The sequence below is a fragment of the Mesoplodon mirus genome, assembly GCF_964341445.2.
Source record: "Mesoplodon mirus genome assembly, chromosome: 4".
NCBI lineage: Eukaryota > Metazoa > Chordata > Mammalia > Artiodactyla > Ziphiidae > Mesoplodon > Mesoplodon mirus.
The window spans coordinates 60161238-60232752 of NC_138979.1; the positions used below are offsets into that span (position 1 = coordinate 60161238).

A 71515-nucleotide genomic window follows, 5' to 3' on the forward strand; every position below is an offset into this window, starting at 1 on the left:
GCTTATGACACGGCTGGAGGGGCGGGGTTGGGGAGGGCTGGGCTTCTGCTCTGAGGGGCTGTGCAGGTCTTGCGTATCAAAGAGGTGGAGACACCCCTGTCCCTACAGGGTCCGCAGTCTCCCTGGGGAGACCAGAACGTGTGCTGGAAAGGGGGTGGAGGATGGTTGTATGTACGGGTGCAGAAAGTGCCTGTATGCATCTAGCTGTGAGCCAGGAGGAGAAAGACTAGGGAGAAGGAGAGAAAGAAATGGAGGGGGAGGGGAGGAGGGGGAGAAGATAGCAGAGGGGAGGGAGAAGGGGGAGGGGAGGAAGAAGGGGGAGGGGAGGAAGAGGAGGCACAAAGTGCAGGCAGCATGAGCCAGAGGCGTCTCCTGCCTTTATTCTCCAGCTTTCCCTGTGGCTGGACACAGGGTCAGGAATATTCCCCCAGGCCAGGGCTCACAGGGGCAGCAGTGCTTGGAGGGGCCCAGCAGGTGTGTAAGAGCCAGGTGGCCAGTTGGAGAAAAACCTGGCTCACTAGAGAGGCTTCTCCAAAGGTCTGGGCCTCCACACAGCTCTGGCTCGTCACTGCCACATGGAACAAGAGCTCTGTGTGGCCAGATTTCCCAATTTTCCAATCCAGAAGCTGGATTTCTGTAAACATTTCCAATTTTTAAAGCCAAATGATGTGTATCCCTGGGCCAGATTCAGCCTGGTCAGTCTCTGACCTGGTCCGTTTGCTCAGAAAAGAGCATGGCCTTTGGGGTCAGATGCAGTGAGGGTGCACCTCATCTGTGGATTTCTGCCTGGGGGGTCCAGGACAAGTGATTTAATCTCTGAGCTTGTTTTCTCATCTTCAAGACTGGGTAACATGGCTGTCTTTTAGGGTGGTGGTGGGATTAAAGGTAGCACTTGCCAGAATCTTCCTACAGGGAACTAGCACATAGTAAGTGATCAATGATTATCAGGCCCTTTCATCTGCAGCCTGCTCTCCCCAGGCCAGATTTCTTAGAAACGCCCCCTTTGACATCTTTCCTCTTAGAAACCATCTCCCTGGGTTTAGGATGAAGACATGGACAGTCTGTTACTTTGGCTCTGGGACTGACTGGACTGTAGTTTACTGGCCTGACGTGGGAGGACGTGACTTTCTTCCCCAAAGGGGAGGGCAGAAAGTATTAGACCTGTGCATGCAAGTATCCCACCTCTCCACTCTGTCCAAAACTGAAGCTCAGAGGAAGGGAAGGGCTTGCCAAGGCCAACTAGCAAGTTAGTGGCAGAGCTAAGGTTAGAACTGCAGTTTCATGGCTCCATACCCCTTCTCTCAGCTGTGGATGGTTCTCTAGATGAGGAAGTTTAGGGAAGGTCCGGTTTCTCTCCCAGAGGGGGCTGTCAGGCAGCATCTTGGTGAGCTTGAGGCTGGGAAGCAAAGCCCTTTGGATGTGGATTTGGGAGACTCTCATGCAAGCCGGAGCTAAGCAGGAGAGCCTATGAGGAGAGTCTGGCCTAAGCCATGGCTGGCCTCTGCACTCCCAGCCTTGCCTGTTCCCATCCTGACATTTCGCATCATCACCCTCCCCAGGCACATTCTTTCCCTCCAGCTGCTCAGCTGGCGTGCACACTAGTTCAGAGCGAGGACCCTGCCTTAATTAACCAGCTCAGTACTTCCTGGGACAAACCAAGCGCCTGAGACCTACCTAGTGGGTGTGCTTTGAAAGCTGGCTGAATGGAATCAAGTTGGAGGAAGAGGAAGTGACTTCCTGTCTACCAAACTAGCTAAAACAATTTTAAAACAATACCACCGAATGCTGGCAAGATAGCAGTGAGGCTGGTATACTCAACCACGGTGGGTATCATTACAATTTCATATTTTTAGGAAGCAATTGCACAATATATACTTTACAGACACTTAATGCCTTTTGACCTAGTAATTCTACTTCTGGGAATATGCAAATGACGTCTGTTTCCTTTCTTCTCCTTGGTTCTACCTATTTGAAGAACCTTTTCCTTTTTCCTCCCTTCTCGAATAAGAGACTTCTTGAAACACTTCTGCTGTTCTTGTCCAAGCTTCTTTTAAAGGAACATTCACTCCTGAGCGCATTAACGTTGGAAACACATGGCTGCAGCCCTGGCTGTCCTGGAAGCCACGCAGGGCCAGCAGGGCTGGTTTTTCCCTTTTGTTCCCGGGCCGCCCCTGAACTCATAGAGAAGTCAGCCATGTTTGCCTGTGTGGCCCCCCTGCCACCCCTTCTCTGCCCTCTCTCCCTTCTGCCTTCTGACATCTGGTCCCTCTCCCAGCAGATGGGAGCCTTGAAGGTCTCAGCTGAGGGGGGCCCCCCCGAGGTGTTCGCTCCTTAAGGAACTGGTCTCCGGGGATGGCTCTCTGGGATGGAGAGGGGAAGGCATGCCGTGTAAGTATCAGGGACCATGCAGGAGGCAGGCGTAACCAGAAGGACAAGAAGTAAATTTACAAACAGTTCCAAAAGGAGCCCAGAACAAAGTCGGCCCTGAAACAGACGAGCCCAGCCAGATAAGAACCCAGTGTGAGATTCACAGAGTAGTTCAAAAGATTTCTGTCCAGTATCCTGTTGTCACCTCAGACTCTCATGTGGAACCCAAAACAGCTTCTGACCAGATTTGTGTCTTGCAAACAAACAAACAAACACGTTCCTTAGACCCAAAGGAGTGCTTCTGTGGGGCCGGATTTTACAGTGAGGCAGTCTGGGGATTCTCCGGTTCCACGAAAGCATCAGCCTTCTTTCTCCACACAGACACTGCTCAGATGCATTTACATACGTGGCTATTGATCTCATTCTCTTTCTTACTTTTCATAAAATGCTGTTTCTTTTTCTGTGTACATCTAGTGTTTGCTTCCAATTGCTACAGAGTCTTCTAAAATATGCACCTACCACATTCTCCTTTTCTCATGTGAGGGATGTTAAGGTCACCTACACATCCCGTACCACAGCCATCACTGTGATGGACGTCCTTGGACATGTACCTTTGTGAATCCCTTGTTCAGCTACCAAGGAGATCCAGAATCTCCGTCCTCCCCTGAGAAATTTACCCATCTGCATGTAGGTGTTGGAGAGAGCCTCAGAGATGGTTACCTCCTACTAGTGCATTTTCCAGATGAGAATTCTGAGGGTCTGAGAGGGGAAGTGACTTGCCTCTAGTTATCCACCAAATTGAAAGTAGAACCAGAGCTATTGATACAATCTTGGTGTACCTGCTCCTCCTTCCAAATTTGGAAAATTATAGAGGTGGCAGCCAGGTGAAGGGGGAGTAAAGGCGGGGATGCACGGATTCCAGGGCCAGGCGGGAGCTCAGCTGGATGGCAGGAGGGGGCACAGATGAAGGTCATTTTCCATCCAGGTTCCTCTCTCTTATTAAGGAAATGGGAATCTGGCAGATGTTGCTTGTTCATTGAAGGCAAGGAAGTGTGTGCGTGTGTGTGTGTGTGTGTGTGCGTGTGTGTGTGTCCTCTGTATTTCTTCTTTTTTTTTTTTTTGTGGTACGCGGTCCTCTCACTGTTGTGGCCTCTCCTGTTGCGGAGCACAGGCTCTGGATGCGCAGGCTCAGCGGCCATGGCTCACGGGCCCAGCCGCTCCGCGGCATGTGGGATCCTCCCGGACCGGGGCACGAACCCACGTACCCTGCATCGGCAGGTGGACTCTCAACCACTGCGCCACCAGGGAAGCCCTGTATTTCTTCTTGAAAAGACAATGATGTTGCCTCTACAGAGAAGAGCAAAAAGCGTGGAGCAGGGCAGCAGGAAGACAGCGAGGAACAGCCAAGTAAAGCCAGCGGTCCTCTGAGCAGCGAACGTGGTTTCCGATCCATGTGCTGCAACCTGATCTTGAAGCCAGAATTGATTGGGTGTGAGTGACAACTCAGAAGGGTCTCTCCTAGACACTTGTTATGTCACCAGGAGATCTGTAGTAAAAATAACCACACAAACCATAGAGGACTCTGGACTTGTCCAAGGGCCTTCTTATCTCTTATCACTTGATTTCAGGCTAGGGTGTAATCTTACACACTTAAAAAAAATTGTAAAGAGATTATGTGCTTATAGTTCAAAACCTGAAAAACAGACAGGAACAATGATAAAAATAAAAATCCATAATCCTTAAAGTATTTGTTTTGCACTAAATATTAGAATATTTGAATCCTACTATACATACAAATGTATTTTTTCACCAAATACTTTATTGTCACATTTCCTCTTTACGATTTTTGTGGCTTTCCTTTTTATGTTTCGCTCTTTAATCCTCTGTAAGTGAAGATCTGAATTCATTTAATTTTCTAAGTAGTTAACCAATTGCCCCAGCACCAGTGAGTAATTTTTCCTTTCCCTGCTGATATGAATTATCACTGGATCATCTACTGACTTCATGTACCTAGCACATTTATATCCTAAGGTCTGCTTTTCAGGATATTTATTTTTTCTTCCTCTGGCCTATCTAGTGCTATTCTTAGGTGATGACAATATTGTTTTATAATATTTATAAATTTGTATTACATTGCAATTTTTGTAGGGAAAGTCTCCCTTCATTATACCTAACTCCCAAAATCTTTTTGACTAGCCTTGCCTTTTCATTTTCCTAGATGAAACTGAAAATAATTTAGAAATTTAGATAACTTGATCAAGGCATCGATTCCATAGTTTTTTTGTATTTTTTTTAAATTTATTTAATTAATTTATTTATGGCTGTGTTGGGTCTTTGTTTCTGTGCGAGGGCTTTCTCTAGTTGTGGCAAGCGGGGGCCACTCTTCATTGCGGTGCGCGGGCCTCTCACTATTTTGGCCCCTCTTGTTGCGGAGCACAGGCTCCAGATGCGCAGGCTCAGTAATTGTGGCTCACGGGCCCAGTTGCTCCGCGGCATGTGGGATCTTCCCAGACCAGGGCTCGAACCCGTGTCTCCTGCATTGGCAGGCAGATTCTCAACGACTGCGCCACCAGGGAAGCCCCGATTCCATAGTTTTTTAAAAATTGCATTAAACAGATATCAATTTGGGGAAATGAACATCATTATAGAAGTCATCTTCTTTTTTTTTATATTTTATTTTTGGCTGCGTTGGGTCTTCATTGCTGCGCGTGGGCTTTCTCTAGTTGCAGCAAGCGGGGGCTACCCTTCGTTGCGGCGTGCAGGATTCTTATTGCAGTGGCTTCTCTTGTTGTGGAGCACGGGCTCTAGGCACACGGGCTACAGTAGTTGTGGTGCGTGCGCTCAGTAGCTATGGCTCGCAGGCTCTAGAGCGCAGGCTTACTTGTGGAGCACGGGTTTAGTTGCTCCGCAGCATGTGGGATCTTTCCGGATCAGGGCTCAAACCCGTGGCCCCTGCATTGGCAGGCGGATTCTTAACCACTGCACCACCAGGGAAGTCCTATAGTAGTTGTCTTCTACACTGGGAATATGCTGTATCTCTCATTTAGTCAAATTTTTATATCTCTGAAATGTTTTCTCTAGTTCTTCATGTTGTCATGCACATTTATGGTTAAGGTAATTCACATTTATGATATTTTTGGCTATTGTGAATGAGATCTTGTTTTCCAAGTGTAATAGTCTTGCTAGTTCTTGTTGGTACATATAAAAACTGATTTAAAAATATACATTTATCTTGCATTAGTTATTTGAGTATTACTGGTTCTAACAGATTTTTAGTTTTTTTTTTTAGAAGTTTTTTAGGTAGGCAATTACACCATTTAATAATTGCATCTCCTTCCTTCCAGTAGCTACACCTCATATCTTTTCCTGACTTACTGTATCTGCGAAAGCTCACAGACAGTGGTAAACAATGGAAGTGTTTCAGGAATCATTGCCTTTTTCCTAATTTTGATGGAATACTTTTAGTTTTTCACACAGTTATCATGTTGGCTGTTTGATTTGAGAAAGCTTTAAAAAAATCAAGGTAGGAAAATGTCTTATTTCTAGTTTACTTAAAATTTATTTTTAAATGAGATCTTTATGTGGCATTTTATTGTCCCCTTTCTATTTCTTTTAAAATAATCCTGTGGCTATATGCAATGGAATATTACTCAGCCATAGAAAGAAACGAAATTGAGTTATTTGTAGTGAGGTGGATGGACCTAGAGACTGTCATACAGAGTGAAGTAAGTCAGAAAGAGAAAAACAAATACCGTATGCTAACACATATATATGGAATCTAAGAAAAAAAAAGGTTCTGAAGAACCTAGGGGCGGGACAGGTATAAAAACACAGACGTAGAGAATGGACTTGAGGACACAGGGAGGGGGAAGGGTAAGCTGGGACGAAGTGAGAGAGTGGCATGGACATATATACACTACCAAACGTAAAATAGATAGCTAGTGGGAAGCAGCTGCATAGCACAGGGAGATCAGCTCGGTGCTTTGTGACCACCTAGAGGGGTGGGATAGGGAGGGTGGGAGGGAGATGCAAGAGGGAGGGGATACGGGGATATATGTATACATATAGCTGATTCACTTTGTGATACAGCAGAAACTAACACAACATTGTAAAGCAATTATACTCCAACAAAGATGTTTAAATAAATAAAAATAAAATATTAAAGAGCTAGAAAAAAATAATCCTGTGGCTTTTCTCCTTTAACCTATTGATACAATGTCTTATATTAACAGATTTCCTAATATTGAATCATATTCACGTTCCTAGAATAAAAATTACTTCCTCATGGCCCATTAATATTTTCATTCAAAGCTGGTTTTGGTTTGCTAATATTTTATTTAGGATTTTTGTGTCAATATAACAGGTTGTTAAGAGGGCAATATCTGCAGTGAGGCTGACTGTATGTCCTTGGGCAATTTCCTTCCTTCTCTGATCCTTTGCAAAAATGGGAGAGTGCTGGCATCCAGCTCAGCTCACAGGCTTGTAAGGATTAAGTGAGAACAATGTATGTGAATTTCTTCCACATTTATCTCATCTAAACCTAACAGCCCTCTAAGTTAGGCATTATTGGCTTCATTTAACAGAATAGGAGACTGAGGCTCAGAAAGGTTAGGTAACTTGCTCAAAGCCACATACAGCTGTGGCCCTGTCTCTTGGTAACTGAGACGCATTTGCAGTTCCTCCAAGTGGCCAGCAGTTTGACATCTGCCTGCCTTATATATGCAACTCCCCTTGTTCTGAAGAACCTTCTTTTCTTTATCTGGAAAACTACATATTCTTCAAAACCCAGGTCAAGTACCTCCTCCTCTGTGAGGCCTTATGGTACTTCCTCCTTTAAGTTACCATGGCATCTAATACTCATATTATTGTATTCTCATTCCATTTTGCAGTGGCATCATTTCCCCCATCCCGAGTCCCAGTGCCCAACACATGCTGCCTCCCAGTAAGGGTTCACCCCAGTCTGTTGGTGGACCCCAAGTAAGAAGCAGTGTGCCCCAGCAGAAAGGACCATGCTTTGGAGATGGACTGGAGCCTAAATCTTAACTCCACCAATACTGGCAACTTGTCTTTCTTCCCTGAGCCTCGCCTTCCTCTTCTGTAAATAGGAATAACATCCCCACGCTCACAAGGCTGTTGGGAAAATTACATGAGAGTAAAGCCCTTAGCCTAGGGCTCAACACATAGTAAGTGCTCAATAAACACTCCTTCCCCTACCACTCTCTTCTGACACCCCCTTCCCTGTGCATGGACAGGACAGTGGGGATTTCTCATACCTGTTTCTCCCCACTAGCACCTAGCACTAGCCAGACAAGCCTGAGTCTTCCCACAACCCTGTAAGAGAGGCAGGGATTTGTGTGTACCCATTTTACAGATGCAGAACCAAGGCCATGGGGAAGAAATGACCTGCCCGAGATCTGAGAGCTCAGAAGCCACAGAACTAGCCCCAGAACTCAAATTCCTTGACCTGATTTCAATTTTATGACGTTGTTTCTCTGGCCTCACAGCAGATACACTGCCAGAACGGCATTCCTCAACTTGCACCCTCTGGAAACATATCGATACGGAGAATTTGAAAGAAAGTTTTGAGGTTAAAAAAGAATGGGCCGAATAAACTCTTCCATCACTTGGTGTTTAATTATGTTACCCTTACATAGCAGGGGGGTTCTTGTGTCAGCCAGCCCTGGCACTGAACCCCAGCTCTGCCACTAGCTGGGGGATGAATATACACTCATAAGTGACAGAGTTGGGAGTTTTCCAGACTTAGCAATGTAATCAGCAAGAACAAGAACAGCCACGGTGGCTCCAACAGTGGTACTGGTCTAAGAGCTTAGTGAGAAGCACTTTTACTCTCATTTTACAGGTGACGAGACCGAGGCACGAAGACGACTGGTAAACTGCCCAGATTTACAGCTGTGGCAAACGCAGGCTGCCCGGCTGCAGAAGCTGCTTTGATTTTTTTGAGGGACAGACTAGAGTTCCGAGGAAGGATCAAACCCTCGCTGGACGAATAGGGCCCCCTCCTTAGTCCATAGTTATCACCAGACCCTTCGGAGGTACAAGAATCAAAGAGCAGTGTGGCCTCATGGAGCCAGCAGCCTGGAGGCTCTGTCCCCAGGGGTGGCCTGAAAACAACAGGCTCTGGCCTGCAGGCCTGGGTTTTGATCCCAGGTCTTGGACTGGCTCTGAGGCCTGGATATTTCACTCTCAGGCCTCAGTCTCTCTATCAATGAAATGGGGATGATCAGAAAGGTGCTGGAGCTAGGCTGGGCCTCCCTCTCTCATTGAGGCCCTACAGCCCATCATGACCCCGGTCTTGGCAATTTTGCTTTAGGAGGTGATCTCCTCTCCTCGCACCCCTTCCTTTTCAAGCCCTCCAGCACCGCTTTGCTCTTGCAATCTTCCCAGTGCTCCTTCCTCCTCTGTCTGATCTCTGGGCTGCTCGCCTCCTCTCCCAGGGCCTCCTCCGCCGCCAGTGCCATTCCAGGCCCAGGAAGTCAGCAACCCCACCCCATCCTGGCCCTGACACCATGTGAGTGCTCGTGTGCACATGCGTGCGCCATCTTGGCTCCCCCAGAAGGAGAGCCAAGGGCTCTAGTGGAAGTACTTCATTTGGGCTGTGTCCCAGAGAACACCAGCGGGAGTGGAGAAGTCAGACTTGGAGGGAAGGCGCCCCACACAGGCAGGGGCTGTTACTGCAGTGACCGCCGTGACCGCTGTGGGATGGAGTGTGAAACCCCATCTCAGCCACACCATCTGAGGGGCCACGGAGCTGGGGATACTGCACCAACTCCTGTCAACCGTTGGGTGACAGCTGCTCCCCTGGGACACTAATTCCTGGCACTCCCAGTCTTTTCGTGCCTGGGCAGGGCAGGATTCAGTGGCTGTAGAAAGCCCATCTTCAGAGGGATGCTGATGGTGGTGGATGGAAGCCGGCAGGGCTGGGTGCTGGCAGGGCTGGGTGCTGACAGCACCCGCTGCATCAGAGGGTCTCCCACTTGAGGGAGCATTAGCATCCCCTGGAGGGCTTGATAAAACCCAGATTCCTGGCCCACCCCAGAGTTTCTCCTTCAGGAGGCCTGGGGTGAGGCTTGAAAACGTGCATTTCTAACACGTTCCCAAGCGCATGCACACGCAACTCTACCAAATAAAGTCCAAATGCGTCTGCCTAGTGTTCAAGGCACTCTGTCACCTCCCCAGATACACTTACAATGTTATCTCCCAAGGACCCCCTACAAGTATCGATGGTGTTTTGTACTGTCTCTGCAAACTGCTCTATTATTTCTAGCCTCTATACCTTTGCTTACCCTGTTCTCTGCTGGGATATCCTTTGTCTGCCATTTCTGCCTGTTGGGATTATACTCATCCTTTAATTTCAATGCCTTCCCTCTTCTCTTTAGCCTTCTCCATCGTCCCAGCTGCCCCCCACCCTTCTCTCATAACCCCTTATCTACACCTCTCTAATTGCATTTATGACTGTCTACCTTGTATCCCAAGGAACTAAGACCTTATTTTATCTTCTTAATAACAACCTGCCACCCACTTTGTCAACAAAGGTCTCTTTTGATTTTCAAAACCACTAGGAGATAGGAAAGTGGAGGGGTATTATTAGCTCTGTTTAGAAAATGAGGTTCAGAGAGGCCAAGTAACCAGCCCGAGGCCAGTGGGGCTCGATTTCAGGTCTTCTAGGTGGAAAGTCTGCAGTCTGCTCTCCCTGCTGTCTCCTCCCTCCTCTTGAGGACAGGCATGGGGAGTTATCTTCAGCCAGTATTTGTTGGATGAGTGGATGGGATGGGTTGGAATGGACTGAATCCTCCGTGAGTTGCTCCTAGAGCAGGCTCTTGTAGAAAAGATTGGCCCCTGGCTGACAAAATACCATAAGTCCTTGGTGTCAGAGAACAATCATCGCTTTTCCCCTTTAGAAACCAGAAATCACCAAGAATCTAAACTCCTCTTTGGGCCTGGACCACCCTTACCCAGGCTGTGCTTGATGTTGGACCAACATCTCCAATTCTGACACCAATTCTGATGTGTGCGTTTTTCCCCTACAATAAGCAATTCTGATACCAGCTGGGTGCCGTACAAGTCAACTCAATTTTGACCCTATCTGCCTGGAGTTAGGGTCAGATCCTACAGGTTAAGTTCTCAGTCCTACAAAACTGCCCCCCTCCCCAAGTTCAGATACCAGTCACAAGTGCAGGTTGTCAGCTGGACTCCTGACCAGTTGGCTATAAATCAGAGGTTTCTGTAACTCCCTCACTGGGTTCAATTAATTGCTAGAGCGGCTCACAGAATTCAGAGAAATACTTTACTTACTAGACTACTGGTTTATAATAAAAGGGTAGAACTCAGAAACAGCCAGGTGGAAGCAAATATACAGGGCAAGGTATGGGGAAAGGACATGGAGCTCTCCCCAAATCTCCACGTGTTCACCAACCTAGAAGCTCTCGTTTCACCCTCCTGTTGGGTTTTTATGGAGGCTTCATTACCTAGGCATGTTTGATGAAAATATTGACCACTTGTGATTGATTGAATCTCCAGCCCCTCTCCCCTCCCCAGAGGTCTGGGGGTAGGACCCAAAGTTCCAACCCTCTAATCTTTGTTTTCCCTGGCAACCAGTCCCCAGACTGAGCTTACCTAGGTCCAAAAAAGGTCACCTCATTAACATAACAAAAGACACCTTGATCACACAACGTTTGGGAAATTCCAAGGATTTTGGAAGCTGTGAGCCCGGAACCATGGACTAAGACCAAATATACATTTTTCTTATAAACTATCATATTGTAAAGGTGCAACGTGGGTTGTTTAGTCATCTTCACCTTGTTATGCACCAACCAAAATACAGATCATCCAAGATCACCAGGACAGGGGAAGAGAGAGATGGAGAAAGGATGTTTATTCTTCACTTGACCTGGAAGCCACAGTTCATGGGCCCCACTCTTTCACAGGGGAGGCTGGTACACGAGCATAAAGATCATCAGTGAGCATTTAACTACCCCTACCAAAGGTACTGACCTACATGTGCCAGGGGAGACCAAAACCATTTGGAGAAAATACCTCTCCTCTCAAAAGGTCAACACACCCAGGCAAGGCCAGATCTGCAGTGGGGTTTGACTAAGAAAGGGGCCATTCCAGGGCGGTGTTGGAGGGGGTGTTTCTGAGGGAACCCTTCCTGAGAAGCCTGTGGCCACAGCTGGTAGCCCGGGCAGTGGAGAGCCCTCTGCAGAGGTAGCAAATCAGCGGCGGGCAGGTGATGGGGAGGAGTGGAGAAAGAAGGAGAGCTTCCTTGGAGACTTGGCCTAACTAGGCCACTTCAAACCCCATAGGCCTGTCACAGTGGGATGGGCAGGGGGTGGGTGGTGCTGGAAGGCAGGCCCCGCCCCCGCCCCAAGCTCTGCAGGAGGACTCTGGGCTCTGTGGTATCTCAAGGGCTGGGCCTGGGAGGCAGAAACTGACGGGCCTGTTAGATGCATTACAGGCCCAGTGCGGGAAGTTGTTTTGATTAAATTTGGGAGCATAATTGCAGGGTTTGTGCTGTGGTCTCATTATGGCTTTTTTAATCTTGTTAACCTCTCCTCCCCATCTCCCAGCACCCCCCTCCACCTCCTTCCACAATCGTAGGCTGTGGCCTTAGAACAATACCAGGAATATTTTCCATCTCTTGGTCATGGCTTTCTCCTACTCCCCCCGAATGGGATCTCAGAGGGAGGACGGAGTGGGGAAGGAAGGGAAGCCCGGGATGGGGGATGTTGTGTGTGGCTGAGGCGCCTGCAGTGCCTCTCAGTTCAGTTCCCACACGTGCAGCATGGTATTGGGTTCTCTGAGGGACACAAAGGGCACTCACTCAGGCCTGATTTTCGCTCTCAGGAGCCCACAGTTCAGCTGGGGAGGTGGAAAGGCCGGGGGACATGACGATGGGAGGGAGTGTAGGGAGGGCTGCTGGAGTTTGGGGCAGTAGAGGAGAGGGCAGCTTGGAAAGGTTGGGGTAGGGAGGAGGGGGTGATGGTCCCCACTGTCCAGGCTGGGGAAGCAGAGAATAAGTGGCTTGCTTGGCATGGTGCCACCACAGCACAGGGATTGTATTAGTCAGGATAGGTTGGGCCATGGTGCAGTAACAAGTAAGGCTCAACACCTCAGTGACCTAACACAAGAATGGGGTGGGGGGGCGGGTTCTTGTTTGTGTAAGGTCTGCCCTGGGTTGGACACAGAGGGATGGCTGAGGGTGGTTTTTGGGGAGAAGGGACAGATCAGGGAGATGTTTGTTGGTGCCCAGGGATAGCATGCTGGCACAGGAGGCCAGCAGGGTGGGATGAGGTGAGCTGGTGAGTCTCCTGATCTCAGCCATGGCTGCAGTGACGTGGCCAGGCACTGGGCTGCAGGCTCCCCTGTGGGATTGGACAACCCCCCCCAAACCCAGCTAAGGGGGAGGGGTGTTGCCATGGGAACAGGGTTGGGGGTGGGGTGCATTCATAAATAAGCAGACAGTTTCTGAGAAGCAGAGGCCTGAGCTGAAGGGAGTGAGACAGGCTGGGACCTGGGCCCCTTTGCTGCAGTGCTTGGAATGCTTGCACCTGGGGAGGTGTGTACCTCTCCTCAAGCAACAAAATACAAAGAAACTGTTTGAGACTAAAAATAACTGTATGCACAGCAGTTGGGGCAAATTCTGGACCCAAATGATACAAAGAGACCAAAAAAGCCCAACTGCCACTTCTGAGGAGCCTGGAGCAAAGACAGGGTGTCGGGAGCAAAAGCAGGGTACTGAGCATGCCCCCTGCACACACCACCGCCAGAGGGGTGGGCAAAAGACCTAAGCCGCCCCTCTGACCCGACCCTGGACACACCCCTACCCCCATCCCACATAGGAAACAAGCTTGCCCCCGGCCTCAGGGAGCGAGCAAGCAAGGGAAACTGTTTGTTCTCGCTCGCTGCTGCTGCAGCAGGGGCCCCAATAAAGTCTTGCCTGAATTTCTTGTCTGGCCTCTGGTCAATTTCTATTGATTAAGGAGGCCAAGAACCCTGGTCGGTAGCAGGAATAGAGAGAAGGCTATGGTTGGGCGTGGGGAGGCTGGGTCCCTCATACGCAGGCCCCGCCCCTTCTGCTGTCATTCCCCGGCCACCACTCTAGGCCCCTGTTCTTCCCTCTGGCTTCCCTTCTGTGTCATGACTCCCAGTCACCTTCTCCGGAGCCGACCTCTTTCTTGAGCTCCCCAGCCTGCTCCTCTCCCTGTCGTCCCCTCCAGGGTCACACACTTCCAGCCAGCCAGACACCCCAGCAAGAAAGGTAGGCCTGACAGCACTCCTACCTTTGTAATCTTGCCCCTTCCTGCCCCCAACCCCACCCTCCTGTCACCAGTTTTGTCACTCCCACCTTCTACCTATCCCCGGTCTCTGCTTCCTTCCCTGTACCCTTCTAACCATCGCCTGGGCCCTCTCTCTCTACCCTGGGCCCTTGCAGTCCCCTCTTCACTGGTCTCCAGGCAGCTGCCTTTTACCCACCCCCCTGTCCCCACCTCCACCCCTCAATTCTTGACCCTGTAGCCATAGTAGTTTATTTCCCCAAATCTGGTGGTATGACCTCCCTGCCTCTTGCCCCTCTCCGGCTCCCCACCAGGCCACCCGAGGTCCTTCATCCCCGGTTTCGCTTCTCTCATCTCCAGGCCCCTCAGACAAATTTCTTGCACAGCCAAGACCTTCCGAATATATCATGCTCTCATGTGGTGCTGAGCCCCGTGCATGTGTCTCTAGGACACATGTGCCACTTCTTTCAGGAAGCCGAGCTGGGTGCCACCTCGGAAAGCCATCTCCCCGACCCTTTAGCACTTTGCGGGAGTGCCCACTTTCTAGCACACGTTACAGTGAGTTACATCCACGTTTTCCCTGCTCCATCGACTGCCGGCTCCTTAAGAGCAGGACCTGTCTCATTCGTGGTCAGCGTCCCTGCCCAGGCTCCGCGGGGCTTACTGAAGGAGGGGGTGACGGAAGCAGGGCTGGGCTGGGCTTTCTGAAGTTGCTGGGTGGGGAGGGGATCTGGGCAGAGGCTGGCCGATGCAGCGAATGCGTGTTCTGCGGACATGGCGAGCTTTCCTTCAGAGGGTGGAGAAGGCCCACGCAGAGGAGGAGAGCCAGGTGATGGCGTGCAAACGGAAGCGCACCTCCCGGAGGCCTGGCTCAGAGGGTGGGAGGAGACTGACTCCTCAGGTGAGGCGAGGTGGGGTGAGGTGAGGTTTGGGAAAAGTGCTCTCTCCCAGGGCTGTCCTGGCAGGGTGGGGCAGTATCTCAACAGCCATCTTGGGAAACACTGGCTTGGATTGCCACCAGAGCACCGGGGACATCCTCCGGAGCACAGGGACGAGGGGCAGCCAAGCCTTTGTAGCCCCCATCCTGTGGCAGAGTGTTCGGACCGTCCCTGGGGTCCTCTCTGTCCTTTGAGCTCCCTGCTCCCTACCGCTCGGCCTGTCTCTCTCCTCAGCCTGGAAAGCCCTCTTCCTTCCTGGCTTCAGTCAACGTCTCTGGAGGCCTGTGTGCTGAGCCAGGCCTTACCCACCTCACGGCCTTTCCTCCAGGAAAATTTACTGCGCTCACCAACCTCCCCCTGCAGCGCTCCCGGCCAGTGCCGGGGGCCAAGCTGCTCTGTACCCGAGCTGCTCTGTCCGGGTGCCGCGTGGCTCCCCTGCAGAGTGGAGCTTCCTGAAGGAAGCAGAGAGGCAGCCAGGCTTCTCTCTGTGTGGCCCCAGAGCACCCAGTTCTGCTGTCCTCTCTGCACGTTTGTGAAACTGAGCTGCGAGTGGCAGGACGAGCCCCGAACTGGGCATCAGGGCGCCTGGTCCCAGGCCCTGCTTTGCTGGAGTCCTGAGCAAGCCGCCTGCCTCCCTTGGTTTCAGTTTCCCCATCAGGAGAGTGAAGGGGTTGTGATATCGCTGAACAGAGAAGCCCGCTGCGGCAGCGGCCATTTGCACCCAGTTGATGACAGCGCATGGGACTGGTTAGCCCAGGCAGGGTCACGAGCTCCGTGGGCCCCAGGCCTGGCGGTTGGCAGTGCCTGTGCCCTCATCAGTGTCCCAGATAACAGGGTGGCCTGGGCCTCCCCAGGAGTGCAGATATCCAGTTCCAGCCCCAAGGGGCTGGCCAGGAAGGAAGGACCAAAGGCCACCAGGGCTCCAGAGGCCAACAGCAGAGCACTGGGTTGAGCCAACTGGCCAGCATTTGCCAACCAGGCCAGAGGGAGAGGGCAGAGAGCTCTGAGCAACTGGGCCAACCAGAGGGGCCTTAAACTCTGGAGGCAGGCAGGTCTGGTGTAGGCTGGGTCCCACCACTCTGTAGCTGTATAACCTTGGGTTGGTTGTTTAAGCTCCCCCAGGCTCAGATCCCCTCCATAAGATGGAGAAGAACAATATCTGCTTTACAAGGCTGTCATGAGCGTGCAATGACAGCACGGGCTTGGGAGGCCTTACTATTAGCATCTGTGCCCGGCACATAGTGGCCGCTCAAGCACTCTTGTTCCCCCTCACGCCTACATTCTCCAGTCTCCACTGAACACATTTGCTGACCTGGTACCAGCGAGTCGGGTGAAGATGAACATCAGGTCATCCAGTCAACCCCCCAGCGTGCTGGCTGGGCATGCCACGGCCCCGGCACTGTGCTGTGCTCGGTGCCCCCGGGGGTCTGGTGTGGTCCTTTCCTTCAAGGTGCTTACAGTCTGCTAGAGAAATAGGACCACACTCACACCTACTCAGACCATTGAGGAATACAAATAGTGACCAATGGAGAATTCCGAGCTTGGTGGTCTCACATGAACCATAAGCATCAGGGAGTTGAGGGTTTGCGGGGAACAGGGCTCCGTCTGGATGGAAGCAATCAGAGCTGGGAAGAGGCTAGGCTGCTCGCAGCCAGCTGGAGTGAAGGTAGCAGGACTGGAGGGGACTGGGATGGGATAGACAGACTGAGTGGGCAGACTGCTGAAGCCTGAGGATCTCCAGGACACGGTGAGGCAGGCTGTGTGGGGTGTCAGGACGAGCCTTTGTGAGTGAGCCCTGGGGTGATGGGTTCTAGAGTCCGGTTCTCGTGGTTGAGTCTCCTGAATTCAGGCTGGTGAAGGGTGATCACCTTCTTCTAGTTAGTGGGTGGAAGATACCTTTCAACTTCTGTAAGGACTGGCTGGGATAGGATGGAGCTGCTGGGAGCAACTGTGGTGACTGTGTACTACTGGGAGAGGCTAGGAGGACAGGGTAGGGACCCAAGGTGGGGACTGCACACTGGACAAAAGTCCAGCTCCACCTGCATCCAGCATGGATCCACCCCTGGCCCCTGGGAGCACGAAGGCAAAGAAAAACGCGAGTGACATTCACTGGAACACCTGTATTGTGCTCAGCACTTTGCAGCCAGAGGCTCCTTTTCACTGTGCTGGCCCTGTTACCATCAGTTCCCAGATGAGGAAGCTGAGGCTCGGAGGGTCAAGGCCTAAAGTCTCCCAGGGAGTGGGTGGACTGGAGCCCTGTTCTCTTCCTTCCGCCCCAGCCGCCTCTCCAGGCCTGGAGACTGTACACTGTGGTTTAGGATGGACTCAAGTCCTCTGCCATTTACTTCCCACATTTGAACTCAGCCTGTTCAAGTTTGAAGACTAGACCAGGTCCTTGGGTACGTCCTCATTTCATCAGCTGCTGCCTGGAGGGTCATGCGTGGGGACTCCTGCTGCACAAGCAGGGCTTGGCTGCTCAGCCCCGTGGTCACCTCCTTGAGGGCAGAGGCTGGGACTCACTCCTGACCCAGCACAGCCCTCGGCCCGTCACTTCCCAGAATGATGCGGGCAATTAGGGTGAATGGTGGGCGGAGCCACCCCACCCAGACTGTGTTCCTGGGATCCACTGAGGAGGTGGATGCTGACAAAGCCTCCTCTTTGAGGCTGCCTGCCTCCCTAAACCGGAATTGCTCCTCACGGGGCCCAGTTCTCAGCGGATGACAGAGATGTTCTCCAGGAACCTGACAAGAGAAGGCTGTAGATGCAGCACCGGGTGAGTAATTAGATGCTAATTAATTTGCATTTCACAAGAGAGTCAGGGATGTTGCAGGAAAAAAAGCTGCAAAGATTAAAGGCCCTGTGGGGAAGGGAGATCTGGGGGCAAGGAGAGATGATGGTGCAGACAGAGCCGAGAAGAGAATGCCAGAAGCTGTGGGCATTTGTGGAGCAGGTGTGGACGTGGCAGGACTGAGGATAGAAAGGTCTGGGGGTTGCCTGCAGTGCCCACGACTGCTCCAAACAGCAGCCCAAGCTGATTACCCCGGGTGCGGCGTGAGGATGCTTCTTTTGATCTGTAGCTGGAGTGTGGGGGAGGGATGCAGGGCGAGACAGACAGAGATGAGCAGACACAAAGCCGGTCTCAGAGATGAGAGCAAGAGAGAGCTTCAGATGCACACGTTCCGACAGGGAGAGACTCACACGCACGCCCCAGAGAGAGAAAGAGAAGCGAGGGGTCAGGAGGGGAGACAAGGAAATCAAAGAAGAAAGTGGGGTAAAGAGAAGAGAAGGAGGCGGGCAAAGAAGGAGACAAGTCAGGATGCGGGAGGAAGGGCCGGAGGGCTGGCCGCAAACACTAGGAGGGGCTCCGGGGAAAGAGCTCGGCACCCGGGGTCTCCCCTGCTGGTTGGCCTTTCTGGAGCAGAGGTTGGGGACAGTTTTCTGCAAAAGGCCACGTCATAAATAAACAGGCTTTGGGGGCCATACAGTTTCTGTTACGTGTTCTTCTTCGTAAAAGAGGCAAAAATCATCTCTACCTCGAAGGCCCTATGAAAACAGACAGCTACTGGATTTGGCCCCTTGAGTCATCCAACCCCTGGGGTAGAGCATGCTTCTCAGATGGACCATGGGGCCCAAAACAGAGTCTGCATTTCTCACCATTTCCCAAGTGGTGTCGGGGCTCCTGGTCCACACATCCCACTTTGAGTGGGGAGGGTCTTGGTCACTGTGTAGGGTGGGGCTGCTGTTTGGCAAGCTGTCCAGACCCCGCTGAGATGCAGCTCTTGTTTGCAGAATGCGTGGTAGCACTGGGCTGTGGTCCGCCTGTGCCCGGCCCTCCTTCAAGGAAGGTTTTACTGCCCAGCTGCAGGGAGTGCAGTCAGCAGGTGGCCTCCAGCTGTCAGCCCTGTCAGGGTCGGCCTCACTGCAGAAACCCACCTCGCCGGAGGCCAGGCCCTCTCCAGGGCAGCCGGCAGGCACCTGGTGACTGAGCCAGATGGGGGTATGAGGTCCTGGCTGCCTCAGCTGGACTCAGGACAACTCCCTGTGGGGTCGGCTGGGACCGGCATGGCAATTCGACTTCAATCTCCTTCCTCCCGATCCAACTTCCTCCCCCTTCCTTCACTGGTGTAGATCCCTACTTAATAAAGCTCTGGCATAAAACTGGAATAAAACTCCCTCTCCAAAGAACCCAATCTGTGACACAGGCAACAGGTGGACATTCAGACTGGGGGCAGTCGTGACCACAGGGACAGCATTTGGTACTAGCTGGGCTCACCATGGGGCAGTGGGTGAGTAAAGATAAAATAACTATGGTAACCAAGGATTTCCCAGGGTGGGAGTCTAAGGCCTCCCGGGGAAGAAAGCTGGGCAGAGGGAAGAGGGAGCACAGTGGTGCAGGGATCTGGAGACCTTGGTCTGGTCCTGGCCTTGAGGCAAACATGCTGTGTGGCTTTGGGTGAGTTACTACTACTCTCTGAGTCTGTTTCCTCTGCCTAGAATCTATGATCCTGGATGTATTAGCTTCTTAGGGCTGCTGTAACAAATCACCGCACACTTGGTAGCTTAAAACAACAGAAATCTTTTCTCTCATAGTTCTGGAGACCAGAAGTCTGAAATCAGCATCAACTGGGCCCAAATTAAGGAGTCAGCAGGGCCACACTCCCTCTGGAGGCTCTAGGGGAGAATCTGTTCCTTGTTTCTTCCACCTTTTGGTGGCTGCCAGCATTCCTTGGCTTATGGTCCCATCATTCCAATCTTCAAGGTCAGCATCTTCAAATCTCTCTGTTCTGTCTTCATGTCACCTTCCCCTCTGTGTATCAAATCTCCCCCTGCCTGTCTCTTAAAAACACACTTGGGCTTCCCTGGTGGCGCAGTGGTTGAGAGTCCGACTGCTGATGCAGGGGACACGGGTTCGTGCCCCAGTCCGGGAAGATCCCACATGCCATGGAGCGGCTGGGCCCGTGAGCCATGGCCTCTGAGCCTGCGCGTCCAGAGCCTGTGCTCCGCAACGGGAGAGGCCGCAACGGGAGAGGCCACAACAGTGAGAGGCCCGCATACCACAAAACAAACAAACAAACAAACAAACAACAAAAAAAACCCCACACTTGTGATTGCATTAAGACCCATCTGATAATCCATGGTAATCTCCTCACCTCAAAGTCCTTAATTTAATCACATCTCCAACTACCAACTATCCTTTTCCCAAATAAGGTCACATTGACAGGCTCCAGGAATTAGGACCTGATCTCTTTGGGGACCATTATTCAGCCCACTGTACCTGCCACTTGCCCCCGTAGGCTTTGGCTCTGTTGAGTTCTCCCTTCCTGAGCTGCAGTTCTAGGTGGCTGGCCTATACCATTTGTTTCCATAGCCCAGGATGGTCTCATTCTGCCCCAAATTATTTTCAACATGCATTGATACAGCTGTTCTGCTCACGTTGGTGGTTTCACTGGCAATCACCACCACCACAAGGACTGTTTACTGAGCACATCCTCTGTGCTTAATTTACATGATATCATTTACTCCCCACTCAAGGAGGTAAGTACATGATCATCCCCACTGTGCAGATGAGGACACCCGGGATGGTGAAATTCAGCAGTTAGCCCAGGTCCACAGAGGTAGCTGTGGGACTCCCGCTCACCTTGTCTGACTTAAAGGCTGTCTCATCTCCTACGGTGTATCTCCTCTCCAGCGTAAATAGGGCTTCTCTTTGAAACTATTTACAAAGTGTGGTCCCTTTTGAACTTTTAAGCAAGTTTCTTATCAGATCCTACAAACTGCAGACATAACACAAGAAGTGTTGTTCTAGAAAGCTGAAAGTCCAGTTATGAGAGCCCAGGAATGAGGCTCGTTTGGGCTGTGTTTTTGTGAGGTCTGCCATCAGGCTCAGCCCAGGCAGGGGCTGGGGAAGGGGGGGCGGTGTCCCAAGCTCCCATCTCAGCTGTGCTTTTATTATTCTTCCAACTGAACTGTCTGGGACTTTGAATATCAGCCCTTGTTCCTGTTGAATTCATGGGTTGAACTTCTTGATTACGCTATTTATTCATCAACCGATGGGTCACTGCACACTGCTAGACATTGATGCTCATAACGACCCTTTCTCTTGACTTTCATTTCAATCCCCAGAAATACCCCTAACATAAAAAAAAAGTTGTGTTAGCCTATGGAAGGAAACCACCATGGAAGGATGTTTACAAATGATTCCCTTGTGTGTGAGGTTTTTCCAAAGTCCCGAAGTGGGAAAGTGGATTGGGCCCTTTGGGAACATTTCTGTCAAAAGGGAACTGAATTTAAAAACCAAGCATGCAAGCCAACCTTGGGGTCAAAGGGTATTCAGCTGGCCCAAGCACATCGTATTCCTCTGGACAGAAAGGTCAGTGGTAACAAATGGTCTAGAGGCAACTGGGAGCCTTTGCCCAGCCACGGCCTAAGTGGGAGTGGGCGTGAGGCAGGAGGGGGCATTCCTGGGCAGCTGCGGCCGGCCACGGGGAGCTCTGCAGATCATACCGAGAGCTTGAACTTAATTTTCAAGGCCACTGGGTAGCTCTGCAAGATTTTAAGCAGAAAAGTCACCTGTTTGTGTGCTTTAGAAATATTTTTCTGGCGGTGGTAATAGCCCCAGCAGGAGATGAGGAGGGCCTGGACCCTTGGCGATAAAGAGAGAAGACTGGATTGGAATGAGAGTCAAATCCAGACAGCGGTGGCTGTGGAGGATGAGCACGGGAGCGAGGGGAGGAGGATGCCCGTGTACAGCCTGGGTCATTGGGTGGACGGCAGGACCTGCCACAGGGATGCAGCAAACCAGCAGGACTGTGCACGGGAGACCAGAGTGAGAAGTTTTCACTAAGAGAGGAGTCTCGGGGTGGGATCAGGCTTTTCCTGGGAGTGCTGGAAAGTGCATGCTCCCCTCCATCATGAGATAGAACACTGAGGACTGCAGCTGGGCAGGGACACATATTTAGAAAGCGATAGCAGCCGGGTGCCCGTGGGAGAACCCTCGCGCAAAAGCTAGGAGTGTAGGCCCGGTTCGGCCCTGACTCATGTGGACCTTCGGCAAGTCACATTTTTTCTCTGTTTCAGTTTCCTCATCTGTGGAACGCAGGAGTTGGATATATCGGGGCTTCCTTGATGGTGGGGGGATATCTGGGAGTCCCTGGAAACAATGTGCAAAACTGTGTATGTGCGTGTGCTTGCTGAGGGCTCGGCAGAGTCACCCGAGGAGTGAAGTGACCACAGACCTCTTGGACCACACCCACAGTTGGAGCCCTGCTGGCCAGCACTGCTCTCGAAATATGCCAAGGGTGAGCCTCGTCTCGCCCAACCAGTTCCTGGAAGGCCTAGGCCGGGTCACAGGTTGCTCACATGTCCCTCGGTGGTTGTGTCTTGATGTCCCCCAGGGGTCTCCCCACACCTGCAAAGTCACCTGAAAGGAGCAGCGAGGTTCCTCCCTGCACCTGAAGGCTCTGGAAGAGCCTCCTAGCCCTCTGGTCAGCCCAGGTATGGGGCCTCCATGCCCTTTCTCTCACTTCTCGACCCTGCAAACTCTTGCTCTGCCTTTCAGAAGCCCAAAGGCCATTCTCCAGGAAGCCCGAGCAGCACTGATTTCTCACCAAAACAGGATCCTGTAGGTGAGGTGTCCACCCCTCTTTACAGCCTGTTTTCCACTTGTCTGGGAGGCAGGCGCATCCCCACCTCTGCCCCATGAGACTTTTCAGCAGGAACCGTGTCCTCTGCACCTCAGTGTCCTCAAGTGCCGCCCCCAGTGGTTGGCACTTACTTAGTGCCCAACAAAGTTAGTTTCTTTAGCCGTCCTAACTTGTGGACTGATCGTCAGCAAGGTATTTCCTGTTTGTGATCTCCAGCTCCTCGCTGGGTCAACTGTGTGTGTTGGTGGGGAGATAGGGGGGATGGGGTAAGGTCTGCCCGCTCCCCTGGGAGTTGCTGGGAGGACACTAGCACAGCCAACGCCTGCAGTGCCCGGCACCGTTTGCAAAGTGCTCCATACGTCCCTTCCCGCAGGCTCCCAGGATGACAAACGTGAAACGAGGGCCATAAAAGATTGCACAAAGCCAGTTGGGCTCACACACAGAATAGAAAGAAAAACCCATGTCTGGAGCATTTTGGAGCGGGCCTCCTGCCAGCCAGACCCCTTATGAAAAGGGCTGTACATGTTGCATAGTACAGCCCTGGCCAGCGGGCGTTGTCTTGCCCATTTTACAGATGTGGGAAGAGGATGTGAGCGTTACCAGCCTTGCTCAAGGTCACAGTGCAGCTCACTCCAGCATGCCGCCTCCTGGGGTGGGAGCCACAGCGTGTGGTGTGGCGTTTCCCTTGGACCCAGCAGATGGTCCTGTGCCCTACCTGCACAAGCTAACTGTATCTTGCCCTCCCACACATCCCGTTTGAAAGTGCAGCCAAGATCCACTTCCCTCCCTGGCTTCCATGCCCCGGTTGGGCCCCGATCCCTCTCTTCGCAGGGCACAGGACTGGCTCTAAACCAGCGGGGGGGCCCGGGGCCTGGCAAGCAAGCTATTTGCTCTGGGAGCTGAGCTCCTCTGGGGGGCAGGACGGGGGCTCTGGGACGGGAGCCAAGGAAATCACCACAGCCTGGCCGACGGGAGGGCTGAGGTGGCCAGAGGAATTTAGAAGTGGCCTCTAATCTCAGGGGAGAGGCCAGCGGGCTGAGAAAAGAGGGCAAACCCTGTGATTGAGCTGTGGGAAGGCTGGCCCGAGCCCCAGGGCCGTGCTGATGGGGGGAGGGGGCGCTGGCTGCCGGGGCACCCCAGACGGGCCGATGGAGCCAAACCGACAGCCGTGGGAGGGCGCTCACCCGCCCGGATTGTGGGAATGAGGGCTGCTGAGTCACCCGCCGGCTGGACACCATCACCGCCACCACCGAGGGCTGGAGGGTGTTCCCAGCCAGGGCCTCAGGATGCCCTGAGTGATTTGGGCTCGTCAACCCCCCTGTTCTAGACTTGGCTGCCCCTTGCATCACTGAGCTGAGGCATATTTGTCAAACATTTGTCATATTTAAGGTTGTCAGCTCTTTAAAAATAATAATAATAATTAATTAATTAATTAAGTTTTGGCTGCGTTGGGTCTTCGTTGCTGCGTGGGCTTTCTCTAGTTACAGCGAGCGGGGGCTACTCTTCATTTCAGTGCATGGGCCTCTTATTGCGGTGGCTTATCTTGTTGTGGAGCACGGGCTCTAGGCGCACAGGCTTCAGTAGTTGTGGCACACGGGCTCAGTAGTTGTGGCTTGCGGGCTCTAGAGCTCAGGCTCAGTAGTTGTGGCACACAGGTTTAGTTGCTCTGTGGCATGTGGGGATCTTCCCGGACCAGGGCTTGAACCCGTGTCCCCTGCATTGGCAGGCAGATTCTTAACCACTGCACCACCAGGGAAGCCCCGAGGCTATCAGCTCTTGAGGGAGTTCGGGCCAGGCACGCGCCCCCGTGGACGGGACGTTATACCAGAGGTCGGAGCCCTGGACGTTGGCAAAAGACAGGCATGGTTTTAATGTAGGGCAAGTCACTTCATTTTACCTTTCCTCCCAGTTACATGGTAGGGATGAAAGGGAATATGGGAAAACTCTTCACATACTGCCCAACACACAGTAGGGCCTCAGGTAGGAGCTGCCCTGCTCCAGGCCTTCCTCCGAGGAAGGGACAGCAGCCTGGTCTGGGTCTGTGTCATCCTTGGCCAGGGACCCTCCGCAGAGGGCCAGGGGAGTGGCCCAGGTCACATCACAACCTCCTAGGGCCCACCAGGGATCCTCCTGCCTGCACCTTGGGCGGTGGGCAGGGGACAGGGGAAGCCCTGGACCTGCGGGCACGGAGGCCTCCCCTCCCCGTGGGCGCTAGGATCTCCTGCAGAGCCAACCTGCCCAGGTGTTGTATAACCTGAGAACCAAAGCTGGGACCCTCTCACCAGGACAAGTGTCAACAAGAAATCTCCCAGCTCATCTCGTTCACATTCCAGGGCTGCCGCGTCCAGCTCTGAGACTCGGTAACGAGACACCGCTCCGGCTGGGCCTGCCAGAGAAGCCAGCAGGTCTTTTATCTGCCATCTAAGCCTCCTGATTTGCACCCTAGTGACGCACCTTCTGCTGCAGGGGCTCTCCAGACCATCTAAGGAGGACGGTCCTCCCAAGCTCTTTGCACACTTGGCTAATCATTGTTAGGCATTGGCCAATCAGGGGAGGAAACTCTTTGTGGGAAATCGGACTCAGCAGAGGACCCAACACCCGGTGGGTGCCTGGGGAAGACTTGAGCTGGTTCATTGAGCAGGTCACATCTCCGAGGATTAAAGAAAAGAACGTGAAGCAGAATCTGGTTAGATGGGCCTGATATGTGTGCTTGGGGGAATCACACACATGTACACACACAGCCCACCAAGTTAGTTCCCGTGACTGGAGGAGAGTGCTGCAGCAGTAGAAAACCCAAGCCTTTTATCTGACAGGCCCAGACTGGGTAAGGGACTCATGCAAAGGCACACATCCGGTTAATGGCAGGGCCTGATTTTTGTTATCTTTTATTTTCCCATGCCATTTCACTGGACAGGTGTCCTGCATTCCCCATAGCACTCCCGGCCAACTCCCTGCATCTGCTACTCCAGCCCCTAGCTCCCGGTGTTGTGCTTGAAATGCTTCAGGGGGAACTAGGATCACGTCAGAGGGAAGAGCACGTGGGAGGGCCCTGAGGCACAGGGAGCTGATGACCTGAGTGCCACCTGGGTGAATGGAGTTCCAGAGAGGGAAGCGTTCCCACAGGTGGGGGTGGGGATGCAGGGCTGCTGCGGGGGTTGGAATGGGATTCCAGCTTTATGACATTTTTTTTTTTTTTTTTTTTTTGCGGTACGCGGGTCTCTCACTGTTGTGGCCTCTCCCACTGCGGAGCACAGGCTCCGGACACGCAGGCTCAGCGGCCATGGCTCACTGGCCCAGCCGCTCCGCGGCATGTGGGATCCTCCTGGACTGGGGCACGAACCCGTGTCTCCTGCTTCGGCAGGTGGACTCTCAACTACTGTGCCACCAGGGAAGCCCTATGACAGTTTTTTCAGGATATGGAACTCGCCAGGCCATCTGGGGCAACTTGCTTAGTCCTCAGGCAGATAAGTCTCAATCCTATGTGACTCTGAGGTCCTGAAGCACCAAGAATAGGAGCTTGCTGGGGTGTGGGAAGGGGGCACATGAGAAAACACATCTCTCCTGCCTCCTAGGTCAGGTCACCAAGGAAGGCTTCCTGGAGGAGGTGGACCTAGTTTGGCGCCTGGAGGCAAACAGGCTTCCCAGGGCACAGCAGGCCCCCCTTTCCCAAACTGCTTGGTCACTTCTCACAGAGGGGAGGAGCCCTTCCCCTCCCTCAGAGAGCTGGCTTGGGAGCCCTGGACGAGCTCTCCCAATCTAGGTCAGGAGTAACGTAGAAGGTCGCCATAGGCATCTTCCTAGGCTGAGCTAAGCCGCCACCAGGCATGACTAATATGTTAGGCCCAAGCCTGATATGTCACAACAGGGTGGTCTTGGCCAGAGGTAGGCGTAGGTGGGCGCTGGGGGAAGCAGCGGAGGAGAGGTGAGCTCCCCGGTGTGACCTGAGAGATTACCTTGGGGCCAGCCCTCAGAAGCCCCAGGGAAAAAGTGTGAAGAAAGCCTTGCTGGCTGTAAAACGATGAAGTCTCCTTGTGGGTCTAGAAAAACCATGTAGTTTGCCACAGAGCCGGGTCCTTGGGGACCCAGTGGTCAGTGCAGTTAGACTTCAGTACACACACACGCACACACGCAGTGCATACCTACTGTGTGCCAGGCATTACGGGGAGCCGCGGAACCTGCAGATGAGCCAGCAACTCAGGGTCCAGCAGGGGAGACAACAGAACAGAAGGCAGCAGGTTTTGCACTTGAAGAGCATTATTCTTAAAATGCTACAGAAGACGTGAGGTGGGGAAAAGTAATTCTGTGGAGGACGGTAAGGAAAAGCTGTGGCTAGGTGTGAATGTCTGAGTGGGGCCTGAACCATCACAGTGCGGGTGAACCCCAAGGACTCTCCATCTGGGAAGGATGTCCAGGGATGGGCTGATCTGGACCCACCATTCTCAAACTTACACTGAAACACAAAGGGCCTGTTGAAACACAGTACCCCCCACCTCGCCCCCCCGGCCAGTCCGAGATTCTGATTCAATAGGGCTTGCTGGGGCCTGGGGATCTGTACTTCAAACTAGTTTCCACGGGCTGCTGCTGAGGTCTGTGGACCACACCCTGAAGGTAGTGACCTGGTTCACTCCCGTGCCATGCCCTGGGCGGTGGCCTGCTCAGAGCTCAGCCTGCTCAGTCCAGTCGTTTCTGGGACTGTCTTTGGTGCCCAGAGCCCCTGTGCGGGGGAAGTGAAGGAGTACGGAGTCCTCATCTCCACCGGCTGGGCCCGGCTCTGATGCCCAGAGACAGAGGGGAGGCTCAGGGTAGATCACCCATGGGTCAGGGACCATGATGGAGCCTCCTGAAAACTAAGTTTTCTGACTCCCTGGGGCATGGGGACACTATAGGGACAGGGCTGGGAAGGCAAAGCCTGGTCCCCAATTTATTGCCTAAAATGCTGGCAGGGAGTGCTTCTTCAGAACGGGATAAAGGAGCTTGGAGACCCAGTTAATAAATGGAGAGATGGGAGTGAGGGGGGATGCGAAGCATGTGTGTGTGTGTGTGTGTGTGTGTGTGCGCGTGCATGCACGCAGCTCAACAGGCAACACAAAAAAGAACTTGGGATGTACTTATACCTTGGGTCTCCTGCCCTTTCTGAGTGTCAGTTTCCTCATCTGGAAAAATTAAACAGGTTGGATTAGATGGTTCCTTGTGAGAGAAAGAGGGTGGGGGGAGAGAGGGAGGGAGACCTGAAGGAGTGTCCTGGTAACAAGGCCATCATCTGATTAGCGCCCAATTCAAAGCAGCTAATAGACATCTGAAACTTTGCAAGGCTGTGCAATTACCGGGCACAGCCGGAGCGGCGCTCGGCCTGTGGGGAGCAGCCCATCTATCAGGGTGTCATCAGCCTACTCACCACACTTTGGAGACCTTGAGCTTGAATAACATTGCCCAGAGGAAGCTGGTAACGCAAAACAAAAGAAGCCCTTTTCCCAGTGCTCCTTGGGGGTCTTCAGAGGCAATTTCCTTGAGCCTCCACCAGGCTTGGGAGAGAGCTGTCCCCAGGGATTCCGGGGAGGCTGGCAGAAGGCTGGCCCCTATTCTCTCTCCACCTGCCCCCAGGGCTCTGCCTGCTGACACCAGCCCAATTACAGCATCCTTCTGAGAGGCTGGCAAAGAAAACAAAGCCTCTCAAAGAGGAAGGAAAGACGCCCAGACAACACCTGGGCTGTGGAGGCTTGGGAAGGAACACACACGAGTGTGGGATCCAGCCTGGTTTTGAATCCCAGTTCTACCTTCACCAGCTGTGTGACTCTGGACAGTGTACTTAACCTTTCAGGGTCTCAGTTTTGTTATCTATAAAGACCTCTTCGGTTGGTCCTGGAGATTAGCTAAAATGACAGCAATGAAAGCATCCTAGAGGAACAAAAAATGGAATGCACTGAAGCCTTCAACTGTGCCGTGTCATAGATGAAAGCTGCTTAACTGAGAGTGCCGTATGGAATCTCAGACATGCATTTGAGTCTCAGCTATTTACTGTGTGACCCTTGGATACTCACTCACTTAGCCTCTCTGAGCCTTGGTATCATCTGTAAAATGGGAGTATTTACGGTATTTCCCCTAGAAGTTTAACGGAATGAAAATTAAAAGAGCGCTTGTGTGAAGTGCCAGGCTCATAACAGGCCTCAAAAAGTTGTGCTTCTCATATTCCCCAGGCGTCCTCATTCCAGAGCCAGGGTGGCACTGCTATTATCCACAGGTGTGTGTGTCGCTACGCCACCCTGGGCAGGACGGGCCAGGCTTCAGGGCATGACCAAGCCCTTGATGACCCACAGCAGCCTACCCGCCCAGTGGTTAGCTCAGGAAAGCCTCAAATTATACAATTTATGAAACCCAATCCAGTTTTCCGACTGGAACGTGTGATTAGAGAGATTACACATTCACTGTTGCAATTATGGTAATGTTGATGTGTGGACAGATAACTGGCAGCCGGGGCTGTTCTGAACCGTCTATTTATAGGTTGAAGATTCTTGCTATCTCAAGGCAGACATATGGGCCATAAAGGCAGGCGACAAAAACAGGAGGGGAGCGCAAACCTCCCTCGAAATGAAAAGACACGAAAGGAAGCGGTAATTAGGGCTGGGACCAGCTTATGTAAATCAGGTAATACTTTCAAAACAGAGATGAGATCTGGTTTTAATAAAGCGCATTGGAACAAATGGTGGAATAATGACTTAATAAATCTAAATACAAATATTTTGTTCCGTCTCCAAAATGAACAGCCCTGGCATCTGCTGAGCCCCGGCCGGGCGAGGGGGTGGTGCCGTAGTGTTACTGTATTCTTTCACTCCCTCAGCAGGCTCGAAGATTTTAATTTTTAGCCTTCTGCTAAATTACATGGGCTGTCAGTCAACTGTGGGAGATATTTTGAGTAGGGAGATTTATACAAACACACAGAGCATACTCGGAAGGCTCAGCACAATATCTTTTACACCGGCCGGGATGTAAATCATAGGTTGTTCAGAGCCCGAATTATAGCTCTTTCGGAAATAGACTGCAGAGAAATTATTCACCCGGAGGAATCCAGTGGCTTTTTTTTTGGTGCCCCTCCTCGACCCTCGTATTAAATAGAGAAGCTCTTTGGTTGTCCTTTATGGTGGCTTTTTCCACCACCACCAACCCCAACTCCGGTATCTAAACCAGAGGTTGCAAACCCATGGCCCACGGGCCAAACTGGATCCACAGGTGTGTGTGTGTTTTGATTGGCTCAAGGATGATGACCCCAAAACAGATCCAGTTTTAAAAATTAGTTGCAAATACTGTTAAATCAAGAGGTTCATCATAAAAGTCATATGTCCAGCTTATCTCAGTAGGTCAGAAAATCTAGCTGGCTGCATTTGGTTTGCCTTCCTGCGTGGTGACGGTCAGCTGGGGCTGAGGCTGCCTTGCTGTCTCTAGACGAGTGTGGCTTCTCCAGGCTTTCACTGTCCCATCCCCGCAGTCCGCACTGCACCCGCTTCAACTTGCCTGGTCTCAAAGGCAATGAATTTTTGACCCTTTGACCCTCTTCAGGGTCCTTAGAGTCTGTGGCTCAGGAAATGTTGTTGAAAAAAATGTGGCCATTAAATAAGAAAAATATGGACAATATAATATCTAAAAATATTAGCGTAAAATGAGTGTCATACCAGCACACACATATGTGTGTGTGTGTGAGAGATAGAGACAGAGAGAGAGAGAGAGGAGAAGAGAGAGATTATCAATGATCCCTACTTGGGAAGGACTGCTCTTTATTTCATTCTGATCTGTTTCATCTGTTCCAATAGATGGTAGTTATTATACTGATGTTCTTAACTTGACAAAATTAGAAGCTGGTAACTTTAGGTCAACCCCCTGTATTGTATTGGTCTGTGAAATCCCAAAGACTAGGTAACCCTTGCCCAAATTACCATGTAACTGTAGAACCTCGGAAGGCATCCATCTATCACCCATACATCCTTATATATATCCATTTGTATGTCCTTCCCTCCATCCATCCTTTCATACATGTTTATCCATCCTACCACACATTTGTTCAATTCTCCATATATACATAAATACATCTGCTTGTCTATCCATCCATCCATCCATCCAACCATCCGTCATCCATCCATCCATCCAACTATCCAATCCACAGAGCCCTCACTTCTGCTAGTACACACTCCCCAAGTGGATGTGCAGCAAGACCTCCTGTTCTTTGGTCAGGTCTGGCTGACAGAGAGTGCTTGCTGTAAAAATCTGTGTCCTCATGAAAGCACGTGTCTCTGTGATTTCTACCCATTGGTGTATATGATGGCTCTGCAAATATTTGAACCTCACTCTCTTGTCAACTCACTTACAAAACTCTCTCCTCCCTCCCCAAGCTTCGTCCCTCCCCAAAGACCAGCAGTCTTGTCTTCTCCTGGAAAAATTCCCTGGATTCCTTCCATGAATCCTCCTGAAGTAAGTACTGCAGACCTTCTTTTTGGTCAGGCTCCCTGTTTTTCCTCAATATGGTGCTCCACTGTGGGTCCTGAGCAGCTCAGAGTTGGGTGGGGCTCTCGTTCACAGTGGATGCTATTACTGTGGCCTCATTTGGGGTCTGATGGCCTCATCTCATGGGTCATATAATGGGTCTCCCAAACCTACAAATTATTTTCACATGTGCCACTAATTCCCCATGTGAACCTCAACAGTGACCATGGATCCAGCTGAAAAAGTGCTTTTTGAGGTTTTCTTTTCCTGCTAGAAAGGATTAAAAGTGTCTTCTTCTGCTAAACATTACTTGCAATCACTCACCAGGGTGAAGTGGTTGACTTTCCTACTTGGAGGAATTTCTGGGGTCTAAGAAGGCTTCCCTCCATCCTCTCTTGTCTGCAAGATGATGCCTGGTATCTCTCCATTGGGGTGTCATTGATTTTGTAAAGCTTTAATCCTGGTTAGAATATTCATGACCCTAGGAATGGAGGAGGGAGGATGTCACACTATGTCACACTGTTCCTGGTCATTTATGCCACATATGGAGAAATTGAGGTTTTTAAGATCAAGGTTCAGTAGGAGGTAAAAGGGAGGCTCCAGTCCTGAGCTGGGGTGGGGAAATGGACAAAATAGAGGGCACAAAGTTAGACTTCACTCTTTTGCCTTAAATGAGCTCCAGCGTGGCTCCCTCAATGTTCAGTAAATCTTATGCCTTTGGGTGCCTACCATACAACCCAATGGCTTCCTGTAGGTTTTGCTTTCCTTATAGTATTCTAAGTTCCGTAGCTTCTCCTGCATTCCTCTCTGTGCCTCACCCAGGCCTGGACACGTAGGTGCTTCTCTCTCCAGTAGTCCCTGTCTGGGTCCAGGTGCTCCATGGGGCTTGTAAAACAGACGTAGCCCTTGTCCTATTAGAGGCTACACTCTGAGATGGGATGACCTTTGGCAGCAATGGCGCGAAGGCCTTTTGTGCAATGGGAGAGGCAAGTGGGAGTCGGCAGAAGGGCCAGGGTGTATGTGCCTGGGCCACAAACGCTGAAAGGTTGGTAGAGGAGCCAAGATGTCACTGGACAGGGGCTGTTCCAGGCACAGGCATGGCTATGACTTGTGAGCTGAATGAAATTCAGTGATGGGAGTGAGGGAGATGGTCAGACAGACGAGGGAGATGGGAGGGAGGGCTTTGTGGTGGCAGCGGTGGGATAAGTCTTCATGAAAAAGCAGGTTTACAAGAACAACAACACTAATGGCTCTCATATTTCCAGCACCTCCTACGTGTCAGATGCTGAACTGACTGCTTAATACAAGTAATCTAATTTCAGCCTTCCCACAGCCACTTAGGAGTGACAGAACAGAACTTATTTATTTCCTTGGGAATATTCACAGCCCCCACTGACCCCACCTGCTCCTGATGAAGAGAACTCTGTCTGTGCTGAGATTTCTTCCTCCAGTCCTCTCCTAAAAAGGACGGATTCTTATGGGAAGGAAGAAGGGGGTGGTCAAGAGGAGGGAAAAAACCCTGTGTAGCTGAGGCTGGTGGGAGTATTTCATGGTTGTGCTCTGTAAGATGCTCCAGAGCAACTAGGGAGATGACAAGAGGATTGAGGAGTGGAAGTGGGGTGGGGACTTGAAAAAATACTATTGTGAACTATTTGAGAGTTTCTAGTGCAAATGGAATTCCTTGTAAATTATTATTATTATTATTATTTTGTGGTACGTGGGCCTCTCACTGTTGTGGCCTCTCCCGTTGCGGAGCACAGGCTCTGGACGCGCAGGCTCAGCGGCCATGGCTCACGGGCCCAGCCGCTCCGCGGCATGTGGGATCTTCCCGGACCGGGGCACGAACCCGCGTTCTCTGCATCGGCAGGCGGACTCTCAACCACTGCGCCACCAGGGAAGCCCGTAAATTATTTTTGACTGCTAAATAGGACTGGACCACATGGGCCTTTGGATTTATAAAGTTTGTATGGGGATTATTGTCCTTTGCAGATGAAGTGAATAGAGCTAAGAACAGTTAAATAATTTGCTTGAAGCCACGCTGCCAGAAGTGGTTGGTACCAAGGTTTGTTGCCTGCCTCTGATGACATTCTTGTTTGCCATGCTGTGTATTCCCTGGGCCTGACTCATAGACATTTAGAAGTGGAAGGGACAAGGGACCATCTCAGTCAGTTGTTTGGTTGGTATAGAAACTGAGGACCAGAGAAGGGGGGCAGTGGCCCAAAGAGAAACATGGAGGAGTCAACAGATGGGAACCTCAGCTTCCCACCTCCAACAAGCCTTATCCTCTCTCTTTACTGAATGCTCACTGTGAGGTAGACTGTGCTTAGAGCTTTACGACTGACATCGTTTTAATCCCTAACAATCCCCAGAAGCAAGCATTATTATCCCCATTTTACAGAGGAAGAAACAGAGAGACTTTCTGGTATTCATACACTTTAGAAAGAGTGAGACTGGAATTTGAAACCAGGCCTGTTTGATTTAAACTCATGCCCTCAACAGCTCTTTCCTCACAACTTGGTTTCATGCTTAGGTTACTAAGATACTAGAATGCTTTGGTTCTCTAATTTTGACTTCTTAAACAAAATTATATTCTATTTATAGTTGGGTCAAACATCTAGGTACAAGAGAAGCATTTTTCATGCAAAATTTGACAGTGTTTACAATTGATGTCGGAGAGGAAAGATGGGGGGGAGGTTCGGCTGTAGACACGACAGGGAATCACCTGTTGGGTGAGGTTTCTGAACCAACGGTGCAGAACTGAACAGAGAGAGGCCTCTGGGGGGTTATTTGTTCCTTCTTCTCCCACTGGAATGAAGCTGACAAAAATACTCCACCTCTGAGCTGGGGTTATTTACAGCTGCTTTACTCTGGGGACACTGGACACCAATCCTCACCCACGTGTGTGCACATTGTACACACACACACACACACACACACATTTTATTTATTAAACAGTAAGTATTATGTGCAAAATACCCCATAGGCCTGTACCTATCACACATAAACAATTCATTGCCTCATCTCTGAAAGATGTTACAATCCAGCAGAACAGATGGGATGAGCTCACCAGGAACTTCAAGGTAATGTGCAAACAGTATGTGCCTCCAGAGAGGGATAGATGGGTGGGGAGGGAGGGCTCAGAGGACCAAGTCATCTGGTCTGGCTTAGAAATCTGGAGAGCTTCCCGGAGGAGGTGAGGTTTCAGCAGGACTTTAGAAGAATGGGAATTTCTTGCCCGTCAGAGATGCAAGGGAGTGATTCTATGTTTATGTGTATATTTCTTCCTACAAAATATTCCCTTTTCTATCTTCTAGTTAAAAACCCATCAACCAAATTCCTTCAAGTGCTTTTGTTATCCTAAGTTCTCCGATTTTTTCCCCCTCTGCCTAACTTTATTGTTGATTCCTTGTGAAATAAATCATAATTGCCTACTGTCACAACATGAGAACCACTTGACAGGCCTCTATCCTGAGATACTGTCACCGCCCGTCAGCCAGCTGGCTCTGGGGTTGGGAGAGGGGAGGGAAAGAGCCCAGCAGCCAGACTCAGGGTCCCAAGGCCCCAGATCATCTCCCATAATCAGGCAGGAGTGTCCCTTTCCACACATGCCCAGCAGCAGGAGAAGATACATGTGCTACAATGGGGGCATTTAAGAACTCCCACTCCTTAAAAAAAAGATATTTGAACAGCCCCAATTTTCATCCTCCTTCTGGCCAATTGGCAGTTTGTAAGTCACCACCACCAGATGACAAATTGTTACAGGGAATGATCAATATATTTTTCAGTGGAGCTGGCATTTGGGAAAAACAGACTGACATACAAAGAGACAGTCTTGGAAGCATTAATGCTCAGAGGCTACCAATTAATCAATAAGTAAATATTTCTTGAGTGCTTATATGGATAAAAGGCAGCATAGTGCAGCGATTAACAGGGCCAGCTATGGAGTCAGATGGATCTGGGTTTGAATCTTTGATCCACTACTGGCAAGATGTGATATTGGTCAGGTTCCTTAACCTCGGTTTCCTTGTCTCTAACATGTGGGCTGGCGGCCAGGATTAAACAAGACAATACGCTTAACACTTAACATGCTTCTGACAGTTCCTAGTATGTGATGTGTGCTCAGGAAATGCTGTTGCTGAGATTGATGTCATTGTACCTAGGCTCCGAGAGGAGTTTAAGAGATGACAAGGTTCCTGGTTTGCAAAAGTCTAAAACAGAGCTGAAGAGACCAAACACCAGCATCACAGAAAATGGGCAAAAGCTTCAGGCTGGAGGTGGCTGATTCTGACTGTGGGAGCAACAGAAGGTTTGAAAGCAATTGCTCATTCCATGTGGCTGGATTGATCAGGGAAGATTCCAGAGAAAATGGAGACTCACCAAATGGACCTTAAAAGAAAACATCATCTGAGCATCTGCTACAGGTTGGATGCTTCCAGGATACCTTCAAGGGAGGTGTGTTTTATCTCCATATTACCCACAAGGGATCTGAGACTTAGAAAAGTCAAGCCAGATAGTTAAAAAAATAGTGGAGTGCTGGTCAGCAAGTTTATGGGGTTTGCAGGATACATGTGGCTATGTGTGCAGTGTGGGGTTACAAGGTGCACTGGAAGCCAGAGGGCAAAGGAGCACCCATGATACAGTCAAAGGCCAGCTTAGGACGATGCTAAGGAAGCTTGAGCCCTGAGGGCTCTCACTTGCGTGGGCCCCTTCCCAGGTCACATGTTTATAACTTTGTGTCATTTTTCTTGAACAAGACTCCCCAGTTGTTTAAGCTTTAGTCCCCACAAAATCTGGATCTGTCTCCGCATAACCATCAGCCTTGTGGGACTCAAAGCAAGGTGGAGAGGTCTGAGTGGTCAATGGAGAATTTCCAGTACAGGCATTCATTGAAAAAACTGAGTCATAGCTTGTTGGTTCTTTGCCTAAAACCATCTATTCATTACTCAGCAAAGGCCAAGGACCTTACTGTTCCTACCAAGCCCTACACTGGATGTCCGTACTGCCCCAGCCTCCACTTCCTCCTGCTCAGATGGCCCCAGCTGCAGCGGCCTCCTTGCTGGTCCCTGAGTGACCCGGACACACTCCTTGGCCCTTGCCCTCTGCGGGCCTGGAACTCTCATCCCCGGCGGTGCCCATGGCTCCTTCAAGTCCTGGTTCCAGTGTCATCTCCCCAGGTGCGCTTCCCTGACCTTCGTATTTCAATTGCCCTTTGCTTGCTTTATTTTTCTCCAGAGCACTCATGATCTTCTAACTATTCTCTAGTTTACTTATTTACTTGATTTCGTATCTCTCTCCCCTCACTGCAGTGTCACCTCCATGATGGTGGGGATTTGTCCATTTGGCTCACAGCTGCATCCCCGGTGCCTGGAAAAATACCTGGCACATGGGTAGAGGAACTAGTAGGTGCTCAATAAATGCTAGTTGAGGAAATGGCTGGATGAAGGAAGGGCAATCAGACAAAGTTCTGAGTGTGACGAGCAAGGAAGATGCACAGAAGTAGAATTCCGACTCAGGAGGGTCTGTGCTGTTCAAGAGAGCGCTGCAGAGCATGCAGGTGGGGTATCAGGGCTGGAGCCCAGGATTTTCAACACCAAAGCCCAGTTCTTTCTATCGCACCCATGTTTTCCAGACTCCCTCACTTTTCAGGGATAGTACTTCAGGGATAAAGAGCGTGTCCATTTGCTCCAGGCAGAGTGGATCTGCTGGATTTGTTTTACACATAAGTTTTCTGAGAACTGGTTTATTTGAAGAATGAGATCTTGGTTTGAAAAAGATGGAACCTTCTACAACACCTCGCCATTTTTTGAAGACGGCATCTCACGGTGGGGACTTGGCATGAATGAAAGCCCGAGGGTCAGGAGGGGGAGGCAAGTAAAGCTGCCAGGTGTGGAAAGGCCCTGGGAAAACCCAGAGGGATGGGGATGCAGGCTGTGCAAGGACCTCAGGTGCAGAAGAGTCTGGACCAGGTGCAGAAGGCACCAAGGAGTCAGGGCATCTCCAGGAGAGACAGGAGATGAGAGCAGCTGTTGGGAGAATGTGGCTTGGCCTGGATATCCAGGAGGGGCTGGGGCAGAGAGGGCAGGGAGAGGAGCCCAGAGGCAGTGAGGGTTGTGGGGGTGGCCAAGGTGATGGAGAAGAAAGGGCCCCGGTCAACATTTCCCAGGACTCCAGTAAGTGGACTTCAAGCCTGCAGCGCCAGCCTGTGCTGGGACCACATCTTCTGGCATCTGCTGTCCACTTGGTTCTCACCTGGCTTCTCCCAGCTCCTGGGTCTCAAGCCAAACAGAGGTCAGAGTGGGGCTGGGACTTGGGTGAGAGGAGTCAGGCACTCACCCCAGCAGAATGTTGAAAGGGCACCCAAAACTCAGTAATCAAGATAAATACAATTTTAATGAAGTATTTTTTTAAAGTCAAAATTAATGCAAAAATTCTGTGATGAAGAGAATATTGAAATTTCAAATACAGACAGGGATTGGAGGCATTCACTTAGTGAATGGATAAAGAAACTGTGGTACATCCAGGCAATGGAATATTATTCAGGGCTAAAACGCGATGGCTCTCAAGCCAGGAAAGGACATGGAGGAACCTTAAATTCATATCACCAAGTGAAAAAGTGAGTCTGAAAAGGCTACGTACTGTATGATTCCAAATATATGACTTCTAGAAAAGGCAAAACTATGGAGACAGTAAAAAAATCAGTGGTTGCCGGGGGGTGGGGGGAGAATGAACGGATGAACACGTGGAACACACAGGATTTTTAGGGCAGTGAAACTACACTTATATGACACTACAATGGTGGATACATGTCATTATTCCTTTGTCAAAACCCATAGAAGGTAAAACATCAAGAGTGAACGGTATGGTAAACTAGGGACTTTAATGCTAAAGTTTCAGTACTGATTCATGAGTTGTAACATACACACCACATTAATGTAAGATTAGGGCTTCCCTGGTGGCGCAGTGGTTGAGAGTCCGCCTGCCAATGCAGGGGACACGGGTTCGTGCCCCGGTCCGGGAGGATCCCACATGCCGCGGAGCGGCTGGGCCCGTGAGCCATGGCCGCTGGGCCTGTGCGTCTGGAGCCTGTGCTCCGCAACGGGAGAGGCCACAACAGAGAAAGGCCCGCGTACCGCAAAAATAAATAAAGATTAATATAATGGGGAAGCTGCAGAGGAAGAAGGGAGTACATGGGAATTCTATACTTTCCACTGAATTTTTCTGTAAATCTGAAACTGTTCTAAAAAATGAAGACTATTAATGGAACAAAATCAAAATCAAAGCAAAAACAATCTAATGAACAAAATATCAAAATTTCAAACACAGACAGGACCTTTAGGCAGGGATTAGGGTGAGGTGAGTGAGGCATCATTTTCAGGGCTGTGCAAGTTCAGGGTCAGATTCTGCACTCTCTGAGCTGGAAGAGTCTTGGAAGTCACCTAGTGCGATCCTTGTATCATTCTGATGGGGGAACCAAGAATCATTCTGTGAGGTTTGGGGGAGGGGCGTGCAGCGCTGGGCCTGGGAGCCGAGCTCTGGGCGCAATCTCAGCCCAGCGCTCTTTCAGGGAGCTGTGCTCCCTGCTGCAGGCGGGGTGACTCACTGTCCCACGCATGCCACGCGGCCGGGAAAAGGAAGGAGGTGGCTGGAGCCTAAAGGATTCCCTGGTCACGTGTGAGCTGACCTTTGGATCTCACCGAGGGCTGGGAGTGTTTTATGAGAAGGCCGTCTTTGCGTCTCTCTAGGATTATCACATCATTAACCAAGAAATGGGATCAGTTCCCATGTAAAGCACATGGGGTGGGTGGTTCCTGACATCTTCCTGGGCTCTGCCCAAGCCAGACGTTCCATGCTCCCGGGAAAAGCACCAAAAATACTGCTTCTTTCCCTCAGACTCCCCGAAATCCCTCTCCCTTCCCTGTGGGGAATGCTCCCACTCTCAGATGGGCCGGACGTGCAGAGGACACGCTCCCCCTCTTGAAGCTCACTTAGGGTGCTCTTAGAGCAGCTGCCTCACCTCAAGTGGGCCTCCGGACTTTCCCTGGACTCGTGTGGGTTTCCTTTCCCCTCCCCCAGGGCTGTCCGAGCTGGCCTCCAGTGCCAGGACTCTCTCCACCCTTCACAAGCAGCTGCGGAAGTGAGTGGGACTCGGTGGGGCGGGGGGGACACCTCCCTAGGTCTGAACTTGACCTCCGAGGGTCAGGAAGCCGAGACAGGAGGGCACATGTGGTTCGGGGTACATCAGCCTGCCCCTCGATCAGGGTCCCCGGGAGCTGGTGAAGTTGGGCCTGGGGTTGAGGGCTGCTTCAGCATGACGGTCTGCAAGCATTCAGGCCTTTGCTCCCTCCTCCAAGGTGAAGGTTAGCTTTCGGGGCATCACAGGGAGAGCTCAGCCAATGGCCACAGCTGCTGAGGTGGGGGGGCAGCAGGAGGGCCAGAAAGCTCAGGGACAGTGCGGCAGCTAGACTCCGATAGCATGGTTAGGACAGGAGAAGTCCAATCTGGAGCGGAAGACGCTCAATCTGCAAAGCCGGTGTGGATTCACAGAGATGTCAGAGGAGGGGAGGGCCCAGAGCCAGGGGGAGGGGGAGGGAGTGGATCCGGGGCCTCCCCTTGAGAGAGGATGATGGATGCTCTCTGGCTCTGGAGATAACTGAGGATTCTGGAGGTAAAGAGCCAAATATGAAAATGAGTGTAAAACAAGAGGTGGGAGGGGCGGAGGAAGAAGGGTGTCTGTAAGGCGCTGATGCATGGAGCGGGGTTCTTGCTTGCCCCACCCCGTTTCCCAGCTGTGGGGCGGCAGCTGCTCGGTTCTTGCTGTCTCCCTGAAGCCCCCTCTCTTAGATTTGCTCAAGTCTACCTTCTTGCTGACTCCGGGGGTAAGGGGTGGCCCAGCCCTCGGAGGTGTGATTCCAGCACCGTTTGTTCAACAGCTCCCAGTGTGGGTACCACTGCAGTAGCCAGTGAGTGTGATGGCTCAGAATCTGTAGGATGCGTGATTTCCCCATCGTTAGGACAGAGAAGTAGAGGCGGTGGGGTGTGCTGAGAGGGGGGCTTGAGGTCAGAGAGGTCTGGGTCAAGTGCCAGATTGCCCCTGTGTGATCTAAGCCCCTGTCCCAACCCTATCTTGGTTTCCGTGAAGGGGTTGAAGCGGATTCTGTTTTACAATATAAAATCCACGGAGAATAATGTTACCGAGGACATCACAAACAGCCAGGCCCTACCACATTGGACCATATCTGGTCCAGCGCTTTCTCCTTTCTCCCTCCCCTTCCAGATGGGGTTGAGGGTCCCTGTGCAAACACCACCCCGCCCCGCCCCCGCCCCAGTTAAAGTCCCCACCTCCCTCCTTGCAGATGGCTATTAGGTTGATGTTGTGTGAACCCCCCTCGGCTCTGACAGCAAAAGATCCTCTAAAGATTGACACCTTTTCAACACCCTTTTAGAGGCCCTGGGGGCTCCCGTGGAAAGCCTCCAGCCCAGAAGTTCTTCCATCATTCCTGGGCTTCCCCCTGAGGTCGGAGATTGCATCCCCTGGGTCTTGTAGCCCCGACCCTGCTCCACTGAGACCTAGTGAGTGCATAGACTGCACCTCATGGCTTGTGGCTGAATGGTTTTGGCTGACAACCCATCCTCCCTCCCACTCCCCTGAGCCTGGCCCTGGGCTGGATGCAGGGGGGAAAACAACTAATAAATCAGCCTCAGTGTCATCAGGTAGCAGCTCCTAAATGCCAGCGGCTCCTCTCAGACCTACCTCAGGACTCCCAGGTGACTGATGACAGAGGTGCCACCCTCCAGGTTTATCTCCCCTCCTTCCCAGAGGGGATGTGGCTTTACTCCTCTAAAGCCCTTGGGTGTCTTAATACAGTGTGTGACTTGTAAAATTCACACAACCAGGGATCTCACACACTTGGAACCTGGCTCTCAATCCAGCTGTGATCTGGGGTGGAAGGGCCCATGGGTGGGGTGGGCTGGGAGGGCATATGGTCTGGGAGAGCCTGAGGGGACCAGAGGCAGGGCAACTGAGAAAGGCCCAGGGTTATTGTCAAGAAGAGCTGAGTCCCAGGCAAAGATCTCCAGTACTCCTGGATGCCTCCTTAGGTGGGACGCTGATCCATTTTACAGATGGGGAAAGTGAGGTTCAGAGAGGCTATACTCCCTGCTCATGGCTTTGCTTAGATAGTAAGTCAAGGACTGATTTCCCTCCCTAAACCATCTATCTCCCCGGTCACCTTTCTCCCTTCCCATTCCTTGTTCTTGGGTCATGAGGACAGGAGTCGCTGAGGCAGGAAGGCTGGGGTTGGAGGCCCGAATGTGCCAAGTGGCTGTGACACCGAGGGCGATGGCCAAGCCTCCCTTTGTTCTCTGGTCCAAGGGGACAATGACCCTTGTCCTGTCTTGTCCCACCTGGGGTGGTCAAGAGGCTCACGGGAGATGAGGTGTGTCACCCTAGAGGTGCTGTCTAGGCTGGAGGGGATGAGGATTATTGCCACCAGGCTGGCAGGGGGACAGATGCCTGGGCAAGAATGATGTGAGCCCAAAGGGCACAGTGAGCAGAGCAGCCTGGCCAGAGCAATGATGCCTGGGAGCCGTGCTGGACAGCGGCTTCCTGGGTACCACCCAGGGAAGGCCTGTGGGCTGGGACATGAGCAGGGTCTACATTGCCCAGGTTTCCAGGGATCGGTCAGAAGCCATGATGGGCCACACTGGGAGGACCGGGCTCTCGAAGCCTGGGGTGGCCTGGTCCAGCAGCCGACCTAGACTACCCTTGGAGGGCTGGGAACCTCTGGGCAGGAAACCTCTGGTGAGAGCTGGTTCATGGGGCGTCCTTAGAATGTTAGGGGACCTCTTGGGATGACTGACTGCTCTGGCTTGCCTGGGATGTAGGACTTTTCGTGCTAAAACTGAGACAGTCCTGGGCAAATTGGAATGGTCAGTTTTTCTAGGAGCACCCTTGTCTGGCCATTGTTTCCTTGGAGAGTGAGCACATGCCAGATTGGGGAGTTGGAGAGTTTGGAAGGGAAATGTACATCCCGGGCTGGCCCCTTCCGGCCCTGGCTTCCAGCCCTGCCTGCCTGTGGGGAGGGGCCTGTGATCTGATCTCTTTAGTTGGGCTGGGGCTGTCTCTGCAGGGGGGTACAGGGGCTGAAGTTTTTTAGGGGTTCATTCAGAAGGAAGTATTAGGAAACACTGTGGCCACCCCTCTAAGCCACAACCGGCTTTGCCAATTTAGACATGTTGGTCTCCATCACTTGTCTCCTGGTCCCTCTCTTATGGATTCCGGACTTGAAAAGGGATGGGGGAGTGTTATTTATTAGCCTCCTTGACCCCCCAAATGAACACTGAGTGGTAGGGGTGCGGAACAAAGCACTAAGGCCTTAAAAAGTGGTTAGTGACTGTGGACAACAGTGACAGAGTCACACTTCAACAGTGACAGAGTCACACTTCAGAGGCACGCAGTGCAGCCTGGGCCAGGCACACAGCAAAGACGTGCAAGTCATTGTTATTGTTCTTACTTTGCGATTAGACCCCATGACTTTTAACTTTATTATTTCCTTCCTTCTGCTGCCTTTAGGTTTTCTTCTTTTTCTAATTCTTTTAGGTGGTAGGTTAGGTTGTTTAGATGCCATGGCTTTTTTTTTTTTTTTTTTTTTTGGTACGCGGGCCTCTCACTGTTGTGGCCTTTCCCATTGCGGAGCACAGGCTCTGGACATGCAGGCTCAGTGGCCATGGCTCACGGGCCCAGCCGCTCCGTGGCATGTGGGATCTTCCCGAACCGGGGCACGAACCCGTGTCCCCTGCATCGGCAGGTGGACTCTCAACCACTGCACCACCAGGGAAGCCCAGATGCCATGACTTTTAAAGTGCTGTCACGCCCACTACCCCATGGCCCTCACACAACCCCAGGGAGTAGGTGGGATGGAGTTGCCTGCATTTAGCAGGTGAAGAAACAGGCTCAGAGAGGGTAGAGTAGTGTCTGGAGGGCATGTGCACAATTAATGGTGGCCCTGGGTCTCAGCTTGGGCCTCCTGACTCCTAGGCCATGACACGCTGTACCCTGTCTGGGTTCTCACTGGCTGGGGGATGTCAGGGTGGGGTGTGTGTGTGTGTGTGTGTGTGTGTGCGCGTGCATGCGCTGGGAGGAGAAGGGAGACCGGAGGGAGGGAGCTGTTCTTTTTTTGGCGGGGGTGGGGGGGAGCTGTTCTTTGAATCCACAATTATCATCATATGGAATTCAGAAGAAGCCACACCCTCGCTTGGAAGGGGCGTGGCTAACCTCTGAGCTGGCTGGGTACCCGAGGAAGAGGCTGTGTATCGATCTGTGCAAGGAGCAGTCCCTCTCCCCAAGGGAGCCTATGCGGAACAGAAGACTGAGCGTGGCCTTTGGTGTCAGAGGGACCTGGGTTGGAATCCTAGATTCTGTCCCTGAGTAGCTCTGTGACCTTGGGGAAGTGACTCCATCCTGTAGGGCCTGTTTCCTTACCTGTAAACTAGGGATAATCACATCTACCTCCTGGTGCTGTTGTGAATATTAAAGTATCCGGCACATAGTAGGTGCTCAACAAAATGGCTCCTTTTCACCTGCTTCCGGTGTTCCCTCATGGGCTGCAACAATCCCTGCTGGTTCTGGGGAGATAACAGGATCCCACCCCTGGATGATGGGAGGAAGGCAGTTCATCACAAGTGCTCACCCTTCCGTTGGGCTTTAATTCTCAGTAGAGTTCCCGTGAATGTTCTGGTCTATCACTTAGCTTAGCCAAGGAGACTTGAGGGAGGGGATATGGAAGCTCTTTGAGTTGGAACCTCAAAAATAAAAGTTGCTATAGCCTATCCCTGGGGCTGGGCTGGGGTGTCCTCAGCAGAAGGATAGTCAGTATCCCTTGGTCCAGAGTCCCTCCTTCCTGCCAGGCTCTGGGTTTATCTGCTGAAGGGATGTAGAGTCTCCCTTCCCACTGCCTGCTCCCTGTACTTGACACACGACCCCTCTGCCCAAAGGAGAGAAGCTTGGATTTTGAAGCAGGGAAGTCCAACTGGAGAAATGATCCATTAGGCAGATGAAAAGCCATTTTTCTTCACTGCCGTTACACTGCCCACCCCAGACAACACACTCACTACAGTTCTATCTCATTCAGCTCACCTAGAGAATAAAATTAGAAATCAAGTCAATTCCCTAGAGTCTTGTTATATCAATCTGACTTACACAAAACAGGCCAGACAGAGTGTGAGGTTTCCATAAAATTAGACTGTGTCCCCAGGGGCTGCCTTGAAGCTACCCAACATTTCAGAAAACTGCCAGGTGCCCTTTTGCATAATTTATCAGTTACATACAATTCAATTCATTGCAGGCAGGAGGCAATGGCTAGGGACAGAAGGGGCACCCTGGAAGTAGCATGTGCTGGGGAGAGGAAATCCCGATTCTAATCTCCTCCCCACTGCTGACTGGATGAATGAGCTAAGACAAGTCCTTCACCCTCATGGGGCCCCACTTTCCCCAAGCATTTAGACGAAGGCAACTAACTGTCCTTTAGGCAATTCTCGAATTGGTTTGAATGCTGAAATTCTACTTTGGTGGTATCTGAACAGTGGGGTGGGTGGAGAAAGAGATGTTCAGAGCTTGGGACCTGCTTGGCAGTGTTGGAACATTGAGAGGCCAAGGTTGGCACAAGGGCTGTGGGTGCCCAGATGGCCAGAAGGAGGTCTGCTTCTCAAAATTGCCTAGTGACTTTCTCGCTTGTAACACCGCCCCTTGTTAACTTCACCTCTACTCTATTCCAGTGGATGCTGGCAACACCCTAGGGGAGAAGGCGGGGCTGCTATGAGCAATCCTGCTTTACTGATGGCTGCCCAGGGAGTGGGAGTGATGCTGCCCAGGGCCGCTGAGATCAAGTGTCATGGGTCCAGTGCCCTCTCCCCACCCCCAGTGCCTAATCCCTCCCTCTCTCCCTTCTGCTCCCAGTGCCCCCTCTGCCCCCGAAGCGTGTTTTTTTATGGTATTACTTATATGGCATTTTTTATACTTGTCTACCTGCCTCCCCGAAAGCAGAGAACGAGCTATTTCTCTCGATTTCCCAGGCACTAGATCAAAGGCCTACCCCAACCATGGATGCTCAGGTCAAGTTGTTGGATGAAGGAATAAACGAGTATTGAAGACCAGAGAGAGACGGCTCAGTAATGCCGTTTCCTTACTCTTGTCCAGTGCTCCTTGCTCTGGGGTCTGACAAGCCATTTACTAGCCCCTGATGTCTACGCCATGACTGAAGGCCACTCTGCAGGGTCAGCTGGACCCCGCTGCTGAGCCATCACAGAAGGGACAGGATGTCTTTTGCCAGCCTCAGCCCCAATGACATCTCCAATGCCTGCACTTGGCCACGACGTATGTAGTAACAGGACTGTCGCCCGCGCGGGGCATCCTGCCTTGAAGAAACTGATCGAAACCCCCTGATGGGGCAGGTACACTTACCCTCAGTTTAAGGAGAGAGGGTCAGGTAGGCCACACACCTAGTCTCAGGTTCCCAGCTGAGGTGGAGGAGCCCCGGGATTTAAATGTACTCCTGCCTGACGCCACAGTCTACATTCATTCTATGAAGCCATGATTTCACTACATTGTCTTATATATTTACAAAGTGCTACCTTACCCCCAATCTCTCTTTCATCCTTGCAGGACTGTAGGCATAAAGGTGGGTAGGGCAGGGATCATCAGCCCACTTTAAGGAGGAGGAGCTTTATGCTCAGAGAAGCAGAGTGACTCACACCAGACCACGCAGACTGTGGCCGAGCTGGGATCCGACCGCACTCCAGACAAGGGACAGAGGCTCAAACAGGCTCAGGTACTTGCCCACGGCTCAGAACTAGCGAGCCACTGGTTTTTTGTTTGTTTCCTTTTGTTTTTGTTTTTGTAAAAGGGCTGAAAAGAATATGCAAGTATCCCCCCCTAGAGTGGCGTTCCCCACTGCAGAGAGATCTCCAGAAGGAGATTTCCTAATGGAGCAGGGGGCCGCCGGGCCACTGAGGCTGACCCGAAGGCAATTTGGCCCTGCTGAAATATCAATACTAAATTATCTGCCTGACGAACATGGTCTCAAATGGGGGGGGGGGGAAGGATGAGGTCACAGGGGTCTATCTGTGGTCCCCAAGCAGGAGCGTCAGAAAGGGCAGGAGTGAGTTCTGGGAGGAGGGGAGCTGGGGAAGCCCCCAGCCTTTTGCTGAGATGCCTTCCTGAGAAGACTCTGGAAGCACCCGCAGAGTTGCTTTTGTTCCCAAGTCTCTGGAGCTTGCTGGCCGGGTTCCGGGGCGGTGTGTGCAGCCCTCACTCAGCCCGGCCCCTTAAGCCTGCGTGTGCAGGAGCTGTAAGCCGGGACCATGTGGGGCAGTGCCAGCCCTGCTTCGAGATGTCTGTGGGGTAAATGTTTGCTGCTTTTGTCTGGAAGCAAAACCCTTAGCCACTGTTTCTCCAGCCTCCATGGAAATTAAAGCCAGGAAGCTAAGCAGTGGGTGATTATGGGGTTCAACTTGCTTATTAACAGCCCACAAAGGATTATCATGGGGCTTCTAGGAGAAGCCCACAGAGGCTTGGAAGAGGGCTGCTTCCTGGCTCCGGGCACTGCTCTCTGAAAACACAATCTTCTCCAGGCCGAACGGCTCTGCCTGGCCGGCTGGGGGGCGCTGGGCCCCCCCACCCCGCCACCAACACACAGGATGTTCAAAGGACCCAACGGAGAGGGGGGTTGGTGGTGAGTATGAGGCAGGAGGGGGCCCAGCCCTTTGTGATCTGTGCCTGCAGGGGGGCCTGGAATGAGTAGGGTGAGAAAATTGCCCACCCCTTTAGTACAGAGTTCAGGTATTTATAACCGTCTCCTTGGAGAGGGAGACCATTTAGGTAAGTTGTAAGAACAGTCTTGGACAGGGGTCAGCAAATCTGTCTGTTGCCCATTTTTATAAATAAAGTTTTATTGGACACAGTCACACCTATTCCTTTCCAGATTGCCTGGTGCTGCTTTCAAGCTATTACAGCAGAGTTGAGTAGTTGAGCAGAGACTCTCTGGCCCACAAAGCCTAAAATATTTTCTGTCTAGCCCCTTACAAAGTTTGCTCACCCCTAGGTAGGGGAAAGAGTATGAATTTCAGGGTTGACTAGATATGGGTTGAAATACCACTTTTACTTTTGTTCTGTATAACTTTGGACGTGTTGCTTCCCCTCTGAACCTCATGCTTTCCATTTGTAAAATAGAGATGACAATCTATTCAACACAGGCTTACAATATCGTGTTTACTGTGCATCCGGCACTGTTCTAAGTGCTTTGCGAGCGTTAACTCATTGAATGCTCACGACAACTCTGTGATGTTGGCGCTCTTATGACTGTACCACTCTACAGGGGGTGACGTGGAGAGCTGGAGGGGTTAAGTAACTAACCCAGGACCCCACAATGCTGGGATTTTGAACACAGGCGATATGGCCCCAGAAGCTGCGTTCTTAAATGGCTATTGTGAAGACTAAGAAGTAATGGATGAGCAGAACTGAGCCACAGAGGCTGGGATGCAGTAGGGACTCGATATCTGTTAGTTCATTCTTCCCCTCATCCTCTTTGCCAAATTGTTTGGCTTCCCACCTCTGTCCAGGATAAGGGTCCCGGCCCCTTTGGATTGCAGTTTCTGAGGTCATCACATCCCTCCTGCCTTTGCCAAAGCCCAGCATCACAAACGCTGCTCCGGTTTCCTCGACACGCTCCCCCTCTCCCTTCCTGCCGCTGTCTCCCTCCCCCTGTTTAGTTAATAATAACATATCATGTTCTGTCTCAGATGCATATCAGTTGTGTGTAATTATTTATGGAGAAATAGACAGATGATTCCCTGCTTGGACCGTTTTCACAGGCAGCCATACCTATCACTTAGCATCCCTCTCTCCCCTCGGCTAATAACACTGTCCACTTTAGATCCTGGGGTCTTGATTTATTAGGTAATTTGTTTCTTCTCCGTGGCTTGGGCCTGCCTGTCATCAATATAATAGAATGATGGAAGTGCAAGCTATAGACACCAGACACTAAAAACTAGGCAAATATTACCCATTTCAGCTCCTTGTCCAGCCAGAGCCAATCCTCTGCTCGCTGGGGGAGAGGAAAAAGATTACAGAGGGACACCTGGAGCCTGATTCTCACAAAACGACTCTTTGAAAATTGGGCCGGTGGCTCTGCTATTATGTGCTTTTGGGAAAATGTCCAGGAAAACACATCCACACGCACGTATACGTGTGCACCCACGCATGCGTGCATACACCCACACAGTAAAGGAATCTAAGCTCCCATCCAAAGAGACTGAATATGCCGGGGAGGAAAAAGGACTGAACTGGCGGCCAGGAAGCCTGGCTTCCCACCCCAGCTTTGCCACACTATCCAGCTGCAGGAGCAAGGGCAAGTCACCTCATCTCTCTGGGCCTGAATTGCCTCATTTGTCAGATGAGGAGGTGGCCTTCCAGCCTTAACCTGCTGAGATGCAGCCAAGGTTACATGGAATGTCAGAGGCGGAGTTGGAAACTGAACCTTTGCTGTTTGATTCCAAGATTGGTGCTTTGAACACTTCACCATGCCGTTCCCATCAATCATAATTGTAATCCAAAACGATTAGTCTCTTCACCATCAATAGCCTTATCACAATCACTGAAATAATATCACCAATAAATGATCTTTAATTGCACCATCAAGAGAATCATCAATGCCATTATCTCCAGGAGCTTCTCACCACCACCATCCTCATCATCATGCTCATTTCACTGGCTGTTTTCTATATGCCACATTTCATATGCAGGATGTGATTTCATCCTCCCAGCAATCCTAGAAAATAGGCACCGTTATAATTATCCTCATTTAATAGATGAGGCAACTGAGGCCCAAAGTGGCACACAGTAGTAAATGCCAGACTTTAGGTTTGAACTAGGGTAGGTTTGGCTCCAAAATAAGCTTTCAGCCACCATTCTAGGTATCAACAGCATCGTTATCACAAGTATTCTCATCATTACCATTATCTTCTACATCAGCATCACTGAATCACCCAGCATCATCTTTTATTTTTTTTGCGGTACGTGGGCCTCTCACTGTTGTGGCCTCTCCCATTGCGGAGCACAGGCTCCGGACGTGCAGGCTCAGTGGCCATGGCTCACGGGGCCAGCCGCTCCGCCGCATGTGGGATCTTCCTGGACCGGGGCACGAACCCGTGTCTCCTGCATCGGCAGGCAAACTCTCAACCACTGAGCCACCAGGAAAGCCCCAGCATCATCTTTTTAATCACTCCCAATATCATCACCAGAATCAACATTATTGCTAATATTGATATCACCAATATCAGAATCGATATTGCCAATCTCATTATTACCAATGTTGTTTGAATATAAACACCATCATTAATCATTAGCAATACTGTCACTGTCACCATCAATATAGTCCATACTGATGTCATAAATGATACGTATCAGCACAATCAAAATTGTCTTTTAGGAGTCATTGCTAATACAGACATCACTGCTAACCTCATTATGGTCACTAGTAATATTATGGTCACTGTCACCAACCCAGTCCACATCCACATCATAATCAATATTGTAAAAAGCAGAATGATCTGAGCCGTCACTAACCTCACCATCCACAGAGAATTACTGATATTGCCAACATTTTCAACAGCATCATCACAAACATCTTCATCCTCAGTTCACCATCACTGTCCAAATACAACCAAAATAAAAAGCACACGTCTCCAATTAAGTGGACACCACAGATGTCAATCTACTTACCATTGTGATCACCAGAATCTACTGAGTTCCCACGTGTGAGTTGAACTGTGTTAGGTCTTTTCTTCCCTGGAACTCTTCAGCTATCCTGTGAGAGATGTGGAATGCATAAATATTTGACTCACTGTCACACTGCCCATGCAGATGTTGCCAGGGGCACCGGGAATCTGAAACATCTGCATCTCCGGAGTGAGGTGATTGCTGTTTCAGAAATTTTAGACCATTGAATATCCTTAAATTCCACCCATCCTTCCCAGCCAAGTTACTTCCCAGTTCCCCAGTAGGTTTCCATCTCCTGTTTCCTTGTGCTTCTACTGACCATCGTTTTAATCTCATTTATAACATTCATAGCCCATCTTTTGTCCCAGTTGTTTGTGTGTCTGTCTCCTTCCCTAGCATATAAGTTCCTGGAGGTGGGGCCGGGTTTTTTTCATATCCCTTACAGGGTTTACACCAAACGTTTGGGGATTTAAAGGGGAATGTTGGCTGGTCCACAAGAATCACGTGATGAGGGCTAAAGAACATCAGACTGAAAACCAAAATATCTGGAATTTAGCCTGGATTGTCCCTAACTAACTGTGCAACCTTGGATCATCCATTTCCCCTCCCTCCCTCTCTACCTTTCTCCATCTCCAAACCTAAGGGTCATCCCTTTTCCACATCCAAGTTCTGTGGCTCTGCCTTCCAAACCGCCCATTTCTCACCCCTCCTCTGCTGCCCCTCTAACGCAGGCCCACACCTCTAGCTTGAGCCTCTGCGGTTATCTCTTAACTGGTGTTTCTGCTTCCACTCTACCCCATGTGGGACAAGAGTGCTCTTTTAAAATGAGTTCACATTAGTCCCTGACTCCACCACATGGCTTCGTCCTTCACTTACAGCAACATGCAGACTGCTTCCTTGGTCTGCAGTGGACACGGTCTGGCCCCTGCCCCCCTCTCCTCCCTCACCTCATGCATCATTACCTCCCCCCGGCCGTTCCTAGACACGTTGTTCTTCTCGTGGCATCCTGAAAACCCTGACCTTGTTTCTGATGCAAGGCCTTCATACTGGCTGGCTCCTCTGCCTGGAAAGTGCTTTCCCTGGACCCCTACATGGCTGGCCCTATCACCTCATTCAGTTCTCCAACCAAGTGTCTACATCTCAGAGGGGCTTCCCAGGGGCACCCTCTGTGAAATAGATTCCCCCTAGCAGGCATTCTCTTCTCACTGAAGCCTCCTATCCAGCATATATTTATTGATTGTCTGCTCCAGGGTTTCTCAGCTTCAGCACTGTCTGCGCTTTGGACGGGGGTGTTCTGTGCTGTGGGGTGGGAGGGACTGTCTCGTGCACTGTAAGGTGTCGAGCAGCACCCCTGGCCCATGTTCACCAGATGCCCGTAGCACCCCTTCCCAACTGTGACAACTAAAAATGTCTGCAGACATTGTCAAGTGTCCCCTGGGGGCAAACTTACCCCTGGTTGGGAACCATACTCTTCTGAAAGCTTGGGACACATGAATGAATAAAACAGACCCCACCACTGGCATTCCTCTCTCCCAATCCCCTGGCCTTCGTGGGAGGAGACCGACAATGAATGTGAAGCTAGAAAGTGACAAGCGCTATGGGAGAAAAAATACAGCAGGTCAAGGGTGCTGGGGATGGGGCATAGGTTGGGGCCCTGGAGAAGAATGAACAGGCTGGTGGAGGGTATCAGGCGTGGGCTGTCTCCATCCTTCTGGTCCCAGTCTCTCTCCCTCCCACCTTGCCCCACCCAAGAAGGCAGCATCCAGCAGCATCAAACCCACAGGGACTCGGGAAGTGTTGTTAGCCTAGATAATTTCTCCAGAGCCACTGATCCCTTCTGCCGAGTGTGATAAACCCTATTTCATAAAGAAGACATGAATGGCTGTAATCAGATACAATGTTTGCAACGCTGAACAAAATGAGCAAAAGAAAAAAATATGCAGCCAGGCTATAATTATGGGTGTAATATTTCAGCCCATTAGCAAAAAATATCTCAGAAACCTGCTGCCCGCCTTCTCAGCTAAAAAATTGGATACTAAGCTGGTGAATGCAAACAGAGAGAACAGAGCGCTGAAGCAGAGGCCTAATTAATTGCATATACAATTTTTTTTTTTTTTTTTTGGCTGACAGCGGCTTCTGACAATTCTGGGTCTTTTACTGCATCAAATAAAAAGAGATTGTCATTTTCCAGCAGGGCTGCTCTGAGGGCTTCTAGACACGGGTCCCTCTTCCTCAGCCCAGTACTAGTCAAGGACATGCCACTCACTAAACACTTGGTAAATTTATGGGTTTTTGTGTAATAATAGTTATATTTTGTTGCTTGCTGTGTGCTAGGTACAGTGATAAAGCTTTACAACTTTCATCGCATTTTTCCCTATGGGAGTGAGGTGAAGTGATGCAATGGATTTTGTTGATGACCTTCAGGTTCCTTGTCACCATTTTTTTTTTTTTTTTTTGAGTGCCAGCACCTGTGACTATCTTTGGAGAACTACTTGTGAGCTACTGAAGTCACCTTGCCTGGGTTCAGAGAGCCCCTAATCCCTGGCGGGGGTGGGTTGTGGCCCTGTGCCCCCAGCTCACACCTCCTCTGTGGGACTTTGCTGGAACTCACCACCCTGCCTGCCTTCCTCCCTCCCCACCCTGAGCCCCATGCCCTCTGGTCTTCCCTGGAGTTCTTTCTTGATAAATCACTTGTATATTATTCCTTGGTTCCCAGTATGCTTCTGGGGAGTTGGCTTCAGACAGGTAGGATTAATTACAACCCTTTTTCCAGAAAGGAAACTGAAGTTTGGAGGGGATAGTAACTCAACTCAGGGAACTCAGTGAGAAATTGGGGACTGGGATTTGACTCCATGTCATCTGATCCTATTTGGCTTCCATGTGTAAATGTGGCACTTGTCCCCATACCCTAGTTCCTGGTCCCTAGGATCTGTATGAGATTGGGGCAAGTTGGTGGTTCAGTAGCCACCATTGTAGGTTCTGAAACACAGCATTGTCTGGGTAAATCTAACAATTAGGTCCACACCTTTGTTCATGGGCCTCTCTAGTTACCTGCCATTGACCTCAGGCTCACCAAGCTCGGCAGGGGTCTGACCAGTTCCTGGGTATACATTCATTCATTAAGTCATTCATTCACTCGTGCAGTCACCTACCCATCTAACCTCAACCATTCAGCTAACCACACCCATTCATTTAATACCATCCATCCATCCATTCACCCATCCACTCATCCACTCACTCATCCATCCAACAGAGCACTCAGGAAGGCTGCCCCCAGTAACAGTCTAGCATGGGATATGGATGTACTAAGAAGTCAATCATCATACCTTGTGATCTGTGCACCAGGGGAAAATGTATAAGGTACTCTGGGCTCATAGGAGGGACACCTGATCCAGCCAAGCTTCCCAAGGCACCTGAATGGGGATCTGGCAGGTGAGTAGTGAAGAGAAGAGAGGAAAGGGGTAGACTGTCCCAGGCAGAGAGAACAGCAGGTAGGATACAATCCAAAGGCCAGAGGTGAGTGAGTGCGTGGAAGGTTCAAAAGAATGAAGGACATTCACCTCGCTGATCTCATGTGAGGCGAGGCTGGAGTAGCTAGCTGGGGCCAGACATGTGGGACCTTTGCTTGTTGAGCCAAGGAGAGAACTGGGAACTGAGAGCTGTGGGGTGCCTTCAAAGTGTCTGTGAGCAGGGGGCTATCAGGAACAGACCCGCCTGGTTCAGCAGGGTGCTCTGGGAAAAAGAGGTGGGAGGAAGGCAGCCAGTGATGCGACTGCAGTTGGGGTGGGCGTGGAAGGACCGTTTGCCAGGTTGGCAGTTGCCCTGTGACGTTGTTGGAGGAAGTGGGGGGAGAAGTGGGTTTGTGCCAGGATGAGAGAGAATTAGAAGTGGGTGACTGACTGGGTGTGGGAGGCAGGGAAAGGGAGAGGGAGAGGATGACTGCCAGTTTCTGGCCTGTGCAGTGGGGGGAAGGAGGTGGCACCAACCAAGTCACAGAGGGAGAGGATAGGCCTGAGGCATGGAGGCTGGAGGCTGTGCTCAGTTTAGGGCAGGTTGAGTCTGAGATGCCTGTGGGGATTTCAGGTGGGGTCGTTCAGAAGATACTTTGATATCTAGGTCTGAAGGCCCAGAGAGAGACGACAAGCGCTGAGAATAAAGATGTAGGTATCTACCACCAACCCCTCGGAGTAGATGGGAAGGCCCAGGGAGGGTATGCAGACTGAGAAGGAGTGAGCCTGCTATCTTCTGACAGATGCCCCAACGCTGACTGCCTACCTGAACAGTGGGCATCTCCCTTCCAGATTCCAGTCCACACGTGGACCACATTCCTAGGCTGACTCCAGTCTCTGGCCGAGCACGTGGGTGCATGTTCTGTCTGCATCAGGTCTTCCTGCTATGGGTCCCCTCACCCAGAGCCCACTGAGCAGCAGTTATGTGGGTCAAGCCTGGATGTGTTTCTCTGTCTACCATGGAACGGCCTCTCCTTCTGGAGGGTTCTTTTGCCTGGAGGAAGAAAGAGAGATAGCTCTTCCCAGCATGGCTGCTCACCAGAGCAGGAGGGGAATGAGCATCCTTGTGTACTTGGAAGCTCAGGGGTTGGCCTCCCTCCACCACTGCTTTTAGAAATGTCTTTAATTATTAACTTACTATGTGCACACTGTAAAAAAGATATACAGCTCAGAACAAAAACAAAATAAATATGATAGACCCCCTGCCCCTCATCCTGCCAGCGCCTATACCCCACTCCCTAGTGACAACAATTATCTTTCCAGATTTCATACACATACACACACACACACACACACACACACACACACACACTACGTCATGCTCACCAATTGATTTTTTTGGTTTATAAATATATACTAGACATATTTCTACATCAAAATGTATATAGCTCTACTTCCCATTTTACTTTCTTTTTTATTTTTTACTATAAAAATCATACACGTTTATGGTAGATTCTGAATGTGGAAATTCAGAAAAATATAAAAAAAGAAAACCCAAATCTGCCAGTATCCTAAAATCTCATTACCCAGAGATGATGATTAACATTGAGGAAAACATATAAAATTTACTTTCACCGGACAATAACAGAAGACACTAAAATTAGAAAGCACTACGGAACTTTAAGTAGATTTTTCTTCAAAATAAGAGATGTTAATCCTTGTATAATTTTCTCTCTTTTTTTAACTTGAATTGAGAGGTAGATGTTGTGATGTTTTCTTTTCTTTTTTTTTTTTTGCGGTACGTGGGCCTCTCACTGCCGTGGCCTCTCCTGTTGCAGAGCACAGGCTCCAGACACGCAGGCTCAGCGGCCATGGCTCACGGGCCCAGCCACTCCACGGCATGTGGGATCTTCCCGGACCGGGGCACGAACCCGTGTTCCCTGCATCGGCAGGCGGACTCCCAACCACTGCGCCACCTGGGAAGCTCTGATGTTTTCTTTTAACTATATGCTTCTTAATGGTTGTTAGTTTAGGTAGAATTTAGTCATTTCTCTTGGAAAAACCAAAAGGTACCACTTATCTCTAAACAAACAGACTAAACTCATCTGTCTACATACATATTTTTAAATTAAAAATAATTTTTAAAGAAGAGGTAAGCCTACTGTTAGGATAGTTTGTCAAGAGAAATTACTGAAGTATTCAATCACTTTCAAAAAGAACAAACACATCGTGAGGAAATAATTATCACTTACTCCTGACACAAATCCAAACAGATGATGTGTGAGCCCCAAGCATTCAACAGTTACCTGCTTCTTCCCACATTACCTGACCAATGTCAGGTTGGCTCTGTGGGATCAGAAAGCACAATTTCCTATACCTCTTTGGTGGCTCAAAATCATGGCACAGTTTAGCTCACATTTTATCTGGGCCATGACTTTCATGTACCGTTCACTGCTTTTCCCAGTCACTAATTACCTTTCTTATCCTTGTTGCTCAGATCCTTGCTGCTCAGAAGTGCTGCATGCCTTAATTCCATGACAGCACTTAGCATCCTAGCGTCTTCCTCAGAGGACCGGGTAATGCTGTTTTCTTCGAGGTTGTTCTTCACAGGCTCTTCTGATTTCTTGTTCTGATTGGGGCTAATTTCTCATTAGGCCAGCTACACAGCTGTGCTACTGGGATTTCTTTTCACTGTTCTCCTGGGTTCGTTCTATTAGTTCTATGGCTTCTTGAATCTGTTATCTTTTTCTCAGATTCTGTTTTCCTTCTGCCGGGGTACATACTCAAGGAATTTTTTCAGAAAATGTGGAGCCCCACCCTGGAGCCTGGGAGCAGTGGGTGCCAGCATGGGGGAGGGGAGGCTGGCTGTGAGTGCTCCGCATTTCCTGTTTCTCTGCAGTTTTCCCCAGCTTTGGGTGGTGACCGCTGCCGGGCTCCAGCTTCTGGTCGGCAGAGGGAGGGTGAGGCGGTGTGGACAGCTCTACTGCCCCGCCATCTGCAGCCCCACGCCCTGAGCTTGCTGCTTCTGGCCTCAGCACAGCTGCCACCCAGCTCGGCGAGCAGCTCAGGTGCAGGCCATCGGGTGTGTGGTGGTGGGAGACCGAGCTATAGGGAAAACTTGCCTATGGATCAGTCATCAGTTATCAATGCATTTCTTGGAGAATATATGCCCACTATCTTTGACAACTATTCTGCCAATGTCATGGTAGATGGAAAACTAGTGAATCTGGATTTATGGGATACAGTTGGACGAGAAGATTCTGACAGACTACATCCCCTGTCCTATCCACAAACAGATGTATTCTCCATTTGCTTTTCTCTTGTGAGTCCTGCATCACTGGAAAATGTGCAAAGTGGTATCCTGATGTGTGACACCATTGTCCCATCATGTGACTCCTATCATCCTGGTGGGGATGAAACTTGATCGTAGGGATGATAAAGACACAATTGAGAAACTGAAGGAGAAGATGCTGGTTCCCATCACCTACCCACAGGGCTTAGCCATGGCGAAGGAGATCAGGGCTGTAGAACACCTGGAGTGTTCAGCACTCACGCAGCAAGGCCACAAGACAGTGTTTGATGAGGCTATTGGAGTGCTTCTCTGCTCAGCTCCTGTCAAGAAGAGTAAGAGAAAATGCCTTCTGTTGTAAACGGCAGGGCCCTCTCCTGCCCTGTCTGGTCCCCTGGGAAACTTTTTATGCTTTGCTCAAACTGTGGAGCCTTCACACTCAATGCCAAGTTTTTGTTACAGATTAGTTTTTCCATAAAACCATTTTGAACCAATCAGTAATTTCTAGGGTTTTTTTTGTTTAAAGTGTAAGGGTTCAAACTTTCACATTCTATTAAAGTTTAGCCCTAAAATGACAAGATTTCTTAAAGCCTTATTTTTCAAAAGCCTCAATGCTTGCTCAGATTAAGAGTTGCCAAAATACCTTGTGGAACTTCCCTGGTGGCTCAGTGGTTAAGAATCCACCTGCCAACTCAGGGGACACGGGTTCGAGCCCTGGTCTGGGAAGATCCTACATGCTGTGGAGCACCTAAGCCCACGAGCCACAATTACTGAGCCTGTAATCTAGAGCCTGTGAGCCACAACTACTGAGCTCACGTGCCACAACTACTGAAGCCCTCGCGCCTAGAGCCCGTGCTCTGTAACAAGAGAAGCCACCGCAATGAGAAGGCTGTGCCCCCCCAATGAAGAGTAGCCCCCGCTCATGGCAACTAGAGGAAGCCCACGTGCAGCCATGAAGACCCAGTGCAGCCAAAAATAATAAAAAACAAAAAACAAAAAAACCTTGCATTGTTGGGCTAAGAACACTGAGCACTGAACGGTTGAGAGAACTTTGTCTTTAAGAAGACTGCAGCTTCTGAGGTTAGGAAATGCAGACACTTGCTAACTGGTTTCAGATATGAAGAGGGTACAGCCTCCTTCATGAAATGTTGCCACTGAATGCATCATAATTTATCTACCCATGTTCATTACTTAACATTGTACTGTATATCATGATGCATGAGTGTAACAGTTCAACTTTTCGGATCAGTCTTTTTGATTTTGTAGTGAGATTAAAAAAAAAATTAGTATTAGCTTTTGTGAGATTTTGAACAGAACTCTTATGTCTTCTCTCTGTTGAAGTATTCTGCTCTGGCCATAGGCACGGGGGTGGAGTGTGTGGAACACTTGTGATGAAAGATGAAGGCAGTATTTTGACATTGCACATGTGTACAAAGCAATTAAACTACTGAAAGTGTCATGGGTAAAAATCTTAAAAGGTTAATTTCTGTCAAATGCAGTAGATGATGAAGAAAGGTCGGTATTATCAGTAAGTGTTTTCTCAAGCTTTTCCTTTTTTACACCTGCCCATCCCTCCTGAAATTGGGCATTTAATTCATCTTTGACCTGGTCATTCTCAGAGTTGCTAACTTAGGAAGCTCTTTTCTTATAGAACCCCTTGTTAATGAGCAATATGCCTCCTTGTACTATAAAACCTTTCTGGATATGCATTAGAAAAAAATTTTTTTGTAGATTAGTAGAAGTGCATTCCTGTTTTCATGTTAAAGAAGAAGAAAATGTGTATAACATAGGTGGAGTTAGAAAGCTAGTAAATCCGAGTCCTTGAATATTTAAAAATGTCTTTACTGTGCCTTTGTACATAAATAAGAGATTCCACATGATTTCCTTTCAGAATGCTGTAGACGCTGTTCTGTTGCCTTCTAGAAAGTTCTATTGTATATGAAAAAATCTAATGCTGGGCTTCCCTGGTGGCGCAGTGGTTGGGAGTCCGCCTGCCGATGCAGGGGACACGGGTTCATGCCCCGGTCCGGGAAGATCCCACATGCCGCAGAGCGGCTGGGCCCTTGAGCCATGGCCGCTGCGCCTGCGCGCCCGGAGCCTGTGCTCCACAATGGGAGAGGCCACAACAGTGAGAGGCCCGCGTACCGCAAAAAAAAAAAAAAAAAAAAAGTAATGCTAGTTTGACTGCTATTTCTTTTTAGATATTTTGCATTCTTTCCTGCAGTTTTAAGATTTCCTCTTGATGGTTGGACTTCAGAAACTTTCCCAGTTTGTTGCAAATTGTGTGTCTTTTTTCACTGCACCTGCTCTGTATTTGATTAGAATAGTACATGGCTACTGCTTTTCTGTCTGGCCTGCTTCCTTTTCCCTTGGGAACTGCCACTAAGTCACTCTCTCCATGTAACTTCTGTTAATGAAGGGGCCCTCCTTTCCTGACCTGGGGTGGCCAATCAGAGAGCTCCTTCTCTCCCGCCAGGAGGTTGGTTCAGGGATGGACATGTGACCCTTGGGCCAATCACAGGCCAATCAGAGTACCTTTTAGAGATGATTTAGATGCTGAGAAAGAGAGAATTATGATCTTTTCTCTGGGTTTGGTACAAGGATGAAGTAAGACTGGAGCTTCTGAAGTCTTTCTTAGCTACTATACCTAGAGAGCCTGTCTGGGCGTGAACCCAAGCCAGCGAAGTCAGAGAGGAGGGTGGAGAGTCAAAGAGAGAAAGGGAGAGAGAGAATGAGTGAATGAATGATTTTTGAATTTGTGAACCTCTGGATACAGGTGAGACTGAAGTCATATCAGACAACACATTCAGGTTTGTTTTCTTTACACAATTTGATTTGGGTTTCCATCATAGGTAAACAAAGGAATCTTGATAATACAGTGACCCCTTTTAACCGAAAAATCCCTGTCTTTCATGAGCTATTTGATTAGTCCTTAGTCCTTGCCTTTCATGGCTTCAATTCTCTTCTGAAATTCCTATTAGTTGGGTACTGGATTTCTGGGATCTAGCCTCCGTCTTCTTTTATCTTTCCTTATCTTAAAAACCACTCTGACATTTTAATATATATTCTGAGACATTTCCTAGACTTTATTGTCTGATTTGGTTTTTCATTCTATTAACCAGCCCTTTTATTTTTATTAAGCTTTTCATTTCAGCCAATGTGTTTCTCATTCTAAGAACTTTTTAATTCTCTGCTTGTCCTCCCCAGCTTTTTTTTCATAGCAAGCTGCTTTTGTTTTATGGATGCAATATCCTCCCATTTCTTTTCTGTTTGCTGCATCATCTCTGTTTTTCCTTTTCAGTTGCTCTGCTCACCTTGATCTTTCTCTTTTCTGTGGTTCGTTTTCCTCAAAACTTGGTAATTCTCAGGTATCCATTAGAGCCTGTGAATAAAAAACCAGATTGATCAGTACTGGCTCAGATGGGACTTTCCTCTGTGTGGGTATATGGTTATATAGATCTTCTGGAATAGGTCTCTTTCCTAAATGGGTCTGGGGTCCTTGTAGTGTCTGGGTGAGGCTTGCTGACAGGGAGCAGAAATGCGAGCTCATGACTTGCCACCATTGTTGAAGTAAGATGACTTTCCTATGAGGATGGAAAGCTTAGTTAGAGGGATTTCGATATATGAGATCCTGAAAATCCTTAAATTCTTCAAAATTGCACATCAAAAAGAATAGGACTAATGGGTAAAATAGGGGTAGGAATAAGCTACTCAAAAGTCATGCCACGGGCTTCTCTGGTGGCGCAGTGGTTGAGAGTCCGCCTGCCGATGTAGGTGACACGGGTTCGTGCCCCGGTCCAGGAAGATCCTACATGCCGCGGAGCGGCTGGGCCCCTGAGCCATGGCCGCTGAGCCTGCGCGTCCGGAGCCTGTGCTCCGCAACGGGAGAGGCCACAACAGTGAGAGGCCCACGTACTGCAAAAAAAAAAAAAAAAAAAAAAAAGTCATGCCACATTATCATCAGACCATTCACAAAAGTAATAGCAACCCTAGTTGTTAAAATGCAGGTGTTTAAAAAAATACATGTTCAACTTCTAATAAATAAAAAATTTTGCAGTAAATATAGGGCTTGACTTAAAAAAAAAAAAAGCAAGAGTACCATGATACAAGGAGGTATGAGGTAGGTTGTAGGCTTCTGAGTTATGAAAACGAGAGCAAAATACCCAGAGAACATGGAGTACCGTGTAATAAACCCTCCCAAGACAACGCAGTGACCATGAAGAGTGTGGGTACATGTGACTGTGTCTTGAGCTGTGTGCTTCTGGGCTCAGTTTGCATTGCATTCAGCTGCTGTTACTTGGCGGCACAAAACATAGTATGCAGGGAAAAATCACATATGAACCAATGCAACCTCCACGTTGTACTGACATCATGATCCCATGTATCAATCATGGATGTGCTAATGCAGATATAGTGGCACACATCGTAATAGAACAGACCATGTTTTTTTCCCTCTCTGGAATCTCTGTCCTTCATTTTATTCCTCTGAGTCTGTGGAGGAGATCAGGAAGGGCAAGTCTACAGAAATGCCTGCAGAACCCCCATTTTGAGAGCGTTCTTGAATTTTTCCTGGGGTTGAATGCCAAGGCCAGTGGTTCTGTACTTTTACGAAGGGGCTGGAACAACTGGCCCAGGTATGCATCCAGCAGTTTCAATTGCCCCAAGGCCTCCTTGTTTTTGTTGCTATTTCTCTGAGGCTCTGGCTTCAGTGACAAGTCTCTCCTCGTCCTACAACGAGGGATGGTTTCCTTCCTCTAGTTTCTCATCAGTTGGATCCCATATTCCTGCTACCTTTCAGAAATTCTTCCACATTTCTGGTCCACTGACAGCATTTTTCTTATTTTCTAATATGGATTTACTCTTTCTCTTAATATCTTTTCTTCCCGACAGGATTTTGGTATGGAGCGAAGTTAAATTCTGTGTACTCAGTCTACATGTCAAATTGGGAATTCTCTCCACCACTTTTTGTCCTTTTGACTTTGGCCAAGGCTTTTCACGATTTTGAGCTTCAGTTTAGTTTTCAGAAAATGGGAATGATAGTAATATCAGTCCTGCCTACCTTCCAGGGATTGGGAAAGGATGAAGGGACACAGGAGTCATCTATGAACAAAAGAAGCGGCATAAATTTAAGTTGTTATTAGCTCATGGAAGAGAACCCCTTAATTTGGCAGATGAGAAAATGAAGCCAAGAGATGGGAAGTAATTTTGGCCCAAGGTTACCCAGAAACCTCCAGCCTCTTGGCTACCGGGCCCCATTTTCTTTCCAGGCCCTGTTACTCCGCAGCCTGCAAACGGCCAGGGCTGCAGTGCTGCGGGCAGAGCGATGGAGACTTCTGAAGAGGCAGAGATGGCATAAATAATTCAATGATTGCCGACCACGGGCCATTAAATTTTCCATGATCTGTTTTATTGTATCTGCTCTGCAGCGTTACTCACTTCCAGTTCAGATACAAAGCAGGCATTTCACGGTGCCTACAGCTGGCCACTGCTCCCTCTCAGGGATCCAAGACCACGGAAGCGTTAGCCTTGGGCCCAGCTGGGCCTCTATCCGTAAAGGCGGCCAAACAGAGGTTCCCATCACTGAGGCCTGAGTGTCAAGCTTCTCTCCTCCAGCTCCTGGTACTCACTGAGCCTCCAGGAGCAGGTGGCTCTCGCCTTCAAGTTCAGCATCCGCTCACAAATGACCTCCACTTAAGATTCTTTCTGCTGTCACTGCTGGTTAGCAGAAACGTAGTGGGTTGGGTGGGGTGAGAGGGTCAAAGGATTAATTTCTTCCATGTAAGCATTAAAGGGCACCATCATTTTTGTAACTCTGTTTTGGCATTTTTACATTTCTTTATATACTGTGAGCCTCAAAATCTGGCAGTGGTTTTGGCCTCATGTAACTTCTGTGAAACTTCATGGATCTTCAACTCCAGGATCATGCTATGCAGAATCCTAAACGTGGTGGGGACTCCCTTACACATGAAGAAACGGGCTCAGAGAAGGAGGTGGACTTGGTCAGAGACTCAGCCAGCTGGTGGCAGGGGGAGCCCAGGACCAGGCGTCGGGACTCTCAGACCAGAACCCTTCCCTGGGTATGGGTCTTGGGAGGGAGAACTTCCCCCACCCCGACCATTGGGTCATCATCTCTGTTCTTCAGGGTCACTGTGGCTTCTCAGATTTTTCCGTAGAACCGCTCACTTTCCCTAGTGTCCTGAGAACAACACACTTTCCTCAGATAGTATTTCCAAGCATGCCTCCCACCCACAGCAAGGCAGAGAGCAAAAAGGAAGAACCAGGCACTGCAGGTGAGATCCTCCCCACTGTCTGTGGTTCAGGAAGTTTGGCCAACAGACATGGCCTCATCTTTGCCATTCCATTCACTGACATGATAACAGGGGGCAGGACAGTGCATGAAGCCAGACAAAAGCTAGAAGGAAGAGAACTTGAATCGCCTAAGAATCCCCAGTGTTCAGTGAAGTGTGGTAGAAAGAACACAGGATGTGTGTCCCGTGGGCCGGCTCCAAGTTCCAGAATTAGTTATGGGCATAAGAGAAATCACATCCCCTCTCTGAATCTCAGTGTCCTCACACTTGAAGTGGGGATGCCAAATCTGAATCCATGGTATTTTTGTGAGGCTCTATGGTAATGACAGTTTTGAGCTGCCAAAGTCCTTTTGGCATCTCCATCAATTAACCACTGCTATCTAACAAACTGCTCCAAGCAAAACCTGATGGCTTAAAGCAATCATTCATTATCACTCAAGACTCTACAGGTTCACAGGCACTCATCTCATCTCACCTGTGGTCAGCTGCAGTTGGGTAGCTCTGCTGATGTAGGCTGGACACCCTCACGTGTGGGACCACTTGGTTATGAGCTGGTCTAGGGTGGGACGCCTCAGCTCTCTCGCCCTCCAGCAGGCCAGCTCAGGTTACTTCATGTGGCAGGTGTCCGGTACTAGGAGAAAGCACAGAAGCACATAGGCCTATTGAAGGTTGTACTTGAAACCCACACGCTGCCACTTCTGCCACATCCTGTTGGCCAAAACAAGTCACAAGGCCAGCCCAGATTCAAGGTGGGGTGGGGGCTGGATCCACTTCTTGGAGGGAGGAGCTGCAAGGTCACGTTGCAAAGAATGTGGATACAGGGAAGGGTGCAATATTGTGGGCAACCGTCAATCAAATCTACACGATCCTCAGGGCCACATTCTTCTTAAGGGGGTTCAAGATGGACCGAGATAGGCACAGTACGACAGTGCTGGGTGTGATTTTCAAGACAGGGGAAGTGGCTTGTCCAAGAACACACAGCTGGTGAGTGGCAGAGTTGGTGTGAGAACCCAGGACTTTCAGAGTCAAGCACCATATGTCAAAACCAGCCTTTGGTGCCGTTTCTTCTATTGAATTTGCTCTGCGGAAAACCCAGTAGATGGTGATTTGGGAGTGTCTACATGTGTGTTCCTCTTTTTTCTTGTTGCAATTTTAAAAGGTCAAGGAGGGCCTGAGATTAGACTTCCTGGCTCTCCCTTCTGGAAGGAGACCCCGAGGAAGAAGAACAGGCCCCAGAATGAGACCTAGATTCAGATTCCAAGGTTGAAGTCACCACTGCCACTTTCTTTCTCCTTTTAGAGAAGCACACAGAGAATTTTATCTCTTGTCCCTGGTCTTCTCAAGCCTGTGACCCCACCCTAGTGAAGAAAGACCCTCATCCCCTGTCATCAAGACAATTACTACAGTCTCCTAACGGGACTTCTTACCTTCAGACTCACCTCCCACTCTGCTGTCCCAAATCCATCTTGCCAATGGTGCCTAAGTAATCTTTCAGATACTTGGCTCTGACTGTGACATCCCACTGGGGAGAATATCTTCCAGGAGAGTGTGTTCTTAAGCATGAGCTTAGGAGCTGGGCAGATCCAGGGTTTTTTTGTTTTTCTTTTTTTGGCCTCGCCGTGCGGCATTTGGGATCTTAGTTCCCCAACTAGGGATCGAACCTGTGCCCTCAGCACTGGGAGCGTGGAGTCTTAACCACTGGACTGACAGGAAAGTCCCTCAGATCCAAGTTTGAATGTAAGCTCTGACACTTATTAGAGCTAAATGAATTTGGACAAACTATTTCAATTCTCTGAGCCTCAGTTTCTTCATCTGTAATATGGGCTTTACAACGTCTCACTGGGTTTTGTCAACATTGAATGTGAAGTCTTAGCGAAGTCACTGGTACATAGCAAGTGCTCAAGAAATGGTAACTGATTTTATAATACTACTGCTGTTATTATTTCATGGTTCCCCATGGCTGTGAGATTCAGACAGGTAGCCTGACATCCAAGGCTCTCCATGAGGCCCCAGCTGCCTCTCCAAGCTCACCTTCACTCTTGTATGAGCCCTGTGTGATCCCTCTGCTCCAGTTTAATGAATTCCTCATTGTATCCTGAGGATGGCATCTACCTTCCCACCTCAACAGCTTCGTTCACACCATCCTACCTCTCCTCAGAGGTTTTGTTGCTGCCTTTCCTCTTATCCTAATCCTGTCATCCTACAAACGCTAGCACAAGCCCTCCTCCTCCAAGAAATCTCCCCTGGCCACCTCAGCCCCCAGGGGCGCTCCCTTCTCTCACCTCTCTGTGGTGTTCCATTTCCTACAGAGTCTGTGCTGGTTTGCTAACTGTTCCAGCTACTATAGCTGCATCATTTTATTATCTCCTGGTTTTGGTGGGGCAGAAAATCGGGAAGGGCTTGTCTGGGTGATTCTGGCTCTGGATATTTCTGTGGTTTTTGTCACAAGGTTACTAGACCTGCAATAGCTGAGGCTGGAGTATCTGGAGGCTGGCCAAGCATCTCTCATTTCCTGGGATTTGGGTGCTTTTCCAGGTGGACTCTGTATGTGGGCTAGATTGGGCTTCCTCACAGCGTGGTGGCATCAGAGCCGTCTGACTGCTTCCATGGAGGTTGAGGTATTGTGTGAGCAAGGTGGAGACTGGGTCCTTTTTTATGACCTTTGTCAGAAGTTACAGAGTGGCTTCTGCTGTATTCTATCAGTTGAGCCAATCACAAAACCCTGCCCAGTTTCAAAGGAGAGGGAACACAGACTCCACCGCTTGCTGAAAGGAATGTCCAAGTCTTGTTGTAAGCAGAACCTGTAGGATGGGAGATTTTGCTTTGGCCATCTTTGGAAAGTATACTCTGCCGCACCAATCTAGTGAAGTGCTTTGTGACCAAGAGAGGTGGGAAAGGGAATGTTATAAGCGTGGACGCTGGAACCAAGCTGCCTGGCATGCCATCCTGGGCCCTCCACTGCCTGCCTGTGTAACTGGGCAAGTTCATTTACTGTGCCGTTACCGCAGTTTCCTTCTCTGTAAAATGAGGATCACAGCAGTCCCTACCCCCTGGGGTAGTTGTGAGGATCAAGTGAGTTAATGTAGGAAAAGCACCTAGAAGTGCCGTATCCCTGTCTGCTGTTACCATGATTGATGTTGTTAGTATTGTCAATTACAATCAATATTTAGTGATCGATTAGAGAAACCTTTCAAGGCGCGGAAGAGTAAAACATCACCACTTATATAGTCCTGAATAACTGTGGCATTGTTCAATGTTCTATGGGGCCCCGGGGGAGACTATCTACTCATAGATCCAATTCCTCCGTTGTAGCCCAAGATGTTGACTCTGGAAATCCAAAGTCAGGAAAACACATAAGGAGCCTGGGACATTGGGCAAATTAAACACCAACACACTTCTTCCTCCTCTTCGTCATCATATCATCAAACCTGTGGGGTTTTAGGCCCCAGCAAGTATTTTTATTGCTCATCAAAGCCAGGTGGACTTCCAAAACCCTGGACAGAAGTACAGGGGACCACATATAGCCCCGCACTGCACTTCAGAAACAACCCTTGAGCTCTGAAAACACAGCTTGCACAAGCAATACCTGCGCCTGTGAAAACACTGTTGCTTCCTTTTCCTCCGAGCAATGGGCCAGGACACTGTGTAGAACACCAAGATGCTGGGGTTTCACTGGGGCCCCTCACATCCCTTTTTTCCATGTTTGGCAAGCCTTTGCATTCATCCTCCAGCAGCTCTTTTTTCAGAGGTTAGCAGAGAGCCAGAAGTGCCTGGGAATTTAAGTCCCCCACTGGTGGCTTTTGACTGATGATGGATGGTGGGGATGTATGGAAACCGAGCTCTCTTGTCTGGGTTGGAATAACTCTGGAGAGCGACTCACATGGCGGAGTTCCCTGCGGGATCAGGCTGAGGCTATACCCTCTGCAGGGCTCTGCCAAGGTCATGCTCCGCTCTGCTTTGGTTTCTTCCCCACCCTGTGCTGCTTCCCCCAATCCTTGACTGATTTCTCCTGTGACGGCTGCCCTAATCAATTGCCTTCCCATGACTCCTCATCTCAGGGACTGCTTCTGGAGCCAAAAGAGAGGATGCACAGGGCCCTGAGGGAGGGAGACAGTCGTGGGCTGCGCCTGGTGTGGGAGGCTGCTTGCCCCTGGCCCTGGTGTTTCTGTAGGGTCTGAGCACCTGCAGCCTCTTTGTTCTCTGGGAATGATGCCTTCCCAGGTTTTGAGCGGTGACCTGTTTTCACACCAGATCTAGTTTATATGCTTCTCAGAGCTGCTTAGTCTCGACGTGCCTCCCGGCCTTGGCATGTGCTCATTGGAAAATCCCAGCACCTTATTCTTCAGACCACCTGCCGTCTCAGCCTCCCCCGGGGTGAGGGTCTGGCTTTGACATGAACCCCGTCATGGCGGGACGTGGCGGGAGCCGTGGTGGCTCTGGTGTCCACTGAGTGGACCCACCCTCTGGTGGAACAGGTCCCGTCACTCTGCGCTCAGATGCAGTGCTGTGCCATGGGGTGTAGGATCTGGCTTTCCCAGAGGCTGCTTGGAAAGCTCCAATGCAACCCAAATTTGCAGGGGAGTGTTAGCTCTCTGTAGAGCTAACCTTGGCCTTCGGGAGACAGGAGATGGGTAGGAGCCAGAAGATAAAGCCCTCCTGTCTTGCCCCCAGTGGCCTGTTCCCAGGCTCAGTGATTCTACACATGGAAGCCATACGACGTGGCCGAGAAACACTGTGAAGAGCTGTGGCTAGCTCAGCTACACCCCACCTTGCATTGCTTTTCCTCCTTCCCTGCTTCATTCCCATGTTTTCTTCACTCTTGCTCCCTGGGGGTTGCATGTCTCAAAAAAGCCTTAGCTCATTCCCATGGCTGCCGTTTGATGTTGGCTCTCGGCTGAGACCTTGGCTGGGGTTGTCCACCCGAGTGGTCACACGGGGCCTCTCCATGTGCTTGGGCTTCTCACAGAATGGGGTTCTGAGAGGCTGCACCCCGAGACCAAGAAACCTCAGCAGAACCCGCAAGGCGTCTCATGGCTTAGCCGCAGGGGTCCTGACATGTCACTTCCACTGCATTCTAGTGATCTGTTATTTGGTGAAGCAAGTCACTAAGGCCAGCCTAGATTGAAGGATGACATTTCACCTTTTTTTTTTTTTTTTTTTTTTTTTTTTGCGGTATGTGGGCCTCTCACTGTTGTGGCCTCTCCCGTTGCGGAGCACAGGCTCCGGACGCACAGGCTCAGCGGCCATGGCTCACGGGCCCAGCCGCTCCGCGGCATGTGGGATCTTCCCAGACCGGGGCACGAACCCGTTTCCCCTGCATCGGCAGGCGGACTCTCAACCACTGCGCCACCAGGGAAGCCCGACATTTCACCTTTTGATGGAAGAAGAAGCAAAAAATTATAGCCATCTTTAGTCCACCATGATGAGATTCTGCACAGACAGCACGGTATCTGGCATGTGATGTGTGTTCGGCAAATGTTAGTTTTGGGTTTGGCCCCTTCCTGCATTCATTCAACACGTGTCCAGCTCAGGAGAGGCCAGTTCCATCTGTCCATCAGCTTCTCCTCAGCCTTCCCAGGCGGTTGTCAGTGTGCACAAGCGACAGGCAGGCAGGGTGACAGCTCTGAGCCATCCAAATTGGAATGTAGTTGGATGCGGCAGATAAATCTAGGAGACTGGGTTTCTGACTCTAATTACGCCACTAAGTTTTTTTAGTTGTCTTGAGCAAGTTCATTGCCCTCTCCGGACTCAGTTTCCCCATTTATCAAATGGGGGATTGGACTAGATGATTTCTAAGGCCCTTTCTGGCCCTGCTGTTTGAAGATTTTGCTGATGCACTGGATTGTTCCTCAGCGCTCAGAAAATGATGGCCAGGACGTGGGGCTTGATGTTTTCTCTATCCTCTCTGCAGGGACTGTCCCGATTCTCATCTTTGGTGTCACATCTGGGCACTAAACGTTGCCTAAGTTCTCAGAGGCCTCAGAGGTGCCTGACTTCTAAGCCAGTCCCAGCCTGACTTCCCCTCATGAGCTCAGCCTCTGAAAGTCCCTTCTGTAAATGAGGTGTTGGTATCATTAAGGTGGTGGGAAGTCCACGCCTCTCCCTGCTTCTCCAGGGAAGCTCCAGGGCTTGGCTTAGTTTGGACCATACTGGGCAGCTTCCCCCGCCCCCAGCCAGGGCCCAGCCTCCCCGTTCATGCTTGGTGAGCTTTCCAGTTGATTTCCTGAGAGCTTTTTGGTGAAGTGAGATGTGATTCTCAGCAGGGGTGACAGCATTTGGAGATTTCTTAGACATCACCCCCACTGCGAGTGGGAAAGTTCCTGCCTCTGGAAATATGACCAAAGCATATGTTTTTATCACTCAGGTTCGGTCTAACAGGGACCACCAGGCTGGAGGGAATTGAGTCAATTTTCAATATGGGTAGAAAAACATTTCAACGCACAATGTCCCCTCCCAGCCATCCTCCTGGTGACCGTCTCATGATTGTTTCTTGGAATGTAACATGAGCCCAGACTTGAGAGGGGTGAATTTACCTAGGTGCTGGGAAGAGGGCAGGGGTTGACAGGATGTGGCGGGGGATGAGCGAAGCCCAGGAGGTGGGACTGAGGAAGCTGTCTCGTGGGTAGTAAGGAGGCCAGCCTGGCTGTAGTAGGACCCTCACATTTGTGGAAGGGGCACGTGTTCAGACACAAGCCCTCTTTGCTTGCTTGCATTCATTCATTCACTCATTCGTTCATTCATCACTGAGCCCCTTCTGTGTAAGTTATAGGGCTGGCTCCAGGGAATAAGATGGTGAATGAAAGCAGAAACCTCCCCAGCTTCGCAGTCTAGAGGAGGAGACAGATGCTAATCAAATGGCCATGCCAACAAATGCAAGATTCCAGCTGGGGCCAGTGACGTGAGCGACAGACAGTGTGACAAGGCCTTTATTAGAGGCACCTGATCTGATCGGGAGGTCAAGGCAGCCTTCCCTGATGTTGGAGGCACGGCCTGAAGGATGAATAGAATCTAATTCCAGGAAGGGGAGTGGGAAGAGCATTCCAGGTAGAGGGGGCAGCATGTGCAAAGGTCCTAGGCAGGACAGAAGGGAGCATGTCAGGGACTAGGGACCCAGAGGGGGCAGTTGGAAAGGGTAAGTGAGATTTTTTTCTGCATATTAATGAGCAGGGCTTTTTACCCCAAATCAGTGAGAAACAACTGTTGGTTTTAAGGCCATGGACTATTGATATGATCTGATTTGCATTTGGCAATATCACTCCAGCAGCATTGTGGAAAACAGATTGGAAGTGGCAACAGTGGGTGTAGGAAGAGAGTTAGGAGCTACTGTATTTTTCCAGACAAAAGACGACTCAGGTTGTCAGGATGGAGATGAGTAGGGGGATCCAAGAGGTTTCTAGAAGGTAAAATTACCAGTTTGGAGGTGGCTTGACTGTGGAGGGGGAAGGAACAGGAGATGTCTGGCTTGTCCATTTGTGGCTTGCGCACCTTGGTGGACGCTGTTGCTGATTACTGAGATGGGGAGGGCTGGAGGAGGAGTTACCTAATGGATTCACTTTAGGAAATTTTAACTTCGAGCATGCCTGTGAGGCACACAGTTGGGTGGCTCTCTGGGTTGCAATCTTGGGGTGGCTGTGGAGTCTGAGAGAGCTCCCTCTGAGTCATCTGGTCTGGTCCGGGTGGTCACTGAGCCATTGTCATGGAAGCAATTGATGAGGGGCTTGCCCTTCCCCTACCAGGAGGAAGTGAATGGGATGAACTTGGAGAAGTAGGTGGGGGAGAGGCTCCCAGCCCTGGACGGAGGCCAGCATTCACAGCCCAGGGGGAGGCTTGGCCTGCAAAGGAGACTGAGAAGGAAGCACAGACCCCAGAGCTCAGCGGTTGACCAGGAGGAAGTGGTCACCTCTGCCGGGTTCTGCGAGGTCAAGGAAGTGGACACCAAAAATGTCTGGCTTGCGTCGTGGCGGCCTCTCAGCCTGCACACTTGTCATTCACTCACAGGATGCTGACAACCTTCTCCTTGCCCAGCACACCCAAATGTCCTTCTGCAGGTCCCACTTTGTCCCTGAGCTAGAGCTTAGCCATCGGACATTGCCAGTACTCACGGATGCCACCTGCAATCAGAACAAAGGAAGAACCTGCACATAGCTTCTATGTAGCTGCTGGGCATGAGCCTTTCTGGCATCTTTCAGCTTGAATTGGAAAGAGTATGTGGGAAGTTATTGCTAGAAGGTGATGTTTTCCAAAGGAAGCCATCCCTGAACTCCACTTCCTCTGTCCACCGCCTCCCTCCTTCACCCCTTCACTTCCTCCCAAGAAGGAAATGGATACAAGGGGTCAAAACTGGCCTTTTGGATCTATGGACCAGCATTTAGAAAAACCAAATTTCTACAGGCTCTGATGAAGCCTTCAATCTGGCCTCAAAGTCAATTCACTTCAATTAGGTTCAGCATTACTTAGGTATTTATTGAATTATTGAGGAATGGATTTGTTCATGGCCTCACAACCAAGAAGGGGAAAATCAGGGTCTAAACCTGCTCTCCTTCCTCCCCCTCCCCTGGGGGACATGTCCACGCACCCCGTGGGGCACAGACAAGGCAGCCAGAAGTCAAGTGAACCAGATCTCCTAAGCATGAGATAGCAGAGGCACTACCGAGGCCATTTCACAGATGAACAAATCGAGACCCAAGAGACCCAGTGACTCACACACAGTCACATGGGGAGTTTAGTGGCAGGCAAACGACAGCTTCATGGACAGAACATAATCTTTCCAGATGGCAAACCTGGGGTCTGCCTTACCTCTGCCTTTTACAAGCTGTTGGAATTCGAGCAAATGACTCAGCCATGAGTCCCAGTCTTCTGATCCAGGAAACTGAGATAATAATCCCCATCTCATGGAGTTGGCAGGGAGGTAAAATGGCTTTCCTAGGCCCTGTCACAGGGTGGGCACCTGACCCATGGAATGGCAGAAGATATCAGAGAAGGCCAA

The 71515-nt window shown here is 50.2% G+C and overlaps 1 pseudogene across 1 annotated transcript; it reads left to right on the forward strand.

Moving 5' to 3' along the window:
• The first annotated feature begins 18389 nt into the window (after window positions 1-18389).
• Window positions 18390-56582, forward strand: LOC309802246 (ras-related C3 botulinum toxin substrate 1-like; annotated as a pseudogene). The gene is made up of 4 exons: window positions 18390-18570; window positions 38785-38845; window positions 55832-55892; window positions 55968-56582. The product of its transcript is annotated as a ras-related C3 botulinum toxin substrate 1-like (transcript).
• Window positions 56583-71515: the final 14933 nt, after the last annotated feature.